At 37.9% G+C, this 60,948-nt stretch overlaps 5 protein-coding genes across 5 annotated transcripts; 4 read left to right on the top strand and 1 right to left on the bottom strand.

The window, feature by feature from the left end:
• Positions 1-1,384: 1,384 nt before the first annotated feature.
• Positions 1,385-11,548, bottom strand: zcchc10 (zinc finger, CCHC domain containing 10). The gene is made up of 5 exons (XM_053331674.1): positions 11,499-11,548; positions 7,712-7,829; positions 5,345-5,506; positions 3,862-3,903; positions 1,385-2,052 (listed from the first exon to the last, which is right to left on the bottom strand). Exons 2-5 carry the CDS (start codon positions 7,750-7,752, stop codon positions 1,818-1,820), a joined length of 480 nt encoding a protein of 159 aa, XP_053187649.1. The 5' UTR covers positions 7,753-7,829; positions 11,499-11,548; the 3' UTR covers positions 1,385-1,817.
• Positions 10,618-30,179, top strand: hspa4a (heat shock protein 4a). The gene is made up of 19 exons (XM_053331669.1): positions 10,618-10,887; positions 13,014-13,071; positions 13,201-13,341; positions 13,971-14,093; positions 15,148-15,247; positions 15,776-15,909; positions 16,428-16,672; positions 18,154-18,230; positions 18,577-18,728; positions 19,069-19,175; positions 19,871-20,004; positions 20,503-20,684; positions 21,555-21,638; positions 26,435-26,587; positions 27,073-27,198; positions 27,387-27,494; positions 27,880-27,999; positions 28,106-28,267; positions 29,148-30,179. Exons 1-19 carry the CDS (start codon positions 10,781-10,783, stop codon positions 29,346-29,348), a joined length of 2,514 nt encoding a protein of 837 aa, XP_053187644.1. The 5' UTR covers positions 10,618-10,780; the 3' UTR covers positions 29,349-30,179.
• A 1,540-nt stretch (positions 30,180-31,719) lies between these two features.
• On the top strand, positions 31,720-38,885 carry rnf14 (ring finger protein 14). The gene is made up of 9 exons (XM_053331670.1): positions 31,720-31,773; positions 33,148-33,306; positions 33,451-33,581; positions 33,807-33,996; positions 35,054-35,430; positions 35,584-35,812; positions 36,505-36,677; positions 36,847-36,977; positions 37,101-38,885. Exons 2-9 carry the CDS (start codon positions 33,156-33,158, stop codon positions 37,159-37,161), a joined length of 1,443 nt encoding a protein of 480 aa, XP_053187645.1. The 5' UTR covers positions 31,720-31,773; positions 33,148-33,155; the 3' UTR covers positions 37,162-38,885.
• Positions 38,886-41,849: 2,964 nt separating this feature from the next.
• On the top strand, positions 41,850-47,055 carry endou2 (endonuclease, polyU-specific 2). Its single transcript, XM_053331052.1, has 6 exons — positions 41,850-41,951; positions 42,884-42,986; positions 44,295-44,416; positions 45,097-45,209; positions 45,609-45,762; positions 46,801-47,055. Exons 1-6 carry the CDS (start codon positions 41,850-41,852, stop codon positions 47,053-47,055), a joined length of 849 nt encoding a protein of 282 aa, XP_053187027.1.
• Positions 47,056-48,720: 1,665 nt separating this feature from the next.
• Positions 48,721-58,376, top strand: LOC128371366 (NEDD4 family-interacting protein 1-like). The gene is made up of 7 exons (XM_053331673.1): positions 48,721-48,904; positions 51,855-51,942; positions 52,602-52,732; positions 54,878-54,965; positions 55,160-55,284; positions 55,580-55,646; positions 57,208-58,376. The coding sequence occupies exons 1-7, from the start codon at positions 48,875-48,877 to the stop codon at positions 57,309-57,311; spliced, it is 633 nt and encodes a 210-aa protein (XP_053187648.1). The 5' UTR covers positions 48,721-48,874; the 3' UTR covers positions 57,312-58,376.
• The last annotated feature ends 2,572 nt before the right edge of the window (positions 58,377-60,948 follow it).

The raw sequence follows: 60,948 nt of genomic DNA, 5'->3' as shown, positions 1-60,948 counted from the left end.
ACACCCTGATACTTCAGTGTTAATAATCTAATGATGTCATGAATTATAATATCAGTCAAAGGGACCAAACCACTACTTTCAGTTTAATACTTAAACTACATGTTGCTGCTAATACTTATGTACTTTACTTAAAGAGTTTTTTTTTTTATGCAGAACTTTGAATTGCTGTATTGTCACTTTTACTTCAGTAAAGGATCTGTATGCCATTTCAATTTTTATCCGACAGTCTCGCTGTAGCAGCGTTTGCATCACTGAGTTTAGTAATTCCCCACATACTATGAATGCATCATATCTATGACGCACAGGTTGCCTGACGGTCAGAACGGAAATTGCAAAGAGCGTCTCATTGTTCCCAGCTGTTGATTAATATCCTATTTTAAATATAAAACTACACTACTATATTTAGTTGTCACGAGTCTTTGTCTAAAGTTCAGTTACGCACATAATAATAGATTTCATTTGTGCCATTCATTCATGTTAACTTTATGGTACTTCATTTCTGCATCAAAGTCAGACCTTTTTGCTTTAATGTGCAGCGACTCTTATTTCTGGGTTCACTCATTAGTCTTGGGTTTGTTGGCTGAGCTGCTGCAGATGATGACACCAAAACCTTTGATTTTATGTGTTTCAGCACATTTGACAAGAGTTAAAAGGTTAAAACTAACTGTTTGAAGTCTTGAGACATCTGATTAAATTCTTATGAGGTATTGTGTAAAAAATCTATATTTTCCACCAAGAAGATTAATGTTAAGCATAATTGAAAAAAAAATTATATATATATATATATATATATATATATATATATATATATATATATATATATATATATATATATATATATATATATCTTTAGTGCCCCTAGTGGTAGTATTGAGAAGACTTTCCATGTTAAGTCTCCGAAACTACACACATGTAGCATGTTTCCTGTTGACTCAGCTGTGCTACCAAGGACAATGTCTTGCTCTGGTCGACAACAGTAGGCAACATATGAGTCTCTGGAAGGTATTTACAAAATAATTCTAAATCCTAGGGCTTTCATTTTTAATCTTTCAGACTAATCTTGCTCATTAGTCTTCAGTTTGTCATTTTGATTACTGCAAATAATCCAAAACCTTTTCATTTTGTCATCTTAGCTGACAGCAGCATATCTTCCAGCACTGCCTGGTGCTGTGGGATAATGGATTGGAAAATATTCTATTTGCAAATTGGTTTGTAGTTTTTTATTTTCAAATTCACATATTCAAAATCATCATGGTGTTTTGTTTTAGCAAAATAAACCCGTTTACAATAGCAAATATGCAAGAGCATTAAAAACAAAAACAAGTTGGCTTTATTTTACAGTGAAACAAGCAACTGCAATTTCGTTGCAGTGAGACCAACTGAAGTTTTTAACAAAATCTTATTCAACGCATTAAAAGGTCTCATATTAAAACATTTCAGTTCTAATTATGATGTTGCTTTATTAAGCTTGTGTTGTTGAGCTGTACAGATTAAGTTTGACTAAAAATATACTTTAGTACAAAAATCACAAGATTAAACACGGACAAGCGCGCTAGATTCCTCATGTTTTCTCAGCAGACGAACAAACTTTTAAAAAAAAATCACATTAATAGAGGAAATGCTTTGAGAACAGAACATATGAAACAATGGTCAACCCAAAATGATCTCTTTTTCTCTTCTCGTCTAATAAATCTATACGCTTCAGATCTGTCCAACTGTGAATTGATGGGTTTGAGAACGAACAAAAAAATGTGGAAAGATAAAATTGACTCCAGGAAAACAACACTAAGAAACCCCACATATTCTAACTCATATATTCATTTCTTCTTTTTCTTCTTCTTTGGAGGTCCTTGATCTGAATCGCTGCTGCTTCCTGAGTCTGAGCTATCAGAGGACGAGGAGGAGGATGACGAAGATGAAGAGCTATCATCATCGCTGTCGCTGCTGCTGTCGCTGTCATCTGAAGAGGAGCTGGAGGAGTCGCTGCTGTCTGACGATGAGTCACTGGAGGAGCCGTCTGAATCGCTGCTGCTGTCACTGGAGTCTTTAGCCCTGAGAGTGAGTAGTGGAGCACAAAGGAGGGGGGCAAAAAACACCAGCGTGGATGTTACTAAAATCTTATGTTGAATCTGTTGAATCAGTCACTGAGATGCAACACATGCTGTGGCGGCTGTAAGTTACACTGACATGCTCTGGGTTACAAACACCAATCAGAATACGGTGAAAACTGTCATGTTCACATTATTTTTGGATGGATTTTATTCACCAGCAATCTGATGAGTTTCAACCTTTAGTGTTTCATCATTGTCAGATTATTTCTGGGGTGATGGTGACACCTTTCGTGCCAAACAGTCATTGATGTGATGTCTCATCTCATATCTCACCGATATCTCATCACTTCACTTCACTTCTTTAATCCTTGTTTAACAACAACACTTTGAGGACTATGAGTGCATATGACATTTCTGTAATACTGTATATTGTTTAATGTGTCATTTATCTGTGCTTGACCATTGTTTTTATTGTGTTTTGTGTATGATATTCAATAACACTCTTATTTTGCTTAAATTGTGTATATTGTCTTATGTGAAGCACCTTATAACCTCCGTTTAGAAAGGTGCTACAGAAATGAAGTTCATTATTATTATTATTACATATCAATTTCCCTTTTTCTTTTTTCCTCCACCATGTCTATATTTTTTTAGTATTATTTCATACAATTTTCTTAACATAGAGATTATGTTTATTTAAAACTAAACACTGCTAAATTATTTTAAAAAGCAGGACCTGCCATTAAAGCAACTATTTTATGCTGGAGCTCAGGGGATTATAAAGATGTTGACATCCACACTGGGTGAAACAAGTTTCATTAACTGTAATTAGGGTGTGGCTGCATGGTTGAGAAACATTTCTGTGATCGATTGGCACAAATCGATAATCAAACATGGAGGTGAATTAAAGTTGAATAGACCTTTTTTTTTTTGTAAACAGTGGACTTGTCTTGGCAAACACAGCTATAACCACTAACAGTATTAACTGCTTGGCCGCAATCAATGCTGGGACAGAGCTATCGTTAAAGTTATTGCTTGACCTGTGCTTTGTCTGCTACCAGTCAAATAAATGTCTAGAAATCTGTTACATTTGTGAGCTGACTGGAGTGCTGAAAGGTGTTGCCAGCATACTCTGTCTTCATTTAAAGTTTTGGAACAAAAGTGGGGCAGTGAAGCTGTGAAGGAGGTCATCTGTGTCAAACTAGAACAACCATCCCCTGACAGCTGGGCCCTGCCACACCACACGATCACAGACAGCTGTTTCCAGGTAGACTTTCAAACCAAGACCAACTTAAATTCGTGCTACACCAACACCAACACCTCTCATGTGACTTCCATGTGACCACAATGATTCACATGTGGCCTAATCAACCCTCGAGTGACAGCTTGTGCATTCAAGAGGATGATGAGGGACAAAGCTAAAAACAATGTGAAAGACTCAAAGCCATTGAAATGCAGAGAGACTCCCTGCCAGCCAGCAGATCTCAAGAAGCCTCTTTGAGGACTGGCATCTTCAAAACGCTGAATCTAGTTTCATCCAAACAAACTGCTGCTTTTGTGAATGTAAAGCACACTGCTTCTAGTGTATGAGGATTTTCCCTGAAATTGCTGTAAGGCATTTGTCATAAAAAGGGTAAATACAAAAGCTCTACTCACTAGTATTTATCTACAACCTTAAATGTATGATCCCCAAAAATGTTAAAGCATAAAAACAGCAGAATTTGGCTGCTAAAAGAACTGTTTTTCTGTGTGGTGCCAAAACATCCAAATACTGTCGCTGCATGGGTGAATATATAGACACCTTACTTACTTCTTTTTAATTTTCTTCTCACTGGATTCTTCTCTTCCTGGTCTGTGGAGAGAAAAACTGCTTTAGTGACACTTATTCGACATGAAGCTGACCTTGAAATGGGCTGGTACTCAACAAGTGGTTCAGATTTTTACCCACATAGGTGCCACCAGTTTAAAAAGTACACCACATGTTTTCAGTGGTGAGCAAACGGCAGCATCTGGGCTAAAAATATTTGTGGTTTTTTTTCTTGAAATACATCACAGAACATACCTTAATGTGCATGCATCAACTTCATTCTCCTCAAGCAAAACATTACAAATTGAAAACATGCAGACTTCTATGTCCAGTAATTCTCCAGTAATGCACTGGGTTTCTATTCTGAGCATCTATGTTGTCAATGGATTTATTTAGAAACACTTTTTTTATGCTTAATTTAATCAGTTTGCCACAAATGTAACTACCAATTAAAGTAATGTTGAGCATTAACTCAAATTATTGTTTACTTTTAAGCTGCTTTTAGAAGCAAACATGGCTAAAGGTTGCTCAATTATTTGCTCAGGCCACAAAAAAAGCATCCCACATGAAAGCTAGATGTACAGACTGAGTGGGTTGCTGGGTTACAGTACTGGCACCTTTTTAATTCCAGTTCAAACACCGACATTATTAATGAAATAAACTCAAGTCTGTTACAAGGAAAGTAGTCAACACAGTATGCTGCATTTCTCATTTCTCTCCACCAGATGGTGATATTTCCTGTTTCACAGAGATGTGTCCTTTTCTGAGTGTGGCTCCAGCTGAACAGTCTTTAGTGTTCATGAGGAACGGCTGAGTGTTTTTACTGCTCTATAGTACACAGTGTCTTACAGGACAACATCTCAGCTGTTCCTCTGATCAGACACAGTCCCTAACTGACCAAGACGAGGCTTTGGATTTGTGACTCCATGATTACTGAACCAAAACGCCCCAATGCAGCGAAAAGATTCAACCACTCAAAGAAACTACCATTGATTGCCAGAAACTGTTCATCCTAAAATGGAGCTACTATTTATCTAAGTATCATCTCTTGAATACAAATAATTGACATAATGTTGTACATGACATTTAGAAAAATCAGATTTTATGCTTTAATTAAGCTGTAAATATAAAACCCAGTTAACTCGCTTTTCTGAGAAAATGCTGTGATGAGCTTATTGCAACTCGGTGTGTAAAACTGAAAGCAGCCTAGAGCAGAAATGTCCCATAAAAAGTGACCCAAGTGACCCATATATTCTTCAAATGTAGTCAATTAATAATCTGTGGCTACAGTATATGAGTACAGTCAGTTCAAAGTAGAGTTTCTTATACAAGTGCTGGGACATCTGCTTTGGGGGAATAAATAATATTAAATGAGTTCTTTACTGACTTTAAGACTGATAAACTCCTGATTCTAGTAGCATAAAATAGTTGATCTACAAAGACCTGCTTTTCTGTCCCTAGTGGTGAACTGATGGCGGTGTCTTACCCAGTGATGCTGTCGGGTTTGTTTTCATTCTCCTTCAGTTTCTTTTTCATCTCGACTGTCCTTGATGGTCTATGCACGTATTTCCGCTTCCCTGTGCATTCGTAGGTCCAGTGTCCCATCTCCAAACACTTCTGACAGCGCACATGTTGTTTATTTGCCTCCCTGTGTGGAAAAAAACAAAAGACAAATCTGAATGTAGAGCTGACATGAAGAGTCAGAGTCAAAACAGTGAAGAACAAACAAATCAGTGCTGCTATTGTCAGATGATTGTACATTTATTGTCAATAAGTCATTTTCTGTAAAGTACACAAGTACAGCTTTGGAGCCCGAGACACTGTTGGAATTTTAAATGCTATTAATATTATAAGACAAGCACTGGAATACTACAGTTTATACACATTTTTACTGTTTCTAGGAAGTTTTTGCGAATCCATCGAACCACTCAAACCTTCTCCTGTCATTTACCATCAGCTGGAAAGTCCTAATGAGCTCAGACAACTCTGCAGCTCTCCAAATATCAAAGAATACCAGAGTCATTTCCTAAATTAACCAAGTTAACTGATTCATTTTCTCCTAAAGCCAAAAAGCAGATTAAAGTATGATTCACTCTGAGAATGTTAGCTCAGTGTACCCCTGGCTAAAAAAACATACAAATGAATGAAGCAATATTGAGAAGTCATTTTTCATCAGCATCATTTTCCTCACATTCAATATGCAAATGAAGGCATGGTTTTCATTTATGTCTTCACCAGTATGTAAATGATGTACATAGGTTGTTAAAAGAGCTTTTCATAGAAGTCATAGTTTAAAAAACCTGCCAAAATTATTCTGAACCAACTCAAAATGATTTACATGAGATGGACATTATACATTTGGGGTACTTGTACTTTATAGTTCCTCTCCACGACATTTCAGATGGAAATATTGTACTTTCTACTCCACTACATTTATTTGACAGCTTTAGTTATTTTTCAGATGAAGATTGGACACAATAGATAAAATATAACAAGCTTTTCAAAAGACAACATATTGTTAAAGATAAGTCCAGTGGTTTCCTTTTGATGTCTTATAAAAAGCAGTGTGTAGTTGTGTCACATTTTAGATGTCTACGAGTTGTTAACAGCTCCACAAAATAGTGATTTTTCCCTCAAAACTTCTCACATAGTTTCATTTCAAATGTTCAAATGATCCAATATTTCACTTAAAAATTAAAGATTATAGAAAAAGTCCAAAAACTGAAAAGAGATTTGTGTATCAGAATTGTTTTTCTTTCTTCTTACCTCTCCCTTTAATCATCTCACGACCCCTCAGATTTATCTGCTGACTCTTTGGAGGGGCCCGACCCCTAGGTTGGGAATTATTGCACTAAACTAGCTAGCTTCAAACTAGCTCCACCTCCAGCAACTAAAACAGTAACATGCTGCTTACACACTGATGCTTAATTATTAATAATCGAATGATGTCATATGTAATATTGATATATGAATGAATATATGAATATATTTTGATAATTTTATTAAATTTGATTAATGTAAACTCATCTATAAATGCCTATAATAAGAAGGCTGCTCAGTGACCTGCTGGTTCCTCTCAGGGTTTCACAGGTTCAGTAACACAAGATGCATCTACAGAGACGTGGAAGGAGCCCTTTGATTCATCTTCAGTCTTTACTTACAGAAGTCAAGATGGATCATGACTGAGAACATTTTAAAAATGCTTGATCTGCTGTTTGTTGTTCAAGGAAACTTATTTTACTTACAATACAACTTTTACCTTTCGTATTTTACAGTTGAGGTTATAAAATGGAGTTGTGATGTCTCAAATCATGCTGGCAAGCCCCTACAAATCTGATTTTAAATGGAGCACATTTTCCACTTTGAGCAGATGAATGTGTAAACAGACTTGTGTACATACACCATACATACATCATTCAGCTGCACAGTGAGGCTCAAACAAACAGATGTGGGAACAAGAATTTAAAAAACACATTTTTTGAGTGGAGGATGATTTTAAGTTAAAAAAAAGATCCACTTCTATCTCTGTGTTTCATTCACCAATCTTGAAATAAAATCAACTGCAGCGGGGTATCTCTGTATAGTAACACCACAGTCATGAGTTTAAAACCTAAATACACATCTGAGGACAGAAACAGAGTGCAGATAAATAATAATTGTGCATCAGAGAGAAAGACAGCGGCGCATTTGTGCTCCCATTGAGCCCCGCAGCGTCCCCACTTTAACTGTTTCATATGTATAACAAGAAGCGCCACAAGCAGTAGGTCAATGTCATGAGGTGTTTAACAAACAACCGAGAGACAAAAACCACCAAAAAGAAGCAGTTATATGTAGTTATCTTAATTATACTCACGCTTGCCTCCTGGCTATTATTCTATGCATGGGAGTCGCCATGTTGCACTTTACTTTTTCTCCTTCATTGGTGACGAATCAGTGCGTATTTCCGTCTAGTTTCATGTCCACAGCGCCTCCTGCTGGCAAACAATGTAATAGTCACCATCTAGAGTACAATGAATTCAAAGTGGTTCACATGTCAACAGAAAAAACAATACACATGAACATTAAACAATAAATATAAACATAAACATTACAGTGTAAGAAAGGGGGGAACAATTTACATTTCTCTGTGGTTTGGGTGGACTATGTGCATGCAGACATGATCAAGACTGTGCCCCAAAAAGCAGAATTTAAATAGAAATACAAGGGCTATGTGTGTGTGCGAAAAAAGCAGCGTGTGTGTGTTTATATTCTACATTTATGAAGTTTATACATTTTCATTCATTCATGATAATTCTGCTTTATGTTTATTATTGAGGTCATAGTAGGTGGTGGTGGTGGTGGTGGTGGTGGTGTACTAGGGTGCATTATATTGAATGGTGTTCCTAATATTTTGTCCACTATATATTAAATACTATTATTATATAATATTGGGAACACTTTTCAATAGCAGGTACATGGTCAAAAAAATTATGTAACATTTTATTAAAAGGTTGATTGTTTTTAATGGCTGTGTTTGATTATTCAATGTCAGTACGATGTTTTTCAGTATTTGAGGCTCTCAGTCTGATTCTTCTCTCAATTTAATTCAATTCAATTCAAAGGGGTTTTATTATGGTGCCAGAACAGGGCCTTTATGTTTTGGCACTGAACATTAAAATTGACATTGAAAATAAAATCCGAACTGAAAAAGGAAACTTTGGCATTGAAACACTTGTACTGAAAAACATTGTACTGGCATTGAATAATAAAACACAGCCAATCACAAACAATCTACCTTTTAATAAAATGTTACATACATTTTTTGACCATGTACCTGCAATCTTATCATCTTATCGTCACTGCTTTGGCTCTAAAGAAAAGTACATTTCCAAAGGAAGTGAGACAAAACATAAATATTATAAGGCCTACTAGAATAAGACATACACTCAAAACTCAAACTCAATTTAATTTGTATTAGACATTTTAATTGTGTGGTGGGAGCAGACCAATCACACTAAGAGGTTTTTGACACAGTCAAACAGTGTGTGATTCAGCCAAACACACTGATTTATCACAAAAATAGAAACATCTGTACAATATAATGCCACGCAGTAGAAATACTTTCCTGCTTGTTCAGTTTTTGTTGACACTACTCATTCAAATCTATATAGCCCTTTTTTCTGGCTGTATATTTTATGATGGTATTGCACTGAATTGGATTATATTAAACAGTTGTTTATCTTTCCAAACGTATTCATAATTTGAACAATCGAATACAGCAATATTGCAAACTCAGTGTATATCAAGTGCCCAAAAATTCATATTGATCTGTAAAATTGAAAGCCTATCATGTCAAGTCATATGGCAGATATTAAAAAGGCACTTTTTTAGCATACACTATGTTGGTGCTGACTGTAGTGGGTCAAATTCACAGCCCTGCTCAAAAAAACATAGCCCAAGGTTTAATAGCGATTGAGAAAGCAGCAGCAGCATCCATCAGATCTGTTGGAATTTAATATTTGATCCACATATTGATCACATTCAGTTTAGCAGAGACCTCAGAGGTTTTAGGGCAGCCTGTTTACTAACAGACGCTCCTCATACTAATTGGACACTTTTGAAACAGTTATTCCCTACTATATTTGTATATTGGCATGATAAAAATTACAATTACAATGCAAATAATACAAATCCTATAAGTCATTCTGGAAACATCAGGTGTAAGTTACTCTACATTCAAATATGCTTGCTTATATTAATTTACTTTACATTACACAGAGTGGGTCTTCCTGAATTAACAAGAGGCTTATGTTATTAAATGATACTAGTAAGCTACAATACTGGTATTAGGACTATAAATATTATTCTCATCTCTTGGTTTTATTTGGTATGTTCAGACGTAGTGGAAACTGTTGCTGAGGTTGAGCATTTGGTTATCTGTGTCACCAACGCAGTGCATCCTCCTACCATTCAACTGTCACTACACCCACCCATATTTACTTTTTTCACAGAGCTTCATCTATTCACATTTCTGTCTCACAGTTTTTAACGAAACAGCATTTTACTGCCATCCACAAAACACATTATAATCTTTGTATTGTAATGAGACAAATAAGACAACACATAAGATTGTTAATAATTAGAAGAAGAACATAGTCCCAGATATAGGCTAAGTAAACAAATACTCACTAAACTGAAAGTTATAATCTCTTATGGCTATAAATAAGAACAAAAAGTAATTTTGTTTGCTGTTTAACTGCTTTGAAAAAAATCCTGTGGCATGTTTGTATGTTGTGTTGTACACTATTTATAGTACATTTTCTGGTTACTGAGTCACTAGTTTGAAAAAGTTTCTAATGATAATGATCACATTGGTGGAAATGGGCTACCATAGTATATTCTGTTCTACAAATAATAAAGAATAAATCAAATCTAAAAAAAAAAAAAAAAATCCCCTACCTATCATTAATCCTAGGCACCACTAAATCAATTAATATGTTTCCTCATGTTATTTGTTTTCACAGTAAATATTATGCCCCTAGAAATATACTCAAAATTGCCAGGAATCTCTACATCCCCCCCTCCTCTAAATGAAGAAAAATCTTGATTATTGGAGAACAACCATAGACTGTATAAAAGAACAACCCACGTGGTTATAGAAAGGTCCAGATATAGCTGGAACGATCAACTCTCGCGATATCTACCCAGTGAGACGGCGTGAAGTGAGTGACCACCTTGTTACTGCTGCAGCCTGCCAGCACTGATCAAGAGACACCGGTTGTCAGCAGTGTGGATTATGAGTAGACGTAGCCCTACTTAACACAGTGTGCAACAACTTCACAGGACTTTTACATTATCTTTTTTTAAAGCTGTAGCTATACGCCGGTTTTATTTTGTCTAAATCTTATTGTACATAACGTGACAGCTATACGTATCGCTGAAGATGTCAGTGGTGGGATTTGACTTGGGCTTTCAAAGCTGCTATGTAGCTGTAGCCCGAGCCGGGGGGATTGAGACCGTCGCTAATGAGTACAGCGACAGATGCACACCGTAAGTAACTAAAACCACAAATGTATAATTTAATGTAATTGGCTTATATAAAGGGCGAGAGTGATTATTTTTTTCTCCCTCTTGACGTTAGCTGTTGTTTCTCACCGGTGTTACGTCGAAGTCTGTTCCCCTGTGGATATGTGTGCCCCTTCCCCATAACCCCAACCAGTCGTCTTCTGAGGTGTTTAATCTGCACCCAAGCTTAATTTAACCCCCAAACCAGCTAACCGTAACCATAACCATGATTTAACTCCAAACGCGGGTGTGTTGCTATGAGAAACATGATTTTAATAAGGAGGGGAACCATTTTTCGAGGGGGTAACACATTTTGACATAACACCGGCTTCAGCGGTAAGTCAATGCACGTGAAGCTACCGTTAGCTAAACTAGTTTTGTCCTAAGCGTGTTGTTTTTAAAGATCGTCTTTCATAATAAGTAAAATTAGTGATAGGTTTCTGTTAAGTGTTTTCATAGCGAACCTTTAAAACATCTACAATACAGAAATTTACAACTCAAACGGAGTCCACAGCGAGCCAGCCAGCAAGCTAGCTAGTTAGCTAAGCCTCTAGTCTTTTCTTGCCGTTACAGTTTTGAAGACGGGCTTTAGTTACCCGGCGAAGACGAGCGGGCGGTGCTTCCTCGTCGTTCTAATGTTATCAATCCCTTGAAGACGTAAACTCCTACCAACCGGTGTGTCCCGTGTGACAGACAGTGCGCCTTGCCTTGCGCTCTACGATGACGACACCAGCCAATCGCTTGTTGGAATATTCTAGCAATATTTGCCGTAATTTGAAGAGTTAAAGGGCTCTCTCTAAGATAATACTGTTCATTAAATCAATTGATTTCATTAAATCTTTTATTAAATAATTTGTTAGGTGTGTCATTTATGCCGTTATCACGGTTTTGGGTTATTATTGTACTAAATTCTGCTCATTTGGCTGGTAGCGGCACACTTTGTACCCACAGTGACTACAGGATATCTAATGAAAAATGATCTCTGAATGTCAAATGGACTTTTGACATTTACTCTGTGTTACGTGTCCTATCTACATATACCATGAAGTGTTAAGAATGACAGAATATGGCTGCTGACATTTTAGACACTTAGCAAAACAAACACAGTATAATTTATATTAAATTGTGAACTTTATACCTGGTGAGAGAAAATGTTTTAAATTCAAACCAACATTTTAAACCTCTGAGGTTCAAATGTTTTTGACTATAAATTAAAATAATCTACACTGAGCTACACCAACTTTTTGTTGAGTTTACAACAAATTAGTCACTACCTAGTCCATAAGTTGATTTAATTGAATAGTCAATGGACAGAAAGGTAACATGTTTTAACTCTTAAAATCAGATCATCATGTAAATCTTTTTGTGTGTATGTATATATGTATATGTGTATGTGTGTGTGTATATATATATATACAGGAAATTCTTCTATGATGGCACCCTTACAATAGTGGGGTGGGATGCACTAAAAACAGTTTATTGCTTTGTATAATATTTTGTTTGAGCACAATTCAATACATACTTTTCTCCTCTGGTATCTTGTGATGGGAATATTTTAAAAATTTAGTGTTTATCAGAAATTATGGTCAATTAAACAATGAGTGAGCCAGTCATTTGGAAGTGTCGCTCTAAAACTAGCCTGACACTTAGTTAAATAGTAATTCAGTGTTGACCCCTCTTTGAGACCCCAGCAGCACTTGTGTGTTGACAACAACTGTAGATCTGACATCTTTGTTTGATAGGGATGATGATGACAGTCGTGTTTAGACCACAATCCACTATGATACAACACCGCTTCAGGCAGTGTTCATCATACAATGTGAGCTGTGAGGGATGAATCCTTAACAAGCCTGCATGTGTTTAATTGGGAATTTTACATTTGCTACTGTCTGTAAGCGAATATCTGAGGAAAGCTAAACCCCATTTTGCACACACAATGTTATTTTCATGGTTACCAAAACAAACTGCTGATGTTGCTACTGCCAACATGGAAAATGGTCTGTCCAGTTTAATGTGGGTTGGGCTGTGAAATGTCATGTCATATCATGTAGATGACACCATGTAATAACCTCCAGTTTTTTTGCTTAACATTTGGTGTTTGTGTCTTCCAGGTCATTTGTATCATTTGGCCCACGAAATCGAGCTATAGGAGCTGCTGCAAAGAGCCAGGTGAACTCCGCTCAATCAACCTGCCATTCATCTCATGGTTCATTTTCATTCAATGCAAAAAAATGGAAAGGTTAACACCTGGATTTGTATCTTAATTGTCTTCTCTGTTGCCTCCTTCATCATTTCCAGGTGGTGACCAACTGTAAGAACACTGTGCAGGGCTTCAAGCGATTCCATGGCAGAGCTTTCTCAGATCCCTATGTCCAGTCAGCAAAATCTAAACTGGTGTACGACCTGGCACAGATGCCCTCTGGATCCACCGGCATAAAAGTAAGATTGAAAAATTTTACGGTGCCTCTGCTTTATTGGAGATTAAATTGATAACCATAAACTGTGAGAGAGAAAGAAGTGAAGCGATTACATGAAATATTTGGAACTCAGTGCCTTTCCAGAATGTCAATGTTTTGACACTGAATATACCTTGATTGATTAACTAACTTCTAGTGCCATCAGATTGCAAATGCAAGACCAAAAACCTACAAAGAGTTCTTGGAAGTACAATACCTGGCTTACATACTGCAGGCGAATAGCCCGGCTGTTTTTGTGTCCCTGGGGTGATAATTATCGTGGGTCATCAGGACAGTTGAGAGCATAAGAAATGACAAATAAAAGAGGGCATCATGCTGTCTCTCTTTTCAGCATTCAGGTTAAAATGCTGTATTTAGGATGATAATGACATTTGAAATTGACTTTACCTTAAGCTACATGAAGTCAACTTCCATCCTTCATATTCTTGTGTCACCTGACTGCATATAATTGTATCTTGTTCAGTGATTATGTTTTGCTGATGTTCACATTGATCCATGCATTATTACATTATTACACATTCCTAATGCTGCAAGCTATGATGGGCACATGTCTCAAGAGTAGTTGTCTTCTGAATTGTCCCCTAACTCTAGGTGATGTACTTGGAAGAGGAGAAAGTGTTCAGCATCGAGCAAGTCACCGGCATGCTACTGAACAAACTGAAGGAGACTGCTGAAAGTGCTCTGAAGAAACCAGTCGTGGACTGTGTCATCTCGGTAAGGATTTCTGCAGACAACCAGACGACAGATTTACAGGTTCAGCAGGGTGTCTGAAAATCTATAAAACAAATAAGAACAATACAACTTAAATAAACGATAAAACTTTAATAGATTTGTTAGTGCTTTTTTTTTTATTTGTCTTGTGAAAATCTGTCTGCCTATTCGGGTCCAGCTGGACCTTTTTTTGGGGCAACATATCTTAAATAATTGCCTTTTTAAATAGGGATGTGCTAATATTCTTGTTGGGTCCTTGAATAGATTTACTTAAAGATAGGACATGGCACTGACAAAGCATCAAAAGAACTGAGTCAAATGAAGCAGGAACACTGCTGTTTTGAGTGGCAGCTATTTATGTCATCCTCTCACATTTTCAAACAGTTAGGGTAAAAAAAAACATGCCAAATTAAAGGCACTTCCAAGGAGTATAAATGTATTACCACCTGTTCATATGACATTTTGAGCTCTGAGCACTTCACCAGATGTCTTGTCTGAAAGGTTAATTCCTCTCTTGCACCTTGTTGGTGAAGAGTGGGATGTGTGTGTTTCCTGCTGCTTCTTCAGTACATGAATTTGATAGCCTCTCTGTTATGTAATGTTAGAGATCTCAGACAGATAGGCTGTTACTTTAGTTTCACTAGTCTTAAATCTACAGTTTACATCACCCCTGGAGATGGCTATGGTGTTAATATTACTGTGGCCAATTGCTAAATTTAGTGCTCAAGCTTTTCCACAAGGAGATGTTTTGTTTTGGCACCGTGAGTAACTAAGATAGTAACGTTATCCAGACATCTTGTGAAGCAGGCAATTCATGCATCATTAGCTTTCAAAGGGACCCTTAAAATAAATTATTATGGATATGTTTTAGGTTTTTGAACATCTTTGGCATCTAATAAATGTCTTACAGTAATACCATGTGTATAAATGTTTCTATGACTGGTGGTTCTTAGTCAGATCTGTCCCTTTTGAGGCTGTCAAAATTATTATATTGGTCTTCACTCTTTGAGACTCATTAGTGTTTTGTGTGAACACTGTATTGATTTTCCCCTCGCAGGTGCCGAGCTATTTCACTGACGCAGAGAGAAGGTCTGTCATGGACGCAGCTCAGATCGCAGGCCTCAACTGTCTACGGTTAATGAATGAGACCACTGCAGGTACACAGATACATAGTACACTTCACACAGGACAAGAAGTATCTGAATCAATTATTGCTCTTTTTGGCCATAGTAGACAGTTTAATACTGTGCTATAGAGTAACATATACTGTTGATGCTATTTTGTGTGAGATTTGTTACTTATCTCTCCTTGAGCAGTCACCTCTGAAAGCAAAGAAAAGATTAAGCCTGATGTAGGGCAAAATTCGGCCTGTAATTTATTGCTGAGTAAATGTTTGAGCTATAGCTGCAAACATGTCACAGTGGTGTTACAGCATATTTTCATGTACATGCTGAAATTCAAATTTATGTTTTAGATTTTGTTACTTTCCCATCAGTCATAAATTAGGCATGCATTTTATTCTTATGTATTTTCAGTGTGGTATTGACACTTTTCTGCCTTTCAGACATTCATTAGTTCAGCGTACTACAGTACTACACAGCATGCTGACTCGTACACTGATACAGTGTACTACTCAGCATGTATTGAGCCCAAACTAACACCAAAACTATGCCTGGTTGTTGCAGTGACTCTGGCATATGGTATCTACAAGCAGGACCTGCCAGCTCCAGAAGAGAAGCCCAGGATAGTGGTGTTTGTAGACCTGGGTCACTCCGGTTACCAGGTGTCAGTTTGTGCCTTTAACAAGGGGAAGCTCAAGGTGAGTAATGAATAATTTGTGCTCATTTTGAAAAAGGCCGGAAAGGTTTTACAGCAGGGATGATGACACAGAATAGATTCTTGTCAGTTTTGCCAGAAAAACAAGTAATATTTATTTCTCATGTGGTTATAGATAAACAGAATAGTAAACAGTAACACCTAACAATGTTTTTTATTCATTGTAATTCTGCTGAAGTGTAAAGAAGGAAGAAACCTATGAGAATAACATATTCTTTGGTGCTCATTTATTAAAGTAATAAAACATTGTTAATACCTTCACCTGATTACACACTATGCTGATGCCTTTATATAGCTATATAGAATTCAGTATGTATTAAATAGATAATAAGCAAAATGTGTATTTGTTATCCATTCTCCTGAGATGCAGCTGTCCTATACACCCAGATGTGCAGTGATATAAAATATTTTACTGATAAATTGCCATCACTTCAAATATTAACCCCAATTTTTTCATGTACAATGACAATAAAGACTATTCTTCTCTTCATCCGCTATCAGATCCTGGCTTCAGCGTATGATTCAGAGCTCGGCGGGAAGGACTTTGACGACATCCTGGTCAACCACTTCTGTGAGGAGTTTGGGAAGAAATACAAGCTGGATGTCAAGTCCAAGCCGCGGGCTCTGGTGAGGCTCTACCAAGAGTGTGAGAAGCTCAAGAAGCTGATGAGCGCTAACTCCTCCGACCTGCCTCTCAACATCGAGTGCTTCATGAACGACATTGATGTTTCCGGCAAACTCAACAGGTGGGATATTATTAATTACAATATTACAGAACATTTAGACCTCATCAAATAAGCAGTTAAAGGAGTCATACTTTTCAATGGATTTAGGTTGGGTATGATTTTTAAAAAGATATTTTGACCTGAATGTCACACTTGGGGTCGATGTCTGTCCATCTGTTTGGCAGATTACGTTAGTAATAATCTCTTGTTGGCTTTTTACTCGCAAATAATGAGTGTAGTTGTTGTCAACTCGAGTAATGTTACTTAACTTCACCTGTCTTTCCTCTGCACCCTGAGCTCAAGACTAACGACGTCCCTTCAGGAAAATGTGTTTGGGATGAACAGAGATCCTCCCAGGACGAAAAAGAGATTTTATATATAACTTTTCATTTATTCACTTATTTGAAACTATTGCTTAGTGAATGACAAACTGAACCGCTGACTTCAACAGAATGCGTCTTCTCATGCTGTTACTATAGTTACAATCACTGGCTGGCTACACAGCATGAGACCTGGTACCGGTCCATCTATCCCCTGAGTCACAAATGGCTCGCTGGCATCACAAATATGTTGTGCTGGTTAAACAAAACATAGCGCTAGCCTGGCTGTGTGGGAGTATATTAGCTAAAGCATACATTTAGACAATTTCAATATATTACTGTGTTCTTTATTTGTTATAATCTAAGCCTTAAACATTACTAAACATGGTTTGACAGTAGTGATGAATGGATTGCAGTTAGATCTGTGGGCACTGCGGTTAAATCACAGAGCAGTGTTGGGTTAAACAAGTGAACATAGGAGCTGCAGAGCTGTGGTGTGCTGCTGCTCCACAGCATTTTTCATTTTTCATCAGGCACAAATTATTACTGACTCACAAGTAAGACAAGTTACAACGGGGAACACTTAAAAATATACAGACACTAATAAGAGTTATGTCTACAATTATACAAGAGAGATTGTTGGAGATTGCTACTATCTTTCCAGACCACATGGATTATCAGGAGCAGGCAGCAGCATAGACCTCATAAATATGACCATGGAGATGTTTATACTTAATGAAAGCAGCATCTCTCATCTTTAAAGTAAATCGTTAAAGAATATTCACATACATCAACAGGCACATTTAGTGATTTTAGTAGCACCAGGCGAGCTCTCTCTTGTTTTACAAGGTAAAGAAACAACATTTAAATTTTGGAACAGTTTACATTCACATTGGGATAGTTGAAAATTGTGTTTTGGGACTGGTGGAAAAAAACTACCTGTCAGCTGTTTTTATTGATAATGTGGATCATTTACAGTCATTTTTTTCCTTTGAATTATGTTAAAAATGATAAAGAGCACTGCTGTAGTTGGGCGCAAATAATTATTCAAATTATTTTTGACGCACCCAGCATCCGTCAAACTGCCTCACACCCATAATGTCTCCGCACATGTGGCTTTTTCCTGACTGTGTATGTGTGACACAGTCTTTCTATTAATAATCAATGACCATGTGTCCCCAGAGGTCAGTTTGAGGAGATGTGTGCGGGGCTGCTGGCCAAAGTGGAGGGTCCCCTGCGCAGCGTCATGGAACAAGCTAGTGAGTACATGTGACTTTTATAGCAGCTGGACTATCCCCGTCAACACGTGTTCATACACACACACACACACACACACACACACACGCTAGGCTCAGTCACGGTGCTTTCCTGAAACAGCCCCTTCCCTCAGGACAGTAGCAGCTGACCTATTCCTGTATTCCTTTAATACTTCCTAACTATCTCTGCTTGCTCTTTTCCATTTAGTCATGTAGTCATATGTCAAAGAATTAACAAAAGATCGACAAATTGTTTTTGTTCAGAGGCTATTGCAAAGTGAATCTGTGACTCTGTCAAACTTAACAAGCCTGTTTTGTATCATCCTTGTCTCCTGCTTCCTGTGTCCAGAGATGAAAAAAGAAGATATCTATGCAGTGGAGATTGTCGGCGGAGCCTCCAGAATCCCCTCTGTCAAAGAGCGAATTGGCAAAGTTTTCGGCAAAGAGCTAAGCACCACTCTGAACGCAGATGAGGCTGTGGCCAGAGGCTGTGCTCTGCAGGTACAGCTCACCTGTCATGATCACAATACGTACCTGTCCTCACACTGACTCACACAGCAGTATCCCTCTCTGGCAGTGGAGATCAGAGAACATGACAAAGATGAAACGCATGTGATACATAATGTTTTAGTGACACTTATTTGTTGTTGAGGCAGTGTTTTAATTGTTGCTACATACATCAACAAATCAATTCCATTTTTAGCAACTAAACCAAGTCCTGTTTCCTTAGTGTCAAATACCCATGTAAAGTATGTTATATTGTGTATGTATGCATGCATGCAAGTATACATGTGTTATTTATTGGTAACTTGGTTTTGTATTTCTCTCCTCCTTTCCTCAGTGTGCTATCTTATCACCGGCATTCAAAGTCCGAGAGTTCTCCATCACAGATGTTGTTCCCTACTCCATCTCCCTAAAATGGAATTCTGCTGCAGAGGAAGGACAGAGGTACAGCTAGGACCTTTTAATGTTTAGATCCCAGAGAGAGAGAGAGAATAGATAGAATAGTTTTTGCACCACTCCTGTTAATTTGAACATTGGGCTTTAGAAGGTTCTGCAAAACCAGTATGCCGTCTATAGATACAGATATTGATGGACCTCCTCACGTTTAGAGCTTTATCTTCCAATCTGCATGGGGTTTGGACTTCTACTTAGCATGAGGTATTATAAAAGGCCATTATATAGTATTACAATGCCTTGATTGCAATTACCATACAAGTTTAATGTACTGTAGTTCTCATTGATTGATTGTCTTATAACCAAAACAACCCTCAATATTAAAATGACATGTTCAGTGTGTACCATGTAAACCTATTATCTTGTCTTTGCCTTTGACTATACAGCTCTGAAATATTATCAAAAATACTGTTTGAATTTATAAACTGTTGCGAAATAACAGTGTTGTGTTTGGCAAGCTGCAGTGTACAAACAGAAGGCTATATTCAGTCCTTTTTATTACCAGTTTCACTCTTAAAAAAGCTCTGGCATCATCTGCTGCAGGCTTTGCAGGACCTGTGAGCCAGCCCACCACACGCAGTGTACTAATTACAACTTCCTCATAAATATAAAGCCCTGATTTCAGCTGAAGAACTCTACCTCCTTGATGTCGGTCTGTTTGACTTTCTCCTGCTGTGTTTTTACAGTGATTGTGAGGTCTTTCCAAAGAACCATGCAGCTCCCTTCTCCAAAGTGTTGACCTTCTACCGGAAAGAGCCCTTCTCCCTTGAGGCCTACTACAACAACCCCAAGGAGCTGGCCTACCCCAGCGCCTCTATAGGTACTGCAAGTTTAAGTTATGTAATAGTGGACAATAAAATATGGAAATGTCTAATTTCTTTGTTTTGGTAAAAAAAAAAAAAACACAGCATAACTGAAATGGTTTTGAGAATGTTTTGTATTTATTAATTCAATCTGCAGTTCAAAGTCCAGAGTGTGCTAGTTAATGTTTAACTGTGCTCTCGCTCCATGTTAGATTTATTGTTTGGCTGTTAGAATGATGCCTACCGTTAAGTATGTATACAGTATTCAGCTTCTAGTCACAAGAGGTTTGATATTAAGCAGATGATTGCTAAAACATGCTAATTGTGACTACAAAATAATTTAGTCTTTTGGAAAATCAAAAACATAAAATGTATATTGTTCCTGTGAATTAGTGTGGCACTTGAATGTCTCTAGTATTTAAATATTTCATGTTTCATCCCTCCTCATTAATATACATATTAATATCATACATATTTTCACCCTCTAACCCTTTGTCCTTTCCTTCACCCGACAGGCCAGTTCGTGGTCCAGAATGTGGTTCCTCAAGCATCAGGGGAGAGCGCAAAGGTCAAGGTCAAAGTTCGGGTCAACGTTCACGGTGTGTTCAGTGTATCCAGCGCCTCACTAGTAGAGGTTGTGAAAACAGCTGAGGGAGAAGAGCCAATGGAGACAGACCAGGCAGGGAAGGAAGAGGAGGTGTGTACAGTGTGTATTATCACTGATTTAAGAGGCTCATGACGTACGTGTGTGTGTGTGTGTGTGTGTGTGTGTGTGTGTGTGTGTGTGTGTGTGTGTGTGTGTGTGTGTGTGTGTGTGTGTGTGTGTGTGTGTGTGTGTGTGTGTGTGTGTGTGTTAGAGAGAGAAAGAGACAAGGTCCTGGCTTGTTGTCAGCAGTTTGATTTGTGTTTCATCTCAGATACCACTTTCACACAGTGTGCTTGTCTGGACACACCTTAGCCTCTGTTAGTCAGACATGTCATCACTTTGGCATTTGGATGTCTTGCCTTAACAGGCTAATTGCAGCTTCAAGGGCTTGCATAAGTTGCCTCTTTATAAGACGTTTGGCATTTTATTTTGAGTAGTTAGTCACCATATGCACTGCACAGCCAAAGCATTTGTGTTCATTATGCTTTTTTCCCCAAAGATTGAATGTGACTGCGAAAGCAGCTGAGTATAAACATAGTCGACTCAAAAATGCCCGAGGTTGGGGAGGACACCTTTATGAACAAATGGAGAATTAATGATTTCAGACACCGTAACTCAGTAACAATAACAAATACTAACTATGAGATATTTAAAGAATATCACTGAGTTATAGAGGTATTAATTCAGTTGTTGTTTGCGTCAGTTGGTGTCATATCTTCAACAAGGCTCAAACAGAAATGGACAACCAAAACGATTTGCACAAACCTGTTGAATCCTGTGACAGCTTCTTAAAATTAGTGATTAATGCAATTACAAATTAGTGTTTGTTTCTGACTCCGAACCCAGGGTTTGGATATAAACCCTTATCTTAATATAATTTATGTGTATGTATCTATGTCCTTTGTTTTGTTGACGTGTCAGAACAAAATGCAGGTGGATCAGGAGGATCAGAAACACCAGGCCGGAGACAACGGAGACAAGAAATCAGAAGCTGAGGAGATGGAGGTAACCTTGTGCTGGGCAATAAGGCAGTAACTATAATGATCACCATATCATTTTTTCAATTATATAAAGTATGGAAGAGAATTTGCTTTCTCCAAGTGCTGGACAAGTTTCTGTCAACTCACCTCCAGTGCTAATAAATAACCACGACAAAGTAGAGGAGGGGATCTGCCTCCTTTCTTGCTTGTTGATGAATGCCGGGGTCTGCGTATGTGTCAGTGTGTTTGTCTGCCAGAAGGTCTCCCATAAACTGACTTTTAGCTAGTTTTAACTACTTTTAATAGACTTTTTAGATCTTGGTTGTTTTTAAGTAATATCTTTTAAACTGGAAAAATGGTTTTATTCATGGGATTTTAAGTTATCAGAGAAATGAGCCGAGCATATGCTCATGACTCCACTTACATCACCATCTGGCTGGAAAAGCTCTGTCTGTCTCAGTGAAAAGATCACTGAGTTGGATCAAAGAATTTCCACCACAAAAGAGGCTGGTAGGCACTTGGACACTGTCATCTTCAGCTGTGCACAAGCCACCACCACCAGTGCTGAAAAGCTGGCTGCCTCTGCTCCCTATCCTGCTGACGCTGCAGCAACAATGAACATGAACATTACTCCAAAGCTGTTCATATTATTGTTATTATTATTAGCCTAAGTGTGCCTGCATAATAGGCAGGCTATATTAATTTCTCAGACATTTGCTCTATTATTATTATTATTATTATTATTATTATCACCATCAATATCTACTCTATATATTGACATGAATTTTCTCCACTGGCTGGGAACCCGTACCCTTTTTGCCCTCCTATGATACAGCCCAAGTTTTGGTCTCTAGTCAGTTTCACCTCATGTCTGCTACACAATATGAATGAAGTTGCAGCTCTGTCTTCATAGCAACATGTTTCTGCTGGACTGGAGGTCTTGTACGAGCTGGACAAACCTTACTTCTCAGTTCACCAAGATCCCCAGCCTGGTCCCGATTGATCACCTACCTGTCTAGGAGCAGCTGATGTCCAGCAATGGAAAACTCAGCGTCAGGCTCCATCTCACCACTGCCATATCAGATAGGTTACCAGACCAGTAACCTGCACAGCTGCTACGCTCTCACAGCCTACATCAGCTGGTGGTGATTCCTCCATCAACACTCATTATTGGTGACTTGATTATCAGCAGAGTTCATACTCTTTTTCCAGGTGCTACAGTACGAGATATTGTTGATAAAGTCACAGACATAATAAATCCTACCCTGGGGTTGACAGGATTGTCATACATGTCAGCACATTCAAAAACACCTGTCTGTACTGTTAAAACAAGACTTGGCTAGTCTTTATAACACCCTCACACAGTCCCATAGTAGAGTTTTCATCTCTGGCAGCAGAATGGTGCATTTCTCATCTGCCTGGACACCAATCGTGTGAACGTTATTGACAATTTTCAGTGCAGATGGTCTCCATCTGAACAAAGCTAATGACTTCACTAAAAACAAATACTAGTTTAACAAAACTCTGATATTGTAGATGAAGTGTCAGTAACGTTTCATCCAAAGTGTCCATTAGGATACATCCAAAAATACGTAATATGTATACTGCATAATTAAATATACTGCTTCAACTTGAGTTTTGGCATAAGAAATTTAGATTTTATTTTTTATTTTTTAAAATTTGGTTTTGAGAAACAGAGGCAGTCAGAACTCTGCCTTTGAAGAGACAATAAAACAAAACCTTTTAACAAAAGGTTTTATCATAGTTCTATTGTGATAAATATTGATATGGAATGATATGGAAGTTGCTATACTGATATAATGATGACTTTCAGCCATATCGCCCAGCACCAAGGTACCGGGGCAAGAAAATCAACTCCAATCCTCCAATGTGGAACATTATGTTTCACACTGGAGGTCTGGCATTTGGTGAATGTTATTGTTTCACATTTTCACACTCACACACACACACACACACACACACTCACACACTCACACACACTCACATTACAGAAGACATTTACTGTATTTAAACATACTGTATGTTGATTTGAAACATCCTTTGGCTGACTGGTGTGGTTACTCATTCGCTTTTATTCAAAGACCATAATTCAGTGTGTTCAAGGGTAATTTGTAACAAAAAAACCTAACCAAACAAAAACATTGTAACTAATCATTTTCATGCATATACGCTGAATGACAAGTAAATTTAAAATCATGTGCTGTATATTGAAGAAGGGTACTAAAATGTTATTATAAAAAATCACCCAAAAGGAAACCAAAAAAACCCACACTTACCACATTTTAGTTTGGAGTTTCAATATGACTATAAAACAAAAATATACTTTACACACATTAATACAGATGTACAGAAATATTAATTCACACACAAATGTTCATTTTTATATGGACAATGACATTAAGTTCCAGGTAAAATCCTTTAAGAAAATGCTAGACTCAATTAGCTTAAAGAAAAATAAACACAAATACAACAATGTAGGATTAAAACAAGTGTAAGATTAGTAGTACAACTGCTCCCTTCTCTGTGCACATGGAGGAAAGTGGCATTTTGTGACCTGAGAGATCTTCTGGGTTTGTTGTTGAGAGTATGAGAAGCATGTCTGATAAGTGGTGTGGAGCCAGGCCCTTAATTGCTTTATATCCCAATAAGAGGGTCTTAAATTATATTCTGAATGTAAGCAAGTAGCCAACAGAGGTTTTCTGTTTTGTTTTATGAGAATTTGTGCAGTTCTGTTCTCAATATGTGAGTTGTTTTAATTGAAAGACCCATAAACAGGAAATTGCAGTAGTCCAGCCTGCAGAAGACAAAAATGCATTTGTTTTTTTCTGAGTCAGACTTTTAAAGAAAGATGTTATTTTGGAGATATTTACTAAGGTTTACTATGGTTACTAAGATAACCATCCATAATAACTCCTGGTCTGCTCTGTCCTATTTTTTATTTGTTCACTTTATGTTGTCAAGGCGTAGTTTGTGAGAATAACACAATTATTCCGATTGACTGAGATGTATCTTCAGATTCACCACTTAACTAAAGCACATGTTAAACATTTGTTATATCTCACACAGGCTTCGCCCTCTACTGGACTCTATGGGTACTATACTCCAGCGATCGCGTACGCGCGATGGCCCACTTAAATTTGCATGCTTATTTTCATGTCGAGGGGCGGTCCCCTGGACGACGAGTGGAGGCTGCAACCGGAAGTGGTGCGGCAGATCTGGTCACGATTTGGAAGGGCAACGGTAGACCTGTTTGCCAACAGGTCGAACACCCAGTGCCCTCTCTGATTCTCCCTTGGGGGTGGACGCGTTTGCACACGCACCATGGCCAAGAAGGCTGCTTTATGTCTTCCCCCCCACCTCCACCTCATCCCCCAGCTACTGGAGAGAGTGAGAGTGGCGCTGCCGACCCTGGGCCAGCCGCTTCAGGCCTGGCTCCTGAGAGGGACAGGCTGATGCGGGCTGGGCTGACTGCTCAGGTGCAAACCATTCAGGCGGCTAGGGCTGGATCCACCATTTCCTGTTACAGGCCAAAATGGTTAGGTTTCCAGCGGTGGTGCAAGGAGAGGGGAGTGGACCCACTGACATGTCCAGTGGGGGACACTCTTTTACTTTCTACAGCTTTTGGTTGATAGAGGGCTGTCTCACGCGACTATCAAAGTTTACGCTGCAGCCATCTCATCATGCCACGAAGGGTTGGGCGGAGGTCCAGTCTTCGCCCACCCTCTGGTGAGACGATTCCTGCAGGGGGTCAGAAGACAGCGGCCTGTGGCACGCACTTCTGTACCACAATGGGAATTGCCGTTGGTGCTCGAGGCCCTTACTAGGGACCCCTACGAGCCCTTAGAACACTCCTCCCTAAAGGCGTTGTCGTTCAAGACAGCATTGCTTCTTGCTCTGACGTCAGCCAAAAGAGTGAGTGAATTGTGCGCCTTGTCGGTCCACCCGAGTTGTTTATTCCTACGTGGGGACCGCATCGGTGCCATCCTTAAACCGACCCCTTCTTTTGTTCCCAAGAACATAAGAAGTTCATTTCGGTCAAGAACTATTCAACTGGAGGCTTTTCACCCTCCCCCTCATCGTGGTCTTCACCCTGCCTGTTCATAAGGTTCCATCTCTTGGACGTGTCAGGCTCCTTCTCCAGGTCTGTGCTCACCATAGGGTCACAGGACATGTGAGAAGAGGGATGTGTCAAGTGTTTTATACTCGGCCCCCACAGGGTGTCATGCACCGGCATTGGATCGCCCTCAACTAAGACGCGGGCATTGAGGTGCGGGGTTAGACCACAACCTCACCCAGTCTAGCCAGATGCTGCTAACTGGGAGGAGGTTGGATCCGTTATCACTCCGCATGGCGGCTTAGATCATGAAAGTGATGGCTGGGTCTGGTACTTAACCTTTAGCTGGCTTGGTCAGTGGGCGGAGCCTCTCCCACGGCAGGGAGTACATAAATCGGGCTTCGCCTACTGTACCCATAGAGTCCAGTAGAGGGCGAAGCCTGTGTGAGGTATAATGAAGGTTACGACATTGTAACCCTTGTTATATTAGCACTGGCAGAGCCCTCTACAAAGGGCCGGCTACGTACATGCATATTTCAGTGGGCCATCGTGTGTACGCGTTTGCTGGAGTATAGTACCCATAGAGTCCAGTAGAGGGCTCTGCCTGTGCTAATATAACTAGGGTTACAATATCGTAACCTTTGATATGGTTTGTCATAGTTGTAAGTTGTTTTGTCTTAATTGTCCCATATAAAGTAGCTGTATTTGCACAAACTAAACTAATGTCCGTTTCCTCTTTATTCCAGACAACGACAGAGGATGCTAAGCAGGAGAAGAAGAATGAACCGCCTCAGGCAAAGAAGCCCAAAGTGAAAACGAAGACAGTGGAGCTGCCCATAGAGAACAATTTGCACTGGCAGCTGTCCAGTGACGTACTAAATGTGTTTGTGGAGAATGAGGTAATGCTCTAAAAATCACCAGGAATGTCTAGCATGCACACACAGGCCATGTTCTGGTGAGGTTTAATAGTTTCTTTTGCTGTTTTTATTTCAAACGAAAAGCAATGACTTTTACTTTATTTTCTATGGTTGTAACAACATCTGATGACATAATAATGAAATAATGCTCTATGGTACAGTTATTTGGACAAAGATTAAGAGTGGTCCTAAAGTAAAGGCAAGATTATGTGATGATAATCACTGAGAAACAAGTCTAGTCTTGGACTAGAATGAACCGCTGTCCGAGAAATCAGACCAGTAACCACTTCACATCATTTTCATGAAGGTTTATTTCCCCTGATGAGGACTTTTTTCCTCATTGTCATTTTATTTAAGTGGGCTGTATTGTCCTTCTGAGCTTTCCTACTCATAATCCTCAAGCTTATGTTTAGATAGCCAAACATGGTTGGAACATTTCAACATGGTTTAAATTTTTCTTCTTTCAGGGGAAAATGGTCATGCAGGACAAGCTGGAGAAGGAGAGGAACGATGCAAAGAACTACGTAGAAGAGTATGTGTACGAGATGAGGGACAAACTGCACGGCTCCCTGGAGAAGTTTGTGAATGAAGCTGTGAGTATAGATGTATAGTCTTCACAACTTACCACATGTTAACAGACACTCATCTTCTCAGTAGAAATAATATTTTACTTAAAACCATAACTATACATACTGCATATGTTCCATGCTTTGTACTGTTGATGTTTCCTCTAAATATGTATTACGAATTGTGGACTTAATCTTAATTTTCATATATGTAGGATCGTGACACGTTATCATTAAAACTGGAAGACACAGAGAACTGGCTGTATGAAGATGGAGAGGACCAACAGAAACAAGTTTACATCGACAAACTAGCTGAACTGAAGGTAACTATTCATGCAGATTGGACACTTGTTATTAAGGGAAACCGATATTCTCAAACAAAAGGGAACTATATATATTTTAAGAAGACTTGACACAGTTTTCTTTACAGTCTACAGTCAGCAGCATAAAATGTCTAAAAGTGTTGTACTTGTCATTCATATTTGTAAGGGCTTTAAAAATGCTGCTGAAGATGACTGGTGTGCAGTATCTTTTAGTTTTATCTGCTGTATTCTGTGTTAGTACTCAAAGAAAGATTGTATTTATTCAATATTTTTAAAAAAAGAAAAGAAAATAACATTATCCTCCTAAATTGGTTGAGTCTTGTGCCTTCAATTTTTTGTCTTGCTGGATCACTTACTGACTAAGTCTCATGTTGTTCCTTTACAGAAACTTGGTCAGCCGATTCTCGAGAGATTCATGGAAGCTGAGGAGAGGCCAAGAGCATTTGAGGAGCTTGGCCGACAAATCCAGATGTACATGAAGATCATTGAAGCTTATAAAGCAAAGGTACAGTTAGCAAGTTAGAGGAAATAATGGAGCAGCAGTCTTCATAGGCACAGGGACGCTAAGAGCATTGCTTTAAATAAATAAATGTTTTCACTTCTCCTGACAGGACGAGCAGTACGATCACCTTGATGAGCTGGAGGTGACTCGGGTGGACAAACAGGTGAACGAGGCCATGGTCTGGCTGAACACTAAGATGAACCAGCAGAACAATCAGGACCTCACTGTGGAGCCAGTGGTTAAAGTTACAGAGATCCAGGCTAAGACTAAGGTACAGGGGGTGCATTCAAGACACACACACACAACCTTTAAGGTCCTGGAGGATTTGTAGTTTGGGTTCAGTTGGCATTTTCTTTTTTTTTCTGTCAAAACACGTCGCATCTTGTTGTAGTTAACAAATAATGAACACCAAAACCACTCCTTTGCAGAGATTAGTCTGGATTCTTGTAGGATAATGGCTGACAGTGAACTTGAAGAAGGAGTGGAGTAATGATGAGAAGCACCTACCTCCTGTTCAGGAATAAAATAATTACAACATTGTTAGGACATAAACATGCAATTTGTGAGCATTCTAGTTTGTGTACGACAATGAATCTTTTGAATCTGTTCTACAAAGCAGCACAAAAAACCGAAACCACACAGCTAAGCATACAAAAACTGCAATTTCCACAAAAAAACAATATCTTAATGGTGTATTCAGTGTTTAAGCCAATGAACTGTTTTATTCTCTCCAAACTAACCAAATTTTGCTGTAAGCTGTAACACTCTTGTGGATTGTTTCTGTTTTTGTTCACCTCAGCTTCTGACTTTACGCACAACTCGCAGACTCTGTTTCAGTTTTGGTTATTTTCCTCCAGTTTCTCGTTTTTGAGGCACATCTATAAATCCCAGGGATACAGGGGTGCAGATTTTCTGAAGTTGAAACATTTTCAATCAATTCATGCTGTCCTGGGTGAATTTGTGTTCACTACTCATGTCTTTCCATTGACCTATATACTGTCACATAGCCTCCTAAAATTTGCTTAGCATTCTGTCTGAACACACAGTAAGGCCTCTTACAATTAAAATCTCTTAAACAATGATAAGGGGACCAAAGGACCATCACAAAACATGATCTTCCTCTAACCAGTGTTGTCTTTTTTCCTGTTCAGGAGCTTTATTCAGCTTGCAACTCCGTGGTGTCCAAACCTAAGCCCAAGGTAGAGCCTCCCAAGGAGGAGAAGACTGAGAACGGTCCAGTCAATGGACAGGAGGGAACAGAGAACAAGCCATCTAACCCAGACAAAACCACATCTGCAGGCACGGAAAAGGAAACAGCGGAGAACAAGCTCCCTGAAATGGACATTGACTAACTGTTGCAGCGGCCACTCCCCGAGTTTCACCTCTGCTTGTCACGCTACTCGCCCCCCCCAATTCTGTCATTCTTCTGAGATTGTTATTGACCATACAGTAGCATCTGTCTTGAACACACAGACAGCAGCATCCTTAATCGATACTATTACGTACAGCAATCAGCCTTCAGCGGCATGTAATTTCTCATTTTCTTTGATGAATACAAAGATATTGCATAATAATATTGAATGGACTACTTTATGACATAAGTCGTGAGCGTGGGATGGAACCTGCTTTCTTCATGTTGCTTTGATGACCATTATGTCAAAGATTGTTTTTATTCAGCATCTTCTGAGCATATTTAAGACGAGAATGTATGTCAGATTTGAATACTTGTAAACAAAGGGGTCGAGCAGAAGAAAACTAGTAATTCACATGGGAGTGATGAAAATGTAAAATATTGCAGTATGTCTGGATAAAGTATAGATGCAGTACATGTACAAGCAAACATGAATTGTTCCAAGTTGTACATGACACATTTTTTTCTTTTTTTTTCAATACAATAATTTTAACTGCTGGATAATGATATATTTGGTTTAAAAGGAAAGAAGGTGTTTTTGTTGAGTTTACATGTACTGTATGTTGAAACTAGATACTACAAGTTACTGTCATGCAGTATTTTCATCGTTTGGCTTTTCTCATTCAAAAGCAATGGTCCGTTGGTTGTTCTCTGGTAGCCTTGTATTGTTTCTTTTCTACTTAACAGTGAATGCTGGTCAAATGAATCACCTTCTTGGGTGCTGCTATTGTTGCCAGGTCACCAAAAAAAAGCAAAAATAAATCTTGACAAAAAAGTATATGGGATGAGACTTGTTCATTGTGACAGTAGAGATGTGGTAGATATGTCATTGTGTGTGTTGTGCTACCACAGTTTGTTTAAATTGACCAGGAGGACACAATGATGCAGCTGAAAGATTGTTAGTATGTCAGTCACTGGACAAAATTGAGTGGTTTCAGCATGACAATGTGATGTGTAGATTTGCTTTTTTTCTTATTCTGTTATGATAGTAAACTGAATTATATATTGAGCTGATGGTCGTCCAACTCCAATTTAACTTGGCAGGTTAAATGATAAATTATCAAGATGTTTGTCAGTTGCTGCCCTGCTTCATCAGCAAGATGGGTAAAGGAAATTCGTATTATAACCATTACTAATATGATTAAAGTAATTTGGGCTTATTTGTTTTGTAATATGAGTATTAATGGTTGGATCAGTTGAGTGAAAGAGGTTATTTAACATGAGGAGGCCTGTCATATTTAAACACTGTCAGAACACAAAAAGGTCAAGCATCTTCACTTATAATGTAAACAAAATAAAAATGAATAATTACACATACAAAATCTATCTTTGAGATAGCTTGGACCATTGATATGTGAATAAAAAATATAGGAATCGCCTTGTGAATAGCCTAACATAGAAAAAGCTCTTTTACCAAATCACTATGTGATAACAAAACTAGAATGTGTATTTCCTGAAGAAAATGCCTGTGATTGCTGCCAGCTGTGAGCTGTTGCTCCAGCAGCAATTTAAATGTTGTTGCGCCACCTACAGCTGAAATTGCTACAGACTTGTTCAGCAACCATGGCTGATCTACTTTGCCACATTACAAAATACGAAGGTACACACATTAGCACATCACATACAGACATTTTAAATTTGGTTTCAAATGTACTGCAGTAAGATAAAATAAGATTAACTGTATCTTTATTGATTTCCCTTGGGAGAAATTCAAATTGACACAGCAGTACAGTGGAAAAAAGTTGCAGCATAAGGGTGAAAGTGTAGAATCAACATTAAATAAGACAAAATAGGATAAAATAAATAAAATACTATATACAATAAACTGGATATTTGTGTAAATAAATCTGCAATATGCAGAAATTCCTGAGATTATATACTGTGTGCAATGTTCCTTGGATTAACATAGTAAGGACAGCATCTGTCTTTTTTAGTGTGAGTGGGAGGTGCTGGGAGCTGCAGTGTTGTACAGTCTGATGGCTGATGGTATAAAAGGGCCCCCCAAGCGCTTTGAGACATATGGCTGGATGAGTCCAAGTCAGTTCGGCATAGAGAGGATGTGGGAATTGTCCATGAGAGCTTCCAGCTTCCAGCTTCTCTTCTCTGTCACTGCCTCCGCACTTGTCCTTTTTAGGAGACTTTTTTCCATTTGGTTTTAAATGTAGACTATTGCAGTAATACACAGTACAAAGGTCTGGGCACACTTGATTGAGAAAGTGTGTCCAAACTTTGAATGAATGAAAATGAATCTAAGTACACTAACCAACCTGCAGGCGTCGCTGTCACACACGTATTCACACACACCCTGTCTGCACAGCCATGAACTCGTCAGAAGGCAGGGTTCAGTAGCATTTGGCTCGGATAAGGTAAGAACCACGTTATTATTTTCACATTATTACAGTGTTACCATGCGTGTAGTGGATAACAGCGGCTGTGCTCAGTTGTACAGAAAAAAAATAACGTGACTTTTGTTGCTGCCACAGATGAAAAGTGACAGCAGGGCCGAGCTCGTGTAGCCATAGTCACTGTTTACATCAGCTAGCTTGAACACTGCTAACATCAGCTAGCATTTATGCCTTCCTCTAATGCTAGCCGCGAAACTGACTTCTGGATACAAGTTTTCTAGTTTCCCCCCGTCCACAGGACCACGCGACTGACTGTTATATTATCATTAAATTACGACTTCGTATAATATGGGTTAAGGTAACTTTTGGTAGCAACGGTGTTAACTTTGGGTAGCCACTGTGTAGCTTAAGGTTGGCTTTGGCTAAAGCAAGCTGACGTTATATCACAATGTTACTAATGTTTGTCTTACGAGGATTTGTTTGTTTGTTTGTTTGTATTTATTTCAAACATGTAACAAATAAAAACACAACAAGAGTAAGACATTAAATGAATAGTAAACAAAGTACAAAGTACAGCAAAATCTAATTCTCGTAAACAACATAAATATAAAGATAGGAGTTAAAGGACGAGTACACCATTTTCAAGCCTGTCCTAAATTAACAATCCGGTGGTTACATTAACATGAAAATAGGCCTTGACATAATAATTCCTCCTGTACATACTGATCATCAGAAGATGATGAGGGCCTGATTTACTAAGATCCCAAATAGTGGGTACCAAATTCATAGATTGCGCGTTTCGTTTGCGTGAGTTTTGCGGGTCTACTAATCTACTAAGAATAACTGCAACAGGTCCAACAGGGTGGAGACAGCAGTATTTAAATGAGGGTTTTGTGTCTGAATGGAGAGTTTGGACGAGCAGAAAGCTGCAAGCGCAAAATGAAATGTGATCAGGTTCTAGTGCAAGAGGTTAACAAATATATTGAGTTATAACAAAAACAAATATTACCAGAAAAACCCACATATGAGAGATTATTTGTGACAAAGTCAATGCTGTTAGTAAAACCAAAATTATTCCACTCCAAAATTATAACACAGGTGGAAAAACTCCTGACTGTTGTTTTAAGACAGACTTGAATCATTTTGAACCCGACCTTTAACCAACAATTGATCAATTAATCAATACACAAAAGGGTAGAAGTGTCTAAAGGTGTCCAATGCTGCTTTTGTATTTGTATTGATAATAGTGATAAAGGTGATTAGTTGGTCCTTTCTCTGACTGTGTGATATTTGTCACTCTTGATCTTTACTACATTGATGTGTCACTACTGCTCTTGATTCGTTTTTGTTGACTTTCATGATGATGAAGTTATTTCTCACATGTTGTTGTTGCAGGAATGTAAATGTCTGAGGACAAGGAAGCCCAGGAAGATGAGCTGCTTGCTTTAGCAAGTATCTATGATGAAGAGGAGTTCCACCGGGCGGAGTCGGCACAGGGGGGAGAGATCCAACTCTGTCTGGAGCTCCCTCCTGATTTCAAAGTTGTTGTCAAAGGTACAGCTGTCACTAAAGCTGTGTAAAGAAAGAAAGACTAGACATTGCAGGCACTTTTCATATAATGCTCTAAATAATATTAAGAGACTGTTGTTAGATGCCCTCCAATAAGATTTATAATAAAATCTTCTCTGTCTGTTGCAGGAGAGACACAAACTGAATATAATGTCTGCTTCTTACCTCCTTTGGTGCTCAACTTTGAGATTCCAGCAGACTATCCATCCACATCCTCACCAATCTTCACTCTCAGCTGTAAATGGATGAACAGAGCACAGGTAAGACTCAAGCTGGCCAATATCATCCTACCCTACATCACTATCCAAAAGCTGACTTGCATATGTTGGCATAGTATTAAAATTGAGTGTCAAATGAGGAAAGGTGAGTGACTTTACCCTGAAAAGGAATTATTGTGCTTCTGTAAAATAGTATCACTCAGAGAAAGTTTCTGAGCAGTCACTTTCAATACCTGTTTCCTGTACTTTACCTTTTTACTTCCTTAGATGAGCTCAATGTGCAGACGCCTGGATGAGCTGTGGGAGGAGAACCAAGGCTTTGTGATTCTTTTCACATGGATCCAGTTCCTAAAAGAGGAGGCTCTGGACTTTCTGGGCATCCAGTCTCCTCTTGAAGTCACGAGGGCAGGAAGTAAAGCAGGTGCTGAGCGCAGGAAAGCCGAACAGGCAGCCACAGGTAAAGTATATGTTTATATTATCATGTTTAATAGTCATGCCATCAAATTACTGTTTCTACAAAAAGTAGATTATATTTCATAATTGATTTAAACACTGTAGATTAAATAAGTATAGCGCCAGCAATTAAAGGCAATACTATGTAGGATTTTTGGGTTGCTGTTTATAAACATCACATTCAGAGTTGGCCCCTCCTTCCCGGCCCAAACACCAGAGTGAGCTGAGAGCGTGTGCAAGATGGTTGAGCGAGCTAGAGGGTAAATGAAGAGAGAGAGCAGTGATGACAAGAATAAAAAATGTAAAGTGAAATGTAATTTTCTGATTGTGTGACATGTCCGCACCTCTACAAAACCCTGCGGGAAGGTGCTGCATTGCTGAAGTTGGTGTGAATGCACCAAGAGCACGTTGCCATCCCATCTGCTGTGGCCTCTCTGCTCTGCTCTTTGGCTGTGTGTGTGTGCTGTCAGTCAAACAGATACAGAAACATGTTTTTATACATGACACAAACAGAGAGCAGAGGAGAGAGTTGGAGACATTGATGCCATTGAGTTTCGACCTCACACCTTGCATGCTGTTATTGGCAAAATAATAAGAAAATAAGAAAATGCAGTCAGGATGAAGAGTCTGTAGATGTATACATCGCCACACACTTTTAATGGGTCATAAGTGATGATGGAGAGGGATTTCTTTTGTCTATACATTGCGTTTTTTAGGAAAATTTTCCATGTATGCCTATAACATTTATCCACTCTGCTTTTGTTATAAAACAGTTGCTGGTCTCTCAAACACGTGCTTTATATGATAAATGCTAACTAGAATCCCCCATAACAAGTATTTTTACTCTCACTGGAAAAATAGATATTTTTTCCTTAATGCGTATTTATCTCAATTATTTGTTAGGAGCACAGATATATGGTGACTAGAATTGCATTAGTTGTGATAATACAGAGTCAACTGGCGCTCTACTATTTGAGTTTTCTAAACATTTTAACTTATTACATGTATGTTTTGGCATTTTTTTCGAGGGGTGATCAATAACATTTCACAATTTTGTTCAGCTCTGACTCAAGGTGGGAGTCATTCAGAAATAGCTGAGGAGAAGAAAAGAGAAGTCAAGAAGGAAAAGTGTGAACCACAGTCTTCTCAACTGGACCCTCGGGCTGTTCTGTTGATGGACCCACGTGCCGACCTTCTACCTCAGCTCCTGGACTTTGACGAGGCGCAGCGCCAGAGAGCATTTGACTGCAAGGTGTTCTGCTGCGGGATCTGCTTTGTAGACAAACAGGGCTCCCACTGCCTCTGCTTTAAGGAGTGCCAGCACGTCTACTGCAAGGCCTGCATGACTGAATACTTCCAGATCCAAATACGGGACGGCAACGTTCAGTGCCTTAATTGCCCTGAGCCCAAATGTACCTCCTTAGCCACACCTTCCCAGGTAAGAAAGTGGTACAGTACGTTTATCCAAAACAGGCATTTATCTCACACTTCACAATTGTTCAAATTCATCCTCTAATTGTATTTTAAACGTTTCCCAACCCCTATCATATGTAATGAACCAATTCCTCTTCCTGTTGGTTTCATCTGTCAGGTGAAGCAGCTGGTGGATGAGGAGCTGTTTGCCCGCTATGACCGTTTGCTGCTCCAGTCCAGTCTAGACCTCATGGCAGACGTGGTCTACTGTCCCCGCCAGTCCTGTGGCACCGCTGTTATGGTGGAGCCAGACACAACCATGGGCATTTGCTCAGCCTGCCAGTATGCCTTTTGTACACTGTGCAAGCTGGGCTATCATGGTCTCTCCCACTGTAAAATCAATGCGGGTAATGTCGCTGAAAATACAGACACTTTGTTTATAAGGGTAACAAGAGAAGAGTCTTTTGTTAGTGTTGTTAGTGATGTCATTTAATGCTGTTGTCAGGTAAAAGCCTAATTTCATTAGTCGCTTTATAGGAATTAAAGTTATTTTTTTAAACTGTTACCTTGTTGAAACAAGTTCAGTTTAACATACACACATTAATAAAATGGTTGCACTTTTGAAGCTTTGTGTCAACAGGTTGGCTTATTGAGCGTCTGATAATGACTTCAAAATGAAAGGGATGGTTTTGTGAATTAGTAGCAGGGAGACAATTCTGTTTCAAAATGTTTACCATTATTATTATTATTATTATTATTAGTATTATTAATTGAAAAATGTCCCCCTGTGTTTTTTGTTTATTAGATTCATTGTCAAATTATCTCTCACTCATCCTCCTGTATTGGTCTGCTTCAGGACTATATGAACTAAAGCTAACTGTACACTTGTGATGTTTGTTCAGTTATTTATGGAGTTAAGACATTGTGAGTAATACTAGTTAGAAAAGTAATAATTTGAGCTAGATGGTAAAAATATTATAGAGAGATTGGATGAATGGTAAGATAGGAAGGTAAAAGACATGGAGAATTAATTGGTTTTGGATGATATTTTATGAATCCTAACCTTCATCTTGTTTTTTTGTTTTTTGTCTTGTCACAGATGAATTGCGTAACCTCAAAGATGAGTACCTGTCATCCACTAGTGAGGGTAAAAAGTTCATGGAGCAACGCTTTGGAAAGAGGGTGATCCAGAAAGCAGTGGAAGAGTCCTTTAGCAGAGACTGGCTCAATGAGAACTGCAAATGCTGTCCACGCTGTGGCACTAATATACAGGTGGGCTCCCCCTGCTGGTAACAACACAGTAGCACAGACTTTGAGCTTTGTTTTGAATATGAAACACACAGCATATTTATTCTCATTAACATTGTACCCAAAAGATAGATTAACTGTAACCTGTTGATGCTAACTGACTCCTGCCAACGACTTCTCTCCATCTCTTTAGAAAGTGGACGGCTGTAACAAGATGACCTGTACCTCGTGTAGACGATACTTCTGTTGGCTTTGCCTGGGCGTTCTCAGCAAAGTCAACCCTTACAGTCACTTTAACAACCCAAATTCACCTTGTTACAACCAGTGAGTGATGACATCTTTTTTGTTTAGTCACCATTTCTTTCTTTCTTTTCTTTTCTTTTCTTCCTTATTTTGTTTTACACAGTAAACATGTTGGTTGAATGCTTCTTCTTTCATCTGTTATAGACTCTTCCATGGTGTGGATCTTGATGAAGAAGATGCCTTCTGGAGTGATGAAGAGGACTGATAGTAGTTCAGTACTTCGCTGCTGTATGTTCCATCTGAATGCACTTTATCTCAGCCAACCATCACTTCACCTGTACTCACACTATAACTGTGGTAGTGCAGCAGTGTCACTACCATGGTGTCATCATTTGTGTTTTGAATATGATCCCAAAACTTGGATAAAAAACATTCAATGCCGGGGTGTAAATTGTTTATATTTACTTAATATATGAGAGATATGAGATATTCAGGTAGGAATGAAGTCTAAAGGCAAGTTTGAGCTTTTATCTCAGAGAGAAATTCAGCTGTGGCTGTCAAATTATGATTTAAAATTATTTCAGTTTGGTATTGTGGTATAAGTAGATATTTTAATTAAAAAAACAAAAACAAAACACTTTTGGTTATTGAGAATCGAAGCCACATATTTGCACATATTCATGTATGTGTTGTTGATGCTCATTAGTGGCCACAATCCTTTAAACCTCTCAAATATAACTGTCACAGGACTGGATATTTAATTAGATTTTTTTATTTTTTATTTGGTGGGATTTCTCATATATAAAGTATATATGCAGTAGATTGAGTATAGAGAGCTACTTTCTCTCCTGATTGGGCATCAACATCATGATGGGTTTTTTGTTATCTCACAGGTTTATAATGATCAAGAGTTCGTAATGGAACCATTGACAAAGTTTGTTAATTAAAGGCGTTTGCCACCAGTTAACCAGCAAAACTAGTTAAAAGAAGGTCTTGCTTTTGCCTTTCTTTGTCATAATAAAGTATCCTGCTTGTCCTGTGGCATCCTACTATCCAGCTAGCTTTCTGTTACATGTCAAAAGTATGATGGCAAACTTTTCTTAAAGTAAGCTTCATGGTAGATATTGAAGTGAATTTCAAGGTCTAAACAAGATACAGGATGAAAGCATCAGAGCCAAGACTAGAGACTCTTCACTTAGCCATAATTCCAAAACTAAGGTTGTTGTTTTTTTTCCAGCTTTAGTCTGAATGGGAAACTCTTATACCTCCCTTAGACGGACATAATGTGTAAAAGGATTCTCTTTGGTCAACTATGTTTAGATGAGATTTTTCCTCAGATTATTTCATTTACAGGAACATTTAATTATAAAAATCAAGCAGGGTGGAAAGAAGGAAATAGAGACACTAGTTGTGGGGGATTTGATTATTTGTTGAGTCATGTGTTTGTCTGTAGAGAATGTAATAATGTTGGACATTGACAGTGGATCTTCAGGGACTGTGGTGTGAGAAAGGAAATCCTCACTTTGTGAACAGCTGAGGCACTTACGAATGATTTTACTGGATTCATTTACATCCTTGTTTCAATGGCTGTTGTTTAATGTTGCCAAATATGTTTATGAAATGGGGACACAGCATTTTGATAACGTCTAGATATACAAAAAGTATTTTGTAATACTTAATTACATATATTTTTTAGCAGTTTATCCCGAACAAGCAGTTTAGCCTCAAGTTTAACCCTGTTATCAGAACTGTTTTTTTCAACATTGAATAATTTGCTCCTCACTACTTCCAAAGTGCAGACTGGTGTCAGTATTGATGCTGGTCTGGACAGGCAAAAAGACAATCTCTTGTTCAGTCTTGAAATGCACATGGATTCACTTTACCCGCCAACGCAGACCCACTGTCACTTCATATTTCATTTAAGAAAAGTTTGATTCCTGTTAAAATATACTCAACATTCTGTTCCTCAAAATAAATATTGCCACTTAATACAGTTTTGTCTGTTTAATTCATTAAATGAGAGATAAAAATGCTAATTTGGTGCCAGTACAACATTGTTTCCAATTGCTGTGGGGTTAGGGTTAGGGTTAGCTGTTTTATTCTCTTTAGTTCCTCAAAAATCTATACCTCCTTTGTGGTCCACATTTAGACTTTACAGAATATCAACATGACTCCTCTTGCTACCAATGTGATGTTACCATGCATCTTTACTGCCATTTCTCCCTGTTTTTATTACAGTTAGGCAAAGGTTAAATCCGCAGTAATTTTGTCCCAATCCTTCAGAGCTTTTTCTTTCAGATCACAGCACTTTTGTCATTTGTAGAAGTGTGGACTTTTTTATTTGCACACCAACACACACACTTCTGACTCAAGTATAGGACTAAGTTGGTACAGTTGAGTTGGAGTACCAAGACTTGACGTTTGACTTCCTCTAAGCAACTGTAAAATGATGATAATGTTAACTTTCTTTTCAAAGTCGTACATACTTTAAAAGAGCACAGGGGCAGCCAAGAAGTTGTTTTTCCAACTCTCATTTTTAGGGTTGTACAATTATAGCGTTCAGTGCAAAAAGTGGAAATAATACAATGAAAATCAGTTAAGAGAGTTATAATAGAATATATTATTTTAATGTATCATTCTTCAACAAGAATATTTAAGAAGTTTTAAAAATAAGTAAAAGGCTGATTAATTTGTAGAACAGACTTGATACCAAGCTGTTCAACAGTGTGCCTTGTTTTTTGGATGTTGTTGAGACTTCATCTAAATGTTTCCTCAGTTTTATCTATACATTTAGTATTCAGCCATTTAGCATAAAAGGTCAAAATCAAACACCAGTGAAAATATCCCAAGTGTTTATAGTTGGGTTTAAAAAATGAGCTTTCTGTGGTGCTTCAAGTGCACCTTTAACTTATACCTTTACAACATCTGGTTACCTGAAACATGACCCATATTTACCCTGTAATCCCGAGGTTGTGCTGTGACAGACAGAGAAACAATGAAATACTAAAGAAACAAAGAGCCCACATTTTAGCCTGAGATTGAAAAGAGACAACATTGTGTAATCCCTTTGGCTAGAGTTGCTGACAGGGGATAACCCTTTAAAATGGCCCCTCTCTCCTGTCATGTCCCATCCCCTGCCTCGTGCTCTATGTCCCCCCCAGCCTCTGTCTTTCTCCATACACGCTGACAGACAGACTGGCCGACTGACTGGCCGACTGACTGGACTGTTACTATGCCCCTAAAGACACCTGCTCTCATAAACACATGAAGCCACCAGTAGCAGCACCTGGCCACCAGTGAGGAACCTCACCAACACATATGAATTAATCGCTTTCTCCTCACTCAACCATAAAAGCAGCAGGACAGCACTCGAAAGGAAAAGGTCAGTGGATTTTGTGGATTTTGATGTGGTGGCTGATGGGGATGCAGACATCAGTGTTAAGGGTGGTGAAGGTCCCAGAGCTCAGTATCATGGATGTGAGACATATTGTCAGCCATGATTTTGGGGAATGCAGTGGTGATGCACAAGTGTTGAGTGGTATGGAAAAGCTCCGCCTGGGGGAAGCTATATTTACAGGACCACATTATCTTCCTGATAATAGTAACATTTTGATATGATCGTGTTTTGTTTATCACCTTTATAAATTAAAGCTACCTTTAGCTTGGGATTGTTAAATATGAATGAATGGTTGAATGAGTGACGTTTATCAACTATGCTCAGCCCACATGTGCTTCAAATACCTCAAATAAATGACATTTTCAGTCAATACTACATAAAATAAAATAAAATAAAGAAAACAAATTTGAATAATTGTCACAACCATATTGTCACAATAATTGATTAAATACTGACTAAGTAATACATTTTCTCTTCTTTTCAGGACACAGTTATCAAGATTAAATACATCTAAAACAAATATCACAAAATCCTGTGTTCAACAGAATATTTCAGGGTTGCGTTGAACTATTTCATGGAAAATGACTTCAATCTTCACAGGATGCACATTACAAAAGAAAATAGGATTCATTTTCCACTTCTCAAATGTCACACAGCACATACACTCAGTGTTCCCCTTTATTATTCACCAACCTTTATTCCTTGGTAAAGGAGAAATACCAGTTCTCACCTGTGTAACTAAAGACCTTTTGTTTGTATAGATTGAATGTACATGATGTTGATTAGTGCTCTCTTTTCTGAGAGCTACAAGTATTTGAAGGAGAATATATGCATCAATAAACTTGTCTTTGAAAATATATGCGCAACAAATGAATTATTAATAAAGTGCAAACACACCTCATTGAATTTACACATACATTACATTTGAATGTGTCTGTTTAAGAACTCAGAAACTGACAAAAGTTAATTGTTTGAATCTTAAAAATCAATTAATGTATTAATCAACTAAATAATTTGAAACAAACCTGAGGTCTTAAATCACCAACTTGCAGTCAGTTGTTCCTCCCATGCTCTCCATGTTGCATCAAGTTACTGTTTTGGAATTAAATTCTAGTCACAACTTAACTTTTAAAATAATATTTGTCAGGTATTTACAGATAAAAATAAACATAACATTCACTTAAAGCTCAGCAGTGATCTGACAAGTATTAAAATCCTTAAAGTCTGTGAATACCATGATGTAAAATTACTTCATAAACACAATAGTCCACAGATGGTTTTGCGTCATATTTTTTATCACGTTTTTTAATAGGAAAAACAAAAACAACAAAAAACTTAAATGTGGAATATCTTAAATGTATGGAAATAAACATGAAATATAAGGTACCATTACCTCAAACCTGCTCACATCTCACAAGTTACTCCAAACCTTCAGCAGCAGAAGCTTTGTTAACTGTTTTTGTCTTGTTTGTTTTATCCTGTCAGAGACGCTTTGAGACCAAACCATCCACAGTTCTTCCACTGCGGGACCAAGAACCCAACCGAGCGGTTGCATCATGATTGAGAGTGACAGAGAGCTGTCGGCCATGGTGCAGGAACTATGGGACAACGATGTCAACAGACTCAAACCTGGAAAAGACTACAGGATCTCTCTACAGGTGCAGCACACACAAACACATGTTGTCATGGTCACTTTTGAAGAAATTATATTGACTTACATTAGTTTCCTGAAGACTTTACCCCAACCCTGATTTTACCACTGACCCAAAAATCAGTGTTTTATCAATTGAAGACACAACTTTCGTGCTCAGTTGGGCAAGCTTTTCCTCAATCAACTAGTGTAAAGTCTGAAATTTGTCCCCAGAAGTAGCACGCACACACACACACACTTTTGTGATTGATACAATTAGAATTGATCACTTGACTATCCATAAAACAAGAGACTCATTATATGTATATATATTTGTATTATATGCCATTTTACAGCAACTTGCATCACACGTAACATTAATAAATATCCATAAAATTAATTTTACTTTGTTATCAATATTCTGGCGAATAAAATGGTCTACACACTTCATTATACATTGTGAATTTACCATGAAATCAGTTTGCCTTATCGCACAAAACAGAGAGTGGGCGCTGTTTTGCTGCTACAAACAGAGTTGAATCACTGTATGAGCTGACTATTGAAGACCTACTGAAGAAGTAAAAAACATGTGTCAGTATGTGCCAGTCACAAATGGGAATGATGTGAATTAAATGGTCGGAGAATACAGTGTGGAGAAAGTGGGGGACAGTAGTTGTGTTTGTATAGTTATATTAAATTATGTTGGATGTCACAGTTCTTTTCTACAGCCTGGCCATCTGAATAAAAGACAAACACTACATCCAAATTTATATTTTTACTCATAATAGTTTCAGTTATTGTCTCATATAGTGCAAAGGTATCTCTGATTCAGTGCAAATTTTGTCAGTAGAAGCACACAAGAAGAACATCTGTTTAACAGGAAGATAATAGGTGTGAGCATGTATTAACTATTTAACCAAAGCGAACACTTGAGTTTGAGTGATACTCTTTCTGCTACAGGGTAAAGCTGGAGACAGCATGCTCAATGACGACAACGATGGAGCAGGATATCCTCTGTTTACATTTGTCGATGAGAACATCTTCAAAAAGGAGACTTTTTTAGGTAAGTGTGTGAAGGTAATGCGTTTTGAGGAAGGTATACAGACTTCAAAAGTGAGTTGTCTTTCTTTGTGCCTTATTATACAGTGTCCCCCACCTGTTTCTCTGGGATGAAGCAGCTTACAGTGAGATATTTTGGATGGGTACAAGTCTGTTCCTGTTTCTTACTGTACACACAAAATGTTGCATTTTCCACTGTATCGTTTGCCAGTTTGATACTACCCTCCTCGTCACCTCCCCTCAGAGTAAAGCTTTTTCATCTACTCCTAATCTCCTTATGACGAACAGTGGTGTGTTGCATAATCACAGAGCAGGCAGGGTTCACTGCTCTGGCTCGGTACGTTCTGTTGCATTAAGATGCTCGTGTCCAAACACTGTCCTCTGCTTCAAGTGCTCTTCCTTCTGGCGCTCGGGTGCACTCCCAGTTTCATGTTGTGCACCATGTCAGAGAAGGCAATGTCCTCACATAGAGCTGTATAGGGACCTGAGTTATGTAACTGCTGGTATTCAGAGTTCACTCTGAGGCCGGTGTCCCATTGAAAAAAAGAGTATCCCCCCTCCCTCTTGCTAGTTTTGTACTGTTTGTCCACTACTCTCTAGTAACTTGCTTTGCTTATCCATCACCTGATTTCTAGAGCAGTGATCCTCTTTCATTTCTTAAATCAAATGTATTCAAGTAGAGAATAAACCTCAGTTTTTAGACTTTTTTTCAGTACAATAATATTTTAAGAATAGCTATTTAAACTGTTGAGGGTACATGAGAGCAAAGTTATACCCGGTGTTGATGAGGACCTTGTTGAACAAACACATGTACCATGCATCACTATCAGTTTGCAGTTCTATATACTGCACAGCTGGTTAACCACATGGGCATGATACAGGTGTGAGGTGACACTATAACTGAAAGAAAACAGCTCAAGCAGATAAATAGTGATCAGAGATGTGCTGCTGCTTGATGAAGAAGAATATTTGAAGTTTTACTGTTTTAAGAAAAGCTAAATTACTAAAGTAGAAAAAACTAGATGGCAGTGTTCTCATGTTGTAGTTATGATATTAAGAAATGGAGTTTACCTCTCAAAACAAACTCTTTCACAAACTGTTTGTCTAAACTCTAATGAGCTGAAGGCTTCTGCATTTGCTGTACTGCTCAGTTGACATCGTAATTTCCTTACATCAGTGCTTCCTGGCTTGAAAAGCCTTTAAACAGATTACATTTTAACACAGTATACTGTTAACTACACATGTTTCCTATTATTGTATTGGTGTTGAAAAGTGACATCATTACTAACACAAGACAAATGTGTTTCTGCAGCCTTTATCTCCCTCTTAGATAACTATGTGAGTGACACTGGCGAGCCAGAAATCGTAACCCCTGAGGAGGTGGCAGAGAACCACAAGTTCCTGGACTCCATCGTTAAGTCTCCCACTATGAAGGTACCAGTTGACAATTTTTGTCTCTCTTTGTTTTTCAATCAGAACTCATTTGGAGTTCCTCAGTTGGTTCAATATTCATACAATACAATTAAACTGATGCATAGTGTTTTAACTCTAGTATATCTTTATTTGTTTCTACAGCATGCAAAGTTATACCTTGACCTGCTTGTGAATGGTCAATTACTTAAAATATTGTTTAAACTCTAACTTTATACAGTCCTATAGGTGAAAAGTCAGTTCTGTTAACATCTTATAAACATCTAGTAAGTGGCCGTGACAATGACAAAACAACAAGTTCCAACTATTGAAGAACAACAACGCAAATAAATTGAAAACAAATTGGATAAATACAAGAGAAAATAACTAATCAGTATTACTAATAAATAATCAGTATTGTGATAAATAGACATTTCTAACAATGCATATTATTATTTGTATCTGCGTGTGTATATTTGTATGTGTATCTGTAGTACAGTACAGCTTTGTCTCACTGATTAAGGGATTCTGTGTATGGTGTAGTGCATGTTATGTGTGTATATCTATTGGGTAATTGTGGATGTAATTCTTTGATGAACTAAATTATAAAAGGAAAAATCATGCAAATGCAAAATCGGCTAACGCTGCACTAACACTAAACTTAAAGACAACACTTTATTCACTTTAGTTCCTGTTTGTTTCAGTTAGCTCATAAATACCTGGCAGAGAAGAACCTCTCTCCTAAGGATGAGACACAATTCAAGGAGCAGCTGTACAGGATCTGGTTTGAACTTTATGCAAGGAGAGGATCCAGCAGGTGGGTGGACGCTGGCACAGCACTTGAATGTAATTTCACCAGTGGAATCTGCCACTATGATGGCGACTGTCTTACTCTGAGCAACTGAGTCGGACTTGTCGATAGTGAAAATGTTTATCTGTAGCTGTTTCAGGAAGTAAGAAGCCACTAAACACAAATCACACAAGATTTAATAGGATTTGGTCATTTCTAATTGATTCTAGAGTTATATGGTTCCATATTCCTTGAAATTAACAATATATTGAGCTCAGCTTATGACAAAATTGCACTTTAAAAATGTTTATCTGCTTGTAACAAATAACTGACTCTAAAGCCTGCAAAGCTTAAAGTGCATTGGTATGACAACGCATCAGCAAAGGTGTTTGTGGTCTGATGTTCTTCCTCTCTATCTCACACCAGGCCAGACTCTTCAGGGTTTGAACACGTCTTTGTTGGAGAGACGAGAGGAGGGCGGACCGTCATCGGCTTTCACAACTGGATCCAGCTCTACTTACAAGAGAAGCTGGGACACATCGATTACAAAGGCTACAGCGTCACTGCAAATTCACCCCAGGTACACTGTTGCTGGGTGTTTCTGGCTCCATCTAAAAATGTACAAGACTGGGGCAATAATATATTTTCAGCAGTAGTGAATATGTATTATATCATACAGTATATATAATAGAGGATGAGTATTATTCAGCTTGTTTTTGCACATAGAATTGAATGTTTTCTGACTCTTTTTAAGACAACACTCTTTTAGACTTCATAATTCATCTGTAGAGCCTCATGTGTCCTTTTAAACAGCCAACTTTGAACATTTCTACATCACACATCCATCTATATTTAACAAATCTCTCTACTGTCTCTCACGACCTCTTCGCTCTCTTTCTGCCCCCATCTTTCTTGCACGCTGGTGAGAAACCTCACATCCTGCTGTGACCAAATTTTCTTTCTCACCTTCTGCTCAGCTCTCTGTCTTTTTAACCTTAGTCTCTGACGCAAGTCACTGAGAAAATGATGATACCATTTACCGTAGCTGTGTAAGTTGTTTTTAAGGTTTCTTGTAAAGGTTTACACCAAGTTCTGGGGAATATTTATCCCTTGGTCAGTAAAATCTGTAACAAACAAACAAACAAAGACTAACTTTTTTAGGAAATAAAACAAAAAAAGGGATCCAGACCAACATTTTAAATATGAAATCATGTTTCATGTTATATTAAAGTATTTGTCTTGAACATTAGACACAATTATGTTCACTACTGTAAAGAAATGGGGTAATATCCACAAAAATATGTGTATGTTTCTGTTTAATCTCTGTGTTCCTACAGTATGTCATGTGTATGGAAAAAAATATTCTCCCTAACTTTTGGTTTCAGTCTCACCTCATGTTCATCCCAATTTCAAATAGTCTTCTTTCTCTGATGTGCAGCAGGAGTCTGCTTCAGTATCACATCTGTCTCACTTCTGTCTGTCTGTGTCCTCTCCTCAGACTGTTTAGACTGAACAAGGCCACAGCTGCTTTTGTCAAAAAACCCTTCCAAATCCTTCCATCTCTCATGGTCCCTCTTCTTTTTCCAATACTTGACATTTCTTTCACATCTCTCTGCAGCCTGACGAGAACAAACACATCCTGGCATTACAGTTCAGCTGGAAGAACGGTATAAAGCCCAAGGGCAGCATCTTCATCGGCGTCAGTCCTGAGTTTGAGTTCGCCCTCTACACTCTCTGTTTCCTCACCTCACCCAACGAGCGTGTCAAAGTCCATTTCAGTTTCTACGAGGTGGAAATTGTTTGCCACCACTACAACCAAAAGCACATAGGAACCACTTACCCTGTGCTCATTAATTACCATAAACATAAGTAACTGGACTTCTCCATTACTTGAGCTTGCATACAAAATGTCACAGGTATTGTTGTTGTCTTTTTTATTTTACATAAAGATACAATAAAACCTTACAAGACCCATTTGTTTTTGTTGTTTCTGCACACTGATGCCTATTCTGAGAGTGTGTTAAGGAAAAAGTGACAGTGGTGGAAAGTAACTAAGTACATTTACTCAAGCACTAATACAGTTTTGAGGTACTTTTTCTTTTAAAAACTTGATTATTTTCATTTGGTGCTACTTTATACTTCCACTCCACTACATTTCAAAGGGAAATATTATACTTTCTACTCCACTACATTTATTTCACAGCTTTAGTTACTTTTCAGATGATTTGACACAATGGATAATATAACAAGCTTTTAAAATACAACACATTGTTAAAGATGAAACCAGTAGTTTCCAACCCTTTTGGCTTTTGACGTCTTACAAAAAAACAGTGTGCAGTCTAAACTGTGCACAGGGTTTCATTTCAATACAATTTAAAATGATCAAATATTTTAAGATCAACCATTAGAGGAAAAAGTCCAAAAACTGATGGTGAACCAGCTAACAGTGTAGTCGGGGACACATTTCAGATGTCTATGAGTTAAAAGCTCCACCAAATACTGATTTGTCCCTCTAAACTTTGCACATGGTCTCATTTGTCATTCTCCTCATTATGTGGTAGAAGCAAACTACATGTCATCCTATAGCCTACTAATATTTTTCACACATTTTACCTGAGTCCATGTGACAGTTTACAGAATTCACGTTATTTTAAGAATAGAATGAACAGCATACTTGACATTATATTCTGTTGATTGTTGTTTTCAGTGTTATTTACTCACATAAGAGTGACATTTTTTTAAACTAATAGTGGTTGGCGTGGTTGATTCACTTTGTCTCAAAGGGGGCGGTAGAAGGTTTGTTGTGACGATGACGTCAATCGCTTGGCGAGCAAAAACTGCGTCAAGTTAGAAAGAGTTTACAGGAAACACGTCATATTTGGTTTCGAAATAAGAGCACAAGCCCTCTAGTGCCACAGTATGTAAAAATATTTGCTTATTAGAAAGAAAATATTGAATCAATAGAATAGAGGCTATGTACACTTTGCTGTAAATAACCCAACATATTTTCAACCAATGTTGAGGAGTAACTAGTTACATGTAACCAAATAAATGTAACCGTAATCTGTTACAGTACATCTAAAGTCAGATCTTTAAGATTGTGCTGACATGTTACTGATTATACTGCTGTTTTTAATTCCTTGAAATCAAGTTTTTTCTTTAAAATTTTGTTGTTGTTGTAAATAAATCATGCCGTGATCTTATCTGAAACAAACATGGGCTTAAATTGTGTCACAGTACCATTTACAACCACACCAGACTTTTGACTTTTTTCATAAAATATCTATATTTTATATTCCAAAATGTTTAGATTTTGGTGGGCTTACACACCCCAACAGTTGAAAACATTGGTTAGAAAATCTGAAAAAAAGTCAAAAAGTAAACAAATGTAATAAGTAACATTACTTTACTTATTATATTTTAAATAGGGTAAGTAGTAATCTGTTACCTATTACATTTTCCCAACCCTGTTTTGCAATATGGACTTTATTTTAAAGCGCTAACCGGAAGCTGTGCCTTGTTTCCGGATTAATGCTGAGCAGAGTGGTAAATCGAAAGGAATAGCAGGGCTTTTTTGTTGTGGCGAGGCTTGAGTTACAGTTCATACTTGTTATATAATTTCCTTTTCTTTTGGGGGTCTCGGCAGCGTATTGCTTCCTCTGTTGTTGAATCGACAGCTGTTCAAACCCAGAATGGCCGAACCCAGCGCCAGATATCAGCAGGTATGAAGCTTAATATCGGTGAATAATACCGAGCTAACACGTCAAAAATTTAACATCGGGGACGTTGATTAATTAACAGGCTGAAGAAACCCATAGCCAGCAGTGTGTCTTCAGTGTCACCTTCCCGACGGTCTCAAACTGAAGGAAACTGGCTTTCATTGTTGTTAATTATCACCTTTTTTTGATGAGTTTTCTGCTGGCAGCTACTAGCATGCTAACATTTTCCTGCTAGCCTCTCCTATAACTGCTATTATAACATGAATGTGAACTTGCGTGTTTGTTTTTTTGTCGTCTATTGTGGGTGTTTTCGTGGTCAGATTATGTCTGTATCAGCTGGTTAGAAAAAGGGAAGGCTTCAAATACACAACGAGTCACACCGTGTGCTGATGGCTAATGTTTAGACAGCACATGACCTGCAGCAGTGGGTGTGTTATGGCTGGTTTTATCTGGGCTAATTTCACTGCTTAATCCTCCAGCTAGACTGCTTACACTGTGTCTGCAGACATTTGCCTTGTCATGGTGCTCATCTAGTAGTATTGATACACCAAATTACTGTTTTATGTCAGTAACCCACTGTACCATTTTGTGTTACTTGTATTTTAGTTGAGTATTTCCACTTAATTCTACTTTATACTTCCACTCCACTACATTTAAGGTAGTAATATTGTGCTTTCTACTCCTACTCCACTACATTTAAGGTAGTAATATTGAACTTTCTACTCCACTACATACTCCACTACATTTAAGATGGTAATATTGAGCTTTCCACTCCACTACATTTAAGGTAGTAATATTGAGCTTTCTATTCCACTACATTTAAGGTAGTAACACTGAGCTTTCTACTCCACTACATTTAAGATAGTAATATTGTGCTTTCCACTCCACTACATTTAAGGTAGTAATATTGAGCTTTCTACTCCACTACATTTAAGGTAGTAACACTGAGCTTTCTACTCCACTACATTTAAGATAGTAATATTGTGCTTTCAACTCCACTACATTTAAGATAGTAATATTGTGCTTTCAACTCCACTACATTTAAGGTAGTAATATTGTGCTTTCAACTACATTTATTTGACAGCTTTAGTTGACTTTTCAGATGAAATTCTGTGGTCTTACAAAAAGCAGTATGTGTAGTCAGGTTCATATTTCATATTTCTATGAGTTGTTTACAGCTCCATCAAATAGTGAATTTTCCCTCGAAGCTTCACACATGCTTTCACTCCAATAAATGTTCAAATTAGGGCCCAACCGATGCTGGATTTTTGGGGCTGATACTGATATTATGGAGTAAAAAACATGCAGATGTCGATATATTGACTGATAATCTTAAATATACAGAATATGAATATAAAACGCACATTTCTGAAAACATGTGATTATCAAATAGTTATGATAAAGATATGTAATGGAGGCAGGATATTTTACAATTTAACTATGGACACTGACACTGTAAACTTAACTGGGAATTTAATAATTATAAATTCAAATAAAATACAAAACATATGTACTTATATTTGAAATTTAAAAAAGAAAAAGGATCGAATATACAGAAAATACTGCCTATAATTTAAAAAAATATCGGTGCATATCAGACAACATGCCAATACTGACATAATAATATTGAATATATAGAATAATATCTGCTGACCCATATATCGGTCTGGCTTTAGTTTAAATGATCCAATATTTCACCAAAAATCATTTAGATATCTAGATATCTGTCACAGGTGGTGCTTTATTTTAGAGCTGCAACAATTAGTGTTATTTTTACTCATTTTTTAAGTAAAAGTGCAAAATGGTCTTCTCAATCTTCTCAGATGTGACAATTTGATGTCTTTTCATGTCATATGACGACATGAAATTGACGATCTTAACGTTTTGGCTCCTGGTCTGACAAAACAAGCTAATTGAAGACATTCTTGTGGCCTCAGAGAAATTGTGAATGCAATTTTTGCATTATTTTATAACATTTAATAGACTAAGATTAATCGATGATGAAAATAATCGTCAGTTGCAGCCCTACAGTTACTCAGGTACTTCCAAAAGAGAAACATTGCTATAAAGTACTGAGACATGTTCTTGTGTAGAATAGACATTAGTTTCCAGAGGCATTTTCCTGAAAGAACTACACCAAGTAAATATTCATTCATCATCATTTTTTCTTTTTGTGAACTTTCAGTTCCAGTCAAATGTTTGACTTTGAGAACATGTATACAGACTTTGGACTGGTGTTGTGTGTTGAAGCATTTCTGTAGACTAGTTTTGTGTTTTTGCAGAGGTCAGGTGATATGCTGACTAAAATCAGGCTATGTTAGCAATAAATGATTCAAATTGTACAGCTTATCAGTTACCTGTTACCACTGTCCCCCATTTTGCCTGTAATGTAAAACCATGAGTTTGTGGTTGCACCTGTAAAATAAAGTGTTAACCCCAACCAACCCATAATTCATGACTCTGCAGTATTGTAGACGACTCAGCATCCGGCACCACCTCAGTGGTCTTTCTGGAAACAGACACTAGTGTTAATTGATCAAATGTGCTTCTTTGTTTAGCTGAATCAGGAATAAGGAAAAGCTGAGTCTGTCTTCTGTGATTGTGTTTTTTTTTTTTAGCCTGCTCATGTTTTCTGCTTTAAATGAGCAAAAGACAAAATGAGAAACTCATTGTGGTCGATGCTCATTTCCTCTTTTTTTTTTTTAATGTGCACATGTGCTTGAAAAACCTGTTTGATGTAGGTTTCCTTTCCTCTCCTCTGATTGTTATAGTGAAGCGTTCTTTGTAAGTCCTTTAAAGTGGGCCAGGGTGTTAAAATACTCTTTAACTCCAGGCAGGGTGTGTGAAACCTCTTTTCGTAAAATAATCTTTTCCAGATGAAGAGCAGCAGCAGTGTTGACATATGCACTGTAGCCATAAATAAACCATTTGGTGGTTTCTCACCCTCCCACAGCTGCCCAATGAGGAGGACCCAGAAGAGAATTCGCAGGTAGCAGCTGATGCTCCACCCCCATACAGCAGCATCACAGCGGACAATGCTGGTAAGACCCTGACTCACCCAGACGTTTCTGAGGTTATGTGTGTGTGTGTTGTTTTGAGAAAACCTAAAAGAAACGTTGCCCTTGAGCTTACTTGAGTTGCTCAATACTGAATGACTGAACTATTCAACAACTAGAAAAAATACCCCACACTGTATATGGGATGATGTTACTGTCTTTGTGACTGCAGTGTACTCTTAACAGCTCTGAAAGATAAATAAGTAGATGGAGAAATGCAACATATAGGTCAGAAATAAAGGCTCAGTGTGGATCATTTGGAGTATTTTCTAACTTCTTCAGTCCTCTGTAACATTAAAATAAATATGTTTGGTTTGTTGACATGAGGACTTTGGGAAACATGTTTCACCATTTTCTTACATTTTATGGACCAAACAAAATTAATTGATTATTCAAGTAAATAATCAAAAGATGAATCGATAATAAAAATAATAATTAGTTTCCACACCTACTTTAAATCATCTCATCTCATCTCTTCTAAAATTCAAAACGGTGGGTGCACTCTTTAAAGAAGAGCTGGTTGCTTTCAGGAGGCCTCTCAGCTGTAATAGTTATCTCGTGATGCAGTTACTAATCAGCTGTCTGCCAAAGTTAAGTAAAACACCCGTCTCTGTGTTTAAAACTGTGTGTTGTCACTTTTCCAGCATACTTTGACTACAAGGAAGACGGGGTTTTCCCCAAACCTCCATCCTACAACGTAGCAACTACGCTACCTTCCTATGATGAAGCAGAAAGAACCAAAGCTGAGACTACTGTTCCTCTGGTAACCGGAAGAGTGAGTGTCTCCCTTTTTTTTCTTCTCATTCACCACACACACATATACATGCACACACACTCAAACATTTCCTTAGTCTGCAATGCAGGAAGTGATCTGATTGTGTCTCTTTCTTACTTATTGCTAGGATTGAGCAAATTTACACTCTTAAAATTTAAAGATTGAACATGGTGGTTTGTAGCTTCAGACTAAAAAAAGAAAATCTGACTGTACTGATGCAGACTAGTTGGTATTACATTTTTAGACAGGTATTGCACCTGTGATGTAGCCTAAGTTAGAACAATGTTTTCAGTGGTATTCAGGTTTTACTGCTAGCACCTCACATAAGACCACTTGTACTTGGTGATAGAGGTATGAGTACATGTCAGAGGAAACATTTAGTAGGCTGTTGATATGGCTGCCTTGGAGTTAGATCTGCAAGGATTAGTCTATTTATGTGAAATTAATGAGCAACTATTTTGATAATTGAATAAATGCAAAAATGATTTTTCAAGCGGAAAGGCCAAACATTTGCTGGTTCAAGGCTCCCAATTTGTGTTTTTGTTGTTGTAAATTTAACATTTTAGTGTTTAGCACTGCTTAGTTGGAAAAATTATTAATCAATTAAGTGTCAAAATAATCAGCACATGAATCAAATATTTGAAAATAATCGCTAAGTTGCAGTCCTAGAGGACACACTAACATGAACACCTATTTAATTAAATACTGCAATTCATTACACCAACCCTGATAAAATAAACAAAAAAAACCTGCCTTCATGAAGGGTTCATATCAAAATTTTGTTAAGACACGAAGAATTATTTTGGTTATTTATAAATTAGTTTGAGTGAGATTTTTAGATGAGTTGATTTTTTTTATTATTAATTGATCACTTGTTCAGCCTACAAAATGAGAAAAACAAGTAAAAAATGCCTGTCACAGTGTGTAATGATATGAAAAAAACTGTTAGTTGCACCTCTATTTGGATTTATCTCTGCATCAGTTACCTCATATATTGTTAAGGTTGAAACTAGCTGTGAAATCTCTGTGCTTATAAAAAGCTGCTGGTGCTGCGGAGGAAGACATGAGTTTGCTGTTATAGTTTCCACAGATACCACAAAGCCTTCTTTACTGATACCACCTATTCAAAATATCATTATTTATTTTATGTCTGATGGCACACTTAATCCCAATAACTTTAATTTTATGCCTGAGGGACAGTTTAAAAAAGAAATAGAAAAAAAGGACTCGGTAATTGTGTGCAGGCTTTGTCACAAGCTGCTCAAACACAAAAGCCACACTCATCGTCATGCATGCATGGCTGCTGATGTGGCCTAACAGATACCGTCTCTGTTGTAACTGAAAGGAAAACAGAAATATCTCTCAACTAAAAAGAAAAAAAAAGACAGTTAATCTCTGACCTCTAGTGGTCAATGTGATCAATGCATGTGAGGCCACCCTGTTTGATTGCTGGTGTTGTGTTTCTCTGCCACACACTGCCTTACGCTCAGCAGCAGCCTCAGCACAGGGAACGCCTGGAGACTTTTGACGATGTTATTCGAAGTTCACTGGAGGTAACTGGGAGGAGTGGATGAGGAGAGTGTATGATGAGAGGAAGTGTATTTGCTCCTGGCTTGGTGTGTGGAAAGTAAACACAGATAATACCTATAGTGTTAATGTGTTCAGTACCCCCTCCCTTCCTGTATGTTTGTGTATTTGGAGTGCTAACTAGTGCTTAGTAGATGGTTATACAAGCTCGACTGGCTCTCCCGATGTCCTGCATTGAGTTTGATTGCAGAGCTTTGGGTAAAGTGACAGTGATTTAAATGTGCTTGCTGTGGTGTGATGTTTCCATTAGACTGTTGGTTGTTTTTTGTTTTACGTATTGTCTGTTGTCAGCAAAACTTGCTTATCACTAGCAGGTGCTAGCCTAGGCTTAATCACAGTTCACTTTGATCACAGTTACTATTTTGAACTTGAATTTTAAATATAGTTAATGGGATCAAATAAAACATGATTGGTCTTTACAATAGAAAGGCACTTTATATATTCATTATTTGCCTTATTAGCCCTGGAAAGCTCTGCTAGTGACTGGCTATGCTGTTGTGAAATGATTAGTGCTTAAAAATCTCACAGTTTTCACCTTTTCCACTTATTTCATCACAGGATGAAGACTTTGTGACCAGAGACGACTTTGAAGATGCTGATCAGTTGAGGATAGGAAATGATGGCATCTTCATGCTCACTTTCTTCAGTTAGTTGCCCAGTCTACTCGTGTTTTCACCTCTTTCCTCATCTTACTCGTGTTTTTTTAATCTTTAGTCATCTCTTTTCCTGAGATTTGTCTCATAAAGACATCTGCTCTCAACATATAAATAAACAAAAATGTTTTTTTCTGTTGATATCCCTAATAATCACTCTCTTTTCCTTCTATCTATCTTTGTCCAGTGGCATTCCTGTTCAACTGGATTGGTTTCTTCCTGTCTTTCTGTTTGACCACCTCAGCGGCTGGCCGCTACGGGGCCATCTCAGGCTTTGGCCTCTCCCTCATCAAATGGATCCTCATAGTCAGGGTACGACAAGGAGCTGACACACACAAACACAGACATGACTCAGCACACATACAAACACATAAAATGTGGTTTTATGTACGCACAAACAACTCAAAAGCCCCAAACACCACTTTGGTATTTTAATGTTTTTTCTGTAGTGGTTAGTGTGTTGGCACTGCACTATTTCCTCAAAGATCACTTGAGAACTCTGCTGCTTTCTTCATTCACTTTTATAATGCTGGACTCATTTGAGTAAAACCAACGCAGGCCATATTTATTCTAACCAGTCATTTCTGTCGCTCTGTTGGGTTTGTAGTTCTCCACATACTTCCCTGGTTACTTTGATGGACAGTACTGGTTGTGGTGGGTGTTCCTGGTGTTGGGTGAGTAGCCAACCTCTGAATTCAAATGAATCAAATAGGGAATTAAATGTTTTTATTCCTGCTGGTGATACATTTCAGTTCTCTGGAGCTCATTCTCAAGATAGTTCATTTTAATTATCCTGTTATTATGGGATAGTTAATGCAGCTAAAATCAATATTTTATATTAACCATGGATCACATGACTACTTTTATGTGAAAGGAGTTGCTTGTAGTGATGAATCCAGAGACTCTGCAGTTCCCTTCAACCTTAGGGAGTGTTTTAGTGTCTTTCAGCTCATTCCGGCCCTAACTTTGCTGCTTAGGTTTGCTATTTTTGCATTGTTTTTGGCAGGCAGCTAAGAAAGCTCCAAAAATCCTCTGTGTATACCCTGCTCAACACCAAACAGCAGACAGACACCATTAACTACTAGCTGGTGGGGCGCGCAGGTGGTCGAGTGGTTAGAGCGCATGCCATATACGCAGCCGACCCCGTTTCGAATCCCGATCGGAGGTCCTTTGCTGCATGTCACACCCCCCTCTCTCTCCCATGTTTCCTGTCGGTCTACTGTTAAATAAAGGCGTCTATGCCAACAAAATCTTTAAAAAAAAAAAAAAAAAACTACTAGCTGGTGAACATAGTGGAGCATTGAGCAGCTGAAGAGCCAGGTTTTTCCTTCATGAACTGAAAAAGGCCAAAACAGAGCTAAATGTCACAAGAGTCATTATTAGACTTCATGAAAACTAAAAATGAATGCTACTCCCTATCTGGTCGATGTGTGAATAGGCAGTTGGCCATATAAACTTTATAAGGTGATAAAAATCAATTACTGCAGGTGTAACAGTTAAATTATTTCAGCTGTGGCATGTGGTGCAGCAGATTAACATACATGCTAAGATACTACAGATACTGTAGTTGAAGAAAATTCATCCAAAACTGATCCAGATTACTCGTTTTTTTTTGTTTTTTTTTAATATATAGCTACAAAAATGCTCCTTGAGAGTCAAAGTTGACTTACTTTCTCTATACCCCCTGTACTTATTATGTTCACAGCCATGTACCATTATTATTGACGTTAGATATTATAGAACCACATATTTTGTAATATATTTGTTCATCTTTTGCATTGATGATTCAACTGGGAGAGCTTCACGTCCATCCAAGCCTTTAAAGTGCTCCACAACTGCGAATTAGCTACATTATCTATGCAAAAGATAACTAAAGGAACTTTGTTACACTGTTTTTTGGTCAAACACAGTATGAAACTTGCAGTCTTTGCTACCCCCAGACTTCCTGGTATGTTTTTAAAGTGTGTCGTAATTACTGTGTCCTCTGGCAAATATTTCCCTGTCCTGCTAAATCAGTTCATTATGTTGAGTTATGTTAGATTTCAATTCATGGTTTGCCTTGTAATTAACTGTGAGCTGTTCATTACATGTGGTTAGCATGTTGGAAGCCATATAACGTGTGTATTTGTTACTTTAAACTTGTGCTCCCATGCTAGTAAATGTAGTTATATCTGGTGGTTTTATCAGGGATTATATTGTTTATGTTTTGTTTTTTTTGTTTTTTTTCATTTCCAGGTTTCTTGCTCTTCCTCCGAGGATTCATCAACTACGCCAGAATCCGCAAGATGGCCGACACCTTCTCCACCCTGCCCCGCACTCGAGTGCTCTTCATCTACTGAGCTCACAAACCCTTGTTCTCAAATCATGAATTATTTTTTTCTCTTTTCCAATGAGACATACTGTCCTGCTCTATCCAATCAAAAAGGGAGAAAAGAACTTTTTTTTTTTCCTCTGCTTGACATGATTTGGACAATACAACAATCCATTGTCCCCTTTTGGTGTAAAAGTGAATACTGAGAATTCTGTAAAACCCTTCAGTTGTTAGTGGTGACCTGTCAAGTGCTATTTGCAATTATGAAGTGTGTGACGTATAAATTAATGCCTTATTTACTATTTTACTATCTGTTGGTAGCAGCAGCATGCACTGTTCTCATATTTTGCCACCAGGGGGCAGTCTTGTATGTATAATTTTCCTTCGTCTTTCTGATGAAGTCATTTGTATAGAGAGGCAGTTCTCAGCCCAGGGGTCAGTGGCTAATTTTGGGGATATGGGTTAAATCAGGCAATGTGAAATAATATATTTCAAGTAACAATTTAATGTGCTTGTAACCTTTCCAATTAATGCTTTTTGTGAAATAGTATATAACTGCAGTTTGTAGACTTATACAGGAAATATAAGGCTGTAAAGGGAAAAAAAGAATTATGAGCTTTGGTTTTTGTGGGTGGAGGGGCTAAAAACGTTGAGAACCACTAACATGCCGACCTGGCCGAGTTTTCCTGATGTATTTAGGAGTTGCCAGGAGCTGAGCTTCACGGGGCACACTTGGGGTCACTGCCTTACTCAAGGACACAGTGATAGAGATGTAATAAACTGTGAGTCTGTCACCAGATTCAGATGTACAACTGGATGATTCTGGTCAAGTACCTACGCCCCTATCTTAGTCACTGGCACCCAAATTGGTTTCCTCTGAGGAAAAAAAAAGATTATATTACCAGATGTGAAACCCTGCCCTGTTAAGAACAAGAGATATATTTATTCATAGCAATAGCAGAGATTTTTTTTTCTCCTTGATGTAATGAATCAGAATGAAATATTAAAAAAGTAATTTTTTAAAGTTTTACCCTCATTCTAGTGGAAGTGCAATGGTAACTGGCTTGGAAAAATGTTTGGAATTAAACTGGAAAATACATTTTGGTGTTGAAGTATTTATCAAAGTTGAATACGCTCCCAGTTCTCTGGTGGCAGTTAACAGAACATCTGAGAGCTGCTTAAAATCATTATTATCTACATGAAGCAGGAGGTAACATTTCTGTCATCTCTGGATTTTATTGAACTTTTTAATTTGCATACAAACATTTCAATACAGAGATTAATGTTATTTTATTTTATTTCTCAAGATAGCCAAATTGGGGAGTTAAGAAATTAGAGATATCAGTGGACAATAAACACGTTCAACTTTACTCTTATGATATTGGACTTAATGTATTTAAACTAATATATAATATGGCATGTTTAGTATAGCTGATATTAAGTTGCTGACATGACATGTTCTTTAACTTGTGATAAATTTAACACGACGTGTGTGTAAGAATCAAGATGATTTACTGTTGGTGGCTAATTATACATGTCAGCACTGTTTTTCGTTACAGCAGAACAGGAAGTTCAACTACCCACCTGGTAGACACGTCTTAGGTTTCATTGGAAACTTTTACTGTCACACAGTGTCACATTATTCCGTAGGCCTCAATCTCCACCCTATCATGGCTGGATATTGGCCTCTAGTGGTGCTCAGTTGACATGACATTGGCTCCACTCGGGTCATCGTTCACAGCTCATAGGGGGAAATGCCACTTTTAATTCATAAGAGTTATTAGTTTACGACATGTGGTTAATTTATTATCCCCAAGAGTAGAACATTCTATAAATGCATTATAAATCCAGTCTGACGGTGTGCTTAGTCTTCTGTATACAGTGGATATCAACTTTAAATTCATGCCATGTGGCCAAACTTTTAAGTGTTTCATGAAATTCTGAATATGTAACAAATTTGCTTCATACTGAAAAGCAACTGTTGAATGTTGGATGACATTTTTAGCAAATGTTTCCCGTCCCGATGAATGATAGATTTTCCCTGTTGTTTACTTCTGAGTTGCTTCAACACTGGTAGTTTTAGAAAATCTTATTTCCTGAAGTAATTCCCTCTTTTGCAGTGTGCACTTTGGAAAAATGGAAACAGCTGTTGGTCAAAATTTACAGATGTTCAGTAGCTCTGGGCTGAAGAAGTGAACTTTAAACTTTGTCAGCTTCAGAAAACTCATTACTCGTATGTTTTTAAAAATCATTCTTTATGTTATATACAGTAGAAATAGCTCGTAAAGGTGAAAAAGAGAGAAGGGGAGAGACAAATGGGGCAAAGGTTATATGTTAGACCCTTAACACCGGTCCACGTCACCAGATGACCTTGGAAAAACAAACTTAATTTTGCCAGGTGCGCACGGGTTCAACCGCTGACAGTGTTTCAGCTGTAAATTCTGGCAAAGCACACAAACAATAAAATTCCCTATCATCCACATCTTACACAAATTTAGCCTCAGTCCATTTGAATCCCGCTGCACCGTCACTCCTCCTCTGCTCCAGCAGGGTCACCCAGTGCAGGTGTTCTTGTTATCCAGATGTCATTCATAAAATAACTCCATTGTGCCAAGAGTTGTCTGTGTCTTGTCAGCTGCCCTCGATTTACACAGACGGAAGTATTTCTTGGAGTAATTGATGGGAATTATGTGTGCTGGCCAAGTGCTTGCACTGCTTGCATGTTTTAGCTATCAGCAGATAAGAAGGGACTTTTTTGATTTATAGAGAAGCTTGGGAGTGAGCCATCTTTCCAAAAAGACATGCTTTACTTCTCTGGCTTCTGTTAGACAGACTTATTGTTTAAATGGTACAAGAGTTGATAAAAGCGTACAATGTTTAAGACAAAATAACTTGTCATCTGAAACAATATGGAGGGAAGGATTTTTTTACAACTTTTTTTAATAAACACAACTCGAGTTCATTTAGAGGTTGTGTGTTTTATGGCTATTTTAAGAGGTAAATCATAGACTGGATTAAAAACGTTTTCTCCCTTAATCTGCAAAAAATAAATATGCACAATTTAAGGTGTGCTGTGCAATATTTATGTGATTTGTCTGATGTAATAAAAAAAGACATTTTATAGCTGCTGACTGAGTAAACTTGCTTGTAAGAACAAAATTCAGACAAATTCTTCTCTGCAAATATTTTGACTTGCCATAGTATGAAAAGCACATGTGTAACATTACCGATGGCTCTGTTCTGTTTAAATTTGAGCCATGACGGTGTGACGGTGAGCCAACATGAACAATAGCAGGACTCTGAAACTGAAGCAGCTAAATGGGATTCTGCCATCATTCATTTTATTATTTACACCTGTGCCTTTGCTTATGTGAAATATCAAAATGTTGTCTGTGTAAAAGCCCTATATATTATATCTGTAATTACACAGAAATAAATATTTTGATTTAAAAAACTTGTCAAGGCCTTAAGGAAATTTCAGAAAAGTGTTAAATGAGAAGAAATAAGAAGCTAAGCTAAGTTGCTGGCTTTAATTTATATATATATATATATATAAAGTTTCACCTCCCTTGTTGATTAGTGATGGCAAAGCATTTAATTTCCAGCTGCTCCACTAGAGTACATACAATGTACGTGTATGTAGGTTTACAAGTGCAAAAAAAAAA

Source organism: Scomber japonicus, chromosome 13, assembly GCF_027409825.1.
Source record: "Scomber japonicus isolate fScoJap1 chromosome 13, fScoJap1.pri, whole genome shotgun sequence".
NCBI lineage: Eukaryota > Metazoa > Chordata > Actinopteri > Scombriformes > Scombridae > Scomber > Scomber japonicus.
This window is presented reverse-complemented; position numbering and strand designations above follow the sequence as displayed.

Excerpts from the sequence above, each read along its gene's own strand:
- zcchc10 (XM_053331674.1), bottom strand. The coding sequence starts at position 7,752 with ATGGCGACTCCCATGCATAGAATAATAGCCAGGAGGCAAGC. Across the intron at positions 3,904-5,344 it reads AAACCCGACAGCATCACTGG|ACCAGGAAGAGAAGAATCCA; the intron begins GTAAGACACCGC and ends TTCTCTCCACAG. Across the intron at positions 2,053-3,861 it reads GAGAAGAAAATTAAAAAGAA|GGCTAAAGACTCCAGTGACA; the intron begins GTAAGTAAGGTG and ends ACTCACTCTCAG.
- hspa4a (XM_053331669.1), top strand. The coding sequence starts at position 10,781 with ATGTCAGTGGTGGGATTTGACTTGGGCTTTCAAAGCTGCTATGTAGCT. Across the intron at positions 14,094-15,147 it reads TCGTGGACTGTGTCATCTCG|GTGCCGAGCTATTTCACTGA; the intron begins GTAAGGATTTCT and ends TTCCCCTCGCAG. Across the intron at positions 20,005-20,502 it reads CTACCCCAGCGCCTCTATAG|GCCAGTTCGTGGTCCAGAAT; the intron begins GTACTGCAAGTT and ends TTCACCCGACAG.
- rnf14 (XM_053331670.1), top strand. The coding sequence starts at position 33,156 with ATGTCTGAGGACAAGGAAGCCCAGGAAGATGAGCTGCTTGCTTTAGCA. Across the intron at positions 33,997-35,053 it reads AGCCGAACAGGCAGCCACAG|CTCTGACTCAAGGTGGGAGT; the intron begins GTAAAGTATATG and ends AATTTTGTTCAG. Across the intron at positions 36,678-36,846 it reads GCTGTGGCACTAATATACAG|AAAGTGGACGGCTGTAACAA; the intron begins GTGGGCTCCCCC and ends CCATCTCTTTAG.
- endou2 (XM_053331052.1), top strand. The coding sequence starts at position 41,850 with ATGATTGAGAGTGACAGAGAGCTGTCGGCCATGGTGCAGGAACTATGG. Across the intron at positions 44,417-45,096 it reads TTAAGTCTCCCACTATGAAG|TTAGCTCATAAATACCTGGC; the intron begins GTACCAGTTGAC and ends TGTTTGTTTCAG. Across the intron at positions 45,763-46,800 it reads TCACTGCAAATTCACCCCAG|CCTGACGAGAACAAACACAT; the intron begins GTACACTGTTGC and ends ATCTCTCTGCAG.
- LOC128371366 (XM_053331673.1), top strand. The coding sequence starts at position 48,875 with ATGGCCGAACCCAGCGCCAGATATCAGCAG. Across the intron at positions 54,966-55,159 it reads CTTCATGCTCACTTTCTTCA|TGGCATTCCTGTTCAACTGG; the intron begins GTTAGTTGCCCA and ends ATCTTTGTCCAG. Across the intron at positions 55,285-55,579 it reads AATGGATCCTCATAGTCAGG|TTCTCCACATACTTCCCTGG; the intron begins GTACGACAAGGA and ends TTGGGTTTGTAG.